At 38.2% G+C, this 60,948-nt stretch overlaps 1 protein-coding gene across 1 annotated transcript; it reads left to right on the forward strand.

Annotated features, from left to right (window-relative positions):
* Positions 1-31,211: 31,211 nt before the first annotated feature.
* On the forward strand, positions 31,212-53,812 carry LOC133297431 (uncharacterized). The gene is made up of 8 exons (XM_061496577.1): positions 31,212-31,740; positions 32,338-32,475; positions 32,568-32,636; positions 32,735-32,806; positions 33,141-33,223; positions 33,315-33,446; positions 35,147-35,360; positions 53,399-53,812. The coding sequence occupies exons 1-8, from the start codon at positions 31,315-31,317 to the stop codon at positions 53,441-53,443; spliced, it is 1,179 nt and encodes a 392-aa protein (XP_061352561.1). The 5' UTR covers positions 31,212-31,314; the 3' UTR covers positions 53,444-53,812.
* Positions 53,813-60,948: the final 7,136 nt, after the last annotated feature.

A 60,948-nucleotide genomic window follows, 5' to 3' on the forward strand; every position in this document is an offset into this window, starting at 1 on the left:
ATAGGTGATAGGTTGAGAGAGATTAAAGGTTTGATCATGGTTCTTGTAAAAACTCTTTGTAAAATGATTTTTCTGGCACCAGTTGGAAGCTATAACATAGTGGAAATGACAACCTCAGTCTGGATGTAGCTCTCAACTGGTTAGAGAGTGAACCAAGATAAATTTTGGTATGATTCTTCCTTTCCCTTTATCTCTTTCAATACCACTGCATAATATTTGTTATTAGACATCATCTGTATGTTTTAATTAAGTTTTGAATAAGGGAAGGTTTTATTTCTGTTTAATTTTGTTTTGGGTTGATTTCTTATTAAAGGGGTTATTTTTCATTGATTTATTGCAAAATAAGTTACTGCATAACTCACCCCCCCCCCCTTTGTGCTTCTACATTAGCCATCTTTTCTTTACATTTGGGGTTAAAGACTGTACCTTTGTTCAGATTAAAACTCCAGAGAAAATGCATTCTTGATCATAACTTGAGACTTGAAGAACATAAATCCTCTGATGGAAGTACACACCTCCTAGTTGTCTTGTAAGAGAAGAATGCTTCTTCAGACACCCAATATTCTTCAATAGAGGTCGCTAGACTTTGGAGAAGGGAGGAGGATGAGTGCCGCCAATTGTAAGAACCTGCACTGTTAAATTAGGAATTTAAATGATTTAATTATGTTATAAAAAAAATGATTTAATTATGAGTTTAATAAATAATTCCATAAATGACGTCGAATAAATATGGGAAGACTTAAATAATTATTATAAGGGTTTAATAACGCTGAAAATCGCTTTTCTGACGAAAAATGCAGATACCGGTTTTGCTTAACGGTATAAGTGCGTACCGGTGAAGTATCTCGAAAAATTATAATAAGTGTATGAATATTCCTAGAATAATATTTAGGACTGGTATATCAAATTTGGAGTCGAAATAATGAGAACTGACGTCAGAACTTATACCGACTGCGTGAAAACGCGTACCGAAAAAGTGTTACGAAAAATTATAATAAAAATATGATAAATCCTGGAAAAATGGCTAGGTTCAGAATATGAAGTTTGAGATTAAAATAATTAACGGAGCTATTAGTGCTAATACTGAAGGATTAAACTTAAGGATACTATAAATACTAAATGGCACACTCTTCTAGGTCAGATTTTCACTCTTCTACGTGGGATTTTCTGGTGTCTTGGCTGCCACCTTCTTCTTCATAGGAAAGTTGGAGCTTTTCTTCATTTTCAAGCCAAAGACTCCACCTTTTCTTCTGGAAAACTCTTCTCCATCATTGTGTGGACTTGTAGCAAGCTTTAGGGGAGTGGAGAGAGTGTTCTTGGGAGATCAAGGTTCTATTTTCTGAGTGTTTGAGGGTTGCCTCCTTGGTTGTAGGAGTGTGAGTGTGTTCCACCTCCATTGAAGCTTCAAGAACCAAGCTTTGGAGGGAAAGAACCTACCTTGGTGTGGAGATTTTCGTGCACCACTAAGTCAGTGGCTTGGAGCACTCCATTGGTCATCAAAGTCTCCTCATTTTTTTGAGTTCAAGGGTCCATAGGTAAACCTTGATCATTCCTTTGAAATTTCATGATTTTAGCTTGTTTGAGTCATTAAAAGAGGGAACTTTGATCATTCAAGTTAAGGGTTGTTAATCTAGGCCTAATGTGTAATAATGAACTACTGTTTTGATAAAAAATCGGACCTTGGACCTTGGACCTTGGGGAAGCTTTGGTGTCGCAGATTATGCATAAAAATTCAGTAGAATTTTGTTCTGTCTGCGTGGTAATCAATTACCTTTCGAATGGTAATCGGTTACCATGTGCAGTAATCGATTACCCTGTTTTTGGTAATCGGTTATCATGTGCAGTAATCGATTACCCTATTTTTGGTAATCGGTTACCATGTGCAGTAATCGATTACTCTGTTACCATGTGGAGTAATCGATTACCCATTGTTTGGTAATCGATTACCCCCTGCCAGAATGACCAGAAACCAGTTTTAATGCGTGGGAAGATTCCCATTTGGGCATGACGCCCTAGGAAGTCAGTATTACTATTGGAAAACATTAATACCTTAATAGTGAGGCTTAATGCTTGATAATTATGAACTAGAAAGGATGTAAACAAAAAAGGAAACGTTATCGTAATGTAATGAATTTCTAGAGGTTGAATGTTGATAATGTTTCTGTTATAAACAGACTGTGAGTGGGCTGTTTGGTGACGTGGGCTGGTGTGGACTCATTTTTGGATTAATAGCTTGAGAGGTAAGCTCCGTGTCCTCGGTTTTATCCATTATTGGTCCCACCATACCTCATTGAGGGATGGTTTATATGCATGCTGTGTTTTTATGAAAATATGTGATGATTCTTAATATGCTATTGAGCTGAAATTATGAGTGCAAGTGCCATATGTATGTTGTAACACCCCGTGTATACCCGGTTTGTTATCATGTCATCTTATTAATCTTTAATTTAATAAAAATGCGGAATATCTTTTTTTTAAAATTATGACGTCATCATCAATTACCAAGTTGATTACTTAATCCTTTTAAAACATTGCCTATATGTAAATGCAAATAAACATCTATCTACACTGAATAACCTCATAATATAAATATGTGAGTATCTAAGTCACGGAACTACAACACGTAGTCCGGACCATAATCCTGATACATTAATACAACTCGAATCGAAAATCAGACATAGTCAATCAATGTGGCATGGACAACCCCCGTGCTCACCAAATAAGGCAACAAAGCCCAACAGAGTCTCAAATCAAACGACATAACAATAAATAACATGTCAGCATCCAACATATCATCATAACAGCAGATATCTAACTCAGCTCCGGCCTCCTGCCGCCCGAGGTATCAACCCCCGAGTTACCTCAACCTGGAATATGTGCCCCAAACGTGGGGTGAGATGTCTAAACAAAAATCTCAGTAAGGCAAGGGGTCCTCAAGGATTTCTCCACCCCAAGCTCACTTACATGTGCAATATAAGTTTTAAAAGCAGTTTAACAATATAAGTTCCAAAATCCGTGCAATGCAGGAGATACTCGTGTCATGTGTGTCAACTATTCTACTGGCCAGAGAAATGCAGAATTTACACACGTCTATTACCCACATAGTACACGCCCATGTCGTACTTTACAAGCACAATAATGTTTGTTTGGACCAATAATCATATCAATATTCATACTATACAAGCATATGACACAAAGACAACGCCTTCCTTTTACGTTTCATGTCTTTAGGCTTCTCACAAAGCCATAAGCCCTTAATCACTTTGATTCTGACTTAGATTAATTATTATAGAAGTCCACATTAACCAATCATGGGTCCACAAACCCAAAATGCCATTCTGTATGAACAATACCGCTACTGTCTCGAACTTCCCAGAATATTCGAATATATGTCGGGGCCATATCCGGATATCCATATCCGGATATCACAAGACCCCATATCCGGATATTCATATCCGGATATTTCCAACCCCGTATCCGGATATCAATATCCGAATATAATATCTGGATATTTCACGACAGAATGCAGTTTCTGCACTTCGCGAGATATCACTCCAAAGGTTCAACTTTTAACCCAATAGGACGTCCAAGCATGCATTTTTATTCACTTTAGGTTCATGATCATGTTAGTTACTTGAAAAACTCATTAAAATGCCAAGACTCAACCTTTAAGAAAGGAAAACTCATGATCAAGTTAAGGAACATACCCAAGGCTTCAAAACAGAAGCTAGAGGTGCTCTTGGAGCTCTTAATGAAGCTCCAACAATTTGACTATCAAGCCAAACGAAAATGGTGATCAAAGGTTGGTTCTTTCTCTTCAAAGACCACACTTTGAAGCTCAAAACACAAGGACAAAGGCTCCCTCAACCCACACCGAGAAGTCAACACCTCAAGCACAAGGAAACCACACCTCCAACTCAGAAATGACTGACCCTCACCCTCACAAGTCACTCTACCAAGTGTTTACAAAGATAAAGAGGGAAGAATCAAGCAAAAAGGTGACAACTTGGGCTTGTTCTTGAAGAAAATGGAGGTGGCAAGCTTTGAGAGCACACACTCAGAATGGAGGCACGTAGAGAATGAGTAAAACTGACCTAAAAATCTATACCAAGGCTATTTATACTCGTATTAAGTTTAATCACATTGTATTAGCGCCAATAGATACACTTAGCATTTTAATCTCAAACTTAGGATTCTGAACCTAGCCATTTTTCTAGGATTTGTCATATCTTTATTTTATTTTTCGCAGTACTTTTCCAGTACGCGCTTTTACATAGCCAGTATCAGTTCTGGCACCAGTTCTCATTATTTAGACCTGAAACGTTTTACGCTAGTCCTATATATTATTCTAGTGACATATACACACTTTTCATAATTTTCCGGGATACTTCATCAGTACGCATTTATACCGTGAGGCAGAACCAGTATATGCACTTTTCGTCAAAAAAATGACTTTCAGCATTCTTAATCACTTATCATAATTATTTAAGCCTTCTCATAATTATTAGGGTCAATTATGGAATTATCTCATTAATCTCATAATTATTTAATTAAATTCCTAATTTAACGGTGCTGGTTCTTACATATGTGGTGTTCCACCTAGACGGTAACCCCTGAGTATGTGGAGACATACAAGATGGTAACTCCGTGGGTGAGGTACAAGCGATGTTCCTTGTACTGTACGTTGTAGACGTATGTAATTCTTACTTTTTATTCTCTGGCCAGTAGGATGCTTATACATATGACATGGATATATGTTGTATTGCACAGATTTTGGAAATTATATTGTTATACTATTTTGGAACTTATATTGCACATGTAAGTGAGCTTGGGGTGAAGAGATCATTGAGGACCCCTTGTCTTACTGATATTTCATTTTAGAGATCTCATCCCGTGTTGGGGCATATTTTCAAGTACAGGTACCTCGGGGGTTGATACCTCTCGCGACAGGAGGCCGGAGTTAAGTTGATATATGCATGTCTACCTGTTATCACTTTTGGATTTATACATGCCTTTTTATTATGATATGGCTATTGATTTGAGACATTGTTTGACTTTGTTGCCTGATTTGGTGAGCAAGGGGGTTGTCCATGTCACATTGACTTCTGTTATGCTATTTAGGTTTGAGTTGTATAATGTATCAGGATATTGTCTGGTCTACGTGTTGTAGTTCCGTGACTAGATACACAGTTATTTATACCATGAGGTTATTCAGTTAGTTATTATTACAATTTACATACAGGCGAGATTTTGAAAAAGAATAAGTAATTCACTTGGTAATTAATGATGTTATCATAATTGGAAAGAAAAAGTTAGCTTCCGCATTTAATTAGCTGCATCATTACCATATGTATGTTTAATACACCAAGTGCACACGGGGTGGTACATTTTATGGTATCAGAGCATTTTCTAGGGAAAAAGCCTGTATGTATTGCAATAACTTAGGATGTCTTGCTGTGTGAATTGTTTGTTGAGTTTATTTTAGGTTTCGCTATGATAATGCATGCGTGACCACATTGTGTGGGCCTAATCAACTCATCCTTTGTGTAACATGTGCATAGTCATGGTACTTCGCAGGAGGAACCGAGAGACGAACGAGGGTCAGCCTAACCCGATCCTGACTGCATTAGCTGTGATGCAGGTAGCTAGACAAGTCGACTAAGAGGCCATTAGAGTGGCTAATCAGGCGATGCTGGACGCCGTTAGAGAGGCGGAACGAAAAGCTACAGAGGATGTGCTCGAGGGGAAACGGTTGGCAAACATGACCATGAAGAGGGTCATGTTGGAGGAGATGAGGACTGGTCATGTTTATGGCCAGCATCCTCCGCCGCCACCACCACCGCCTCCACCCAGTCACCAAGATGGGAATGGAGGACGTGGAGCGCACATTCCTGAGGACGACACTCAGAGTCACATGGAGGGTGTGAGTCACCTCGCAAGGATGATGCAACCCTTTTATGAGCCAATGGAAGACCAGGAGACGCGAAACCGTCGGCTGAATGCTTTCTGCAAGCACAAGCCACCTTCCTTTGATGGATCCTATGACCCTATAGTTGCTGCTAGATGGCTTTAGGCCCTGGACAAGATATTCAGGGTAATGCAGTGTACTGACCCCCAGAAGTTAATGTTTGCTACTTACATGCTGGAGGGAGACGCTCATGAGTGGTGGATGAACACCTCTTAAGTTTATGAGATGCAGGGTCATGTTATCACATGGCCAATCTTCGAGGAGTTATTTCTGGGGAGGTACTTCCCATATGATGCTCAGGAGATGAAGCAGGGGGAGTTCGAGCGGTTGGTGCAGGGCTCGATGTCAGTTGATGAGTACTTGGCTAAGTTCAATGAACTGGCCAAATTTGCACACTTTAGGATTGCTATGTGTTGGGTTCTCAGAGGCTGTTGGATGAAAAGCATATTATGGTGAAAACATTCCTCAATTTACTAAGAAAGAACACAAGTGTTTTCTTAGTTCAACCCAAGTGCGCAAGTGCACGCGTCAAGTAATAAATGAGAGTATTATGCCCAGATTATCGTTCCCACGAGGATAGATCTCTAATCAATGTCTTATACTGTTTTATAAAGAATGAAAATGAAAAGAAAAGTTAGTAATTGACCTGTTTGGTCAAACGTTCCTTACTGTCTTGACAATGTTCCTCAAGGACAGTAGGTTCAATCAGACAACAAACAGTTCATTGTTTCGTTATGTATGTCAACCTTCTTGTTTAGGGAAGGAACATCAATGTTCATGAGAGGTTTATAGATACAAGATTAAATAAAGAAAAATAAAAAAGTAATAACAATACTCAAGAGACAACAGCGTGGATGGTTTTAAAAACAATAATAACAGAAGGAACGGATCCACTGCTCCATTCATAAATAATTATTTTCTCTACTCAGGACTCAACACTTAAGTATTTGTTCAAGTTTCCTTTCTGCAAACATCTAATTCCTCAGCTTATGGACTAGATGACTCACAAGTTTCCATATTCCTATGGCTCCCTTGACTCCAACTGGTACTTAGTGCAGAACCTTAAAATGAACGAAGTGCCCCTTATTCCTAAGGTAACCAGCAATACTGTTTCCACAATACTGCCTTCCCCCTCTAGTTAAGCTGTCTGAAATCCCTTCCTTATGGAAAATCCTTTCTCAGTATGTGTTCGATTTCCAAAGATACACAATGAATATAGCACACTTAACCAGAGAAACACAAAAGCTGTAATACAAGAGCTTCGAAAATAACTTTTTAAGAACGTTGCAGTTTTTCCATTCCACAGATAGTTTAGCCCATGGCTACTAGTTTAAACATAATTATACCAAACTGAAGTCCCATAAACCCGAGATTCAGTTCAGAGATAACGAGTGGAAAGGAGAGAAATAACACTTGTATTTAAATGAAAACAAATTAATTACAACAAAATGAAAAGTGGAGAAGATGGTTGTTGCTCGTGAGGAGTCTCAAGTGGGTGATACATAAATAAGAAGAAGTGTTGTCACTTAACTAAAGTTAAAACTGTACAAATAAAAACTAAGAAAATAAACTAAGTGATCTCTTCTTAAGGAATTCAATCCCTTAGGAATTCGATGGATGTCTTCGTGCTGGAACGTCCTATTTATAGGTAAAAGAGTGAATGACAAACTTGTAAATCCTTTGGAGTCAGTTTCTTGACTGCATGAAAGGGGCGGTGTGAACAGTGCTTTGTGGGGTGCACGTGACTGGATGGGACAGTTTTTGCTGAGATTTGTCTTTCCTTCTGAACCTCCCATGCCTTGCTTTCCTTTTCGGCTAATAGGAACTATTTATTCCCTGCTGTGCACCTTTCTCCTTGGTTGAGTGTTGCCCACTTGTGCTTAATTGGAATCTTGTTTTCAACGTTTCCTGAAAAGTGGTCAGAAAGATTGAGTGAGTGAAGTAGGTGTATTTAATGCCCCAAACCCGTTCCCCTTTTTATATATTTTCCAAGGATTACGTCACCTTCCGTTCCCCACGGTGTTTTTGTGATAAAGATATAAAACATGTGTTTTAAGTGCTAAAGTTTCTCATCAGGTGAGGGAACAGATGGTATTTTGCCATCAAAATGGGCTTAGATGGGCACAGATTTCCGTCCCATCACTATGCCCACACCGGCATTCTTGGCTTCTAAGTTCCGGAGGGGACTTAAGGGAGAAATAGCGGATCACATTGCTGGTGCTGCTTCTAGAGATTTTGGTACTTTGATTCAGCAGTGTAGAGACATTGAGGATGTTTGTGTGACAAAGAAGAGGAAGACTGGGGAGTGTGAGAAAAAGGGAGCTGGAAGCTCCACTTCCTGGAGAGACCGGAAGTTTGGAGAAAAAGGAAAAAAGGGAAGCAGTTATCTGCTAGGAAGGCACCAAATCAGTTAAAGAGGACGACGACGCAGGGGAGTGCAGCTAGACCTTCCCCTATTCTCAGATGTTCTGGATGTGGGAGATCACTTGTTGGGCCGTGTGCTACCGGTCAGATCATCTGTTTCCATTATTGCAAGTAGGGCCACTATGCTAGAGATTGTCCTTCTTCGGCTGCTAGAACTGCAGCGGTTCAGGCGATTCCTCTTTAGATGATTCCTACTGCACCTACAGCGGCACCTGTCGTGCCACCAGCTACTGGCCGGGTACCTTGGATCTGCAGCAGTCAGACAGAGCTCCGAACCTTGTGAGAGGTACTATTTCTATTGGTTGTTCTACTGTTGATGTATTTTTTGATTTCGGGGCTACGCATTCTTTCATTGCGACCCTGATTGCTGTGGAGCTTCAGTTGCCTATTTCTGTGCTTTCTCCACCGTTGTGGGTTACTGCCGTCACCGGAGAAAAGTGTGATACCTCCGTTGTACATCGCGATGTCGTGTTTTAGTGGGATGACCGTGAGTACTCGGTAGATCTGATAGGATTACCGATGGCTAATTTAGAGATCATCCTGTGCTAAGAAAGTGGTGATGTCTCTGTATGATTCCACTGCTAGTTCTTCTCCTTACATATCAGTACTAAAGGCTAGGAGAGCCTTGAGAGCAGGGGCATCCTGTTAAGTCATGTTGGGAGGTTTGGTGAGTGGGACACATGAGGATATTACCTGCATTCCTGTGGTGAGGGAATTCGTCGAGGTGTTTCTTGAGGAGATTCCCGAGTTTCCGCCACAGAGGGAGATTGAGTTCTCCATTGATCTTTTGCCTGGTGTGGGGTCAATTTCATTAGTTCCATACCGGATGTCTCCACCTGGGTTAGCGGAATTGAAGAAGCACATTGAGGATCTTTTCGCGAAACATTTCATTCGACCGAGCGTGTCTCCATGGGGAGCACCGATCATTTTTGTTAAGAAGAAAGATGGGACCATGCGATTGTGCACCGATTACAGACAGCTAAACAAGGTGACAATCAAGAATAAGTATCCCCTCCCTCATATTGATGATCTGTTGGATGAACTTAGGGGTGCTTGCGTGTACTCGAAGATTGATCTCCGGTCCGGATACCATCAGATTCGGGTTAAGCCGGAGGATGTCCCCAAGACCGCGTTTCGTTCGCGATACGGTCATTATGAATATTTGTTGATCCCGTTTGGACTTACCAATGCACCGGCGGTTTTCATGGGTTACATGAACCGTATCTTTCAGCCCTACTTGGATCGTTTTGTGATCCTCTTCATTGACGATATCTTGATTTACTCCAAGAGTGAGGAGGAGCATGCAGAGCACTTGAGGATTGTGTTGCAAGTACTTAAAGAAAAGAAGCTTTATGAAAAGCCATCGAAGTGTGAGTTTTGGCTCAAGTCGGTGAAATTCCTTGGGCATATGATTTGTGCAGAAGGATTTGCAGTAGATCCAAAAAAGATTGAGGCAGTGTTGGATTGGGAGAGACCCAAAACAGTTAGAGAAGTGAGGAGCTTCTTGGGTTTGGCAGGTTACTATAGGAGGTTCATTGAGGGATTCTCCGAGATGGTAGTGCCATTGACTCACCTTACCCAGAAGGAGACACCATTTGTGTGGACTCAAGAGTGTGAGGAGTGCTTTTGGGAGTTGAAGGAGAGACTGACCACTGTACCAGTGTTGGTCCTTCCTGATCCTGCGGAGCAGATTGAGCTTATTTGTGACGCCTCTGGGAAGGGGCTGGGCTAGGTGCTGATGCAGACTGGCAGAGTTATTGCCTATGCTTCGAGGCAGTTGAAGTCTCATGAGGAGAACTACCCGACTCATGATTTGAAGTTGGTTGCGATTGTTTTTGCCTTTAAAATTTGGAGGCAGTACCTTTATGGCATGAAGTTTACCGTGTTCAGTGTAACATCCCGCAAAATTAGGAAATTACATAGCTTGCAATTAGGGGTGTGTAGCATGCTTGAAATTCGAATTAAACTTATGATTAGAGTGGAATTTATTTAAGTTAGGAAAATTATTTGATTTGCATTTGTAAGTGAGTGTATATGTATATATATCTCGAGTATTCAAAGCTCTAGTTAAAAGAGAAGGAATTAATTTAATTTAACCTATGAAAATCTTATATAATACTTAGAAGGCATATGAAATGATAATTAATAAATTACAATAAGTAATGTCCATTAAGAAATAATAGTTTGAACCCTTTAGTTAACCTTTAACTTATCTTAAAGAAAATTTTAATTACTTGTGTAAGGATCCAAGGAAATCTGCCCTTGCCGCCCCTTTCACCCTATAAGAAGAGAGAAATCTCTTTGCATGAAATTCTATTGGCCATTGGCAGCCCCATCACCTAGCGCCCAATGAGGGCAAATGTCATCTTCTTGTTCTATTGTGTAAATGTCATCTCTTTGTTCTATTGTACTTGGACCAGAATTAAGATAACTTGTCTCTCTTATGCGCTGATTGAAGGAGAAAAATGTTGTCTTCTCCTTCCTATTTCCCTTGAATTAAACTCAGCCAAAACTTTGGTTCCTTAGCTTTTCGTGCGCAGAACAAGGACTATCCAAGGAAATGGAACAAACCCCTAAGCACATCTCATTCTATTCTTCTCCTTGTTCGACCGTAACCCAAGCAACAAGGCTGCATGTGTTTATTTTTTTCCTCCACCTCACAAGACCGCAAACCCCTAAGAGATGAACCTCATCACCAAAGTCTCCATCTTTATCTCTTATTTCTCTGGTCCAGCCGACCATCAAATTTCAAGGGGAGATTCTGACTTGAGCCAATAATTGTTCTTTCTTCCCTTGTTCGGCTGCATGTATTCAACCAAGGAGGTGAGGTAAATTTCAGTTGCCTCCTTGTTCGTTCATACTTGATCAAATTCTGATTAAGCTTTCCCCTTTTTGCTGGAGCATGATTCTGCCTAGTGTGAGTCGCCCCTCCCATTGCATGCAACTGGTCTAATTTGTTTGGAGCATTGGAGAGTGTGGTTTCTGATTTAACATTGGATGCTTGATGGAGGGTAAGAACTCGGACCTTAAGTTTCCTCTTCTATCTCATCCGATTTGTATATGCATGCTAGGAGTATTATTCTTGTCATTCCTATCTTCTTGCCTCACCATTCGATTCTCTCATGTTGATTAGGAGGGTATTGTATTTGTTAGTAATTTCCATTGTCTTAACTCTGTTATTTCGTACAGGCATGAAGTTGGTGCATATAAGCCTTGTAATTAAATTGTGAGTTGGTATTGTGGTTCATAGTAAAATTTGGAACTGCCTTGAATTAGAAAAATTACTTAAGCTTTGCACATGTTGAATTTGTGTGGGGCAGCTTGCTAAAATATATTTACTCAGGCCTAGGAATTGATATTGGGGCATGGAAACAGCTCTCATAAATTGTGAAATTGTTTTGGTTGAGTTAGAATGGTGTATATGTCTTGGTATGTGTTAATTTACAAGGACAGCATGCTAAAAATGTTATGATCATGCTTAAGTGACATAAGAAGTGTTAAGTATAGAAAAGTAGAAATTAATAGGAGTAATTGTCTTTAAAAAAAAACCGAATCTGTATATTTAAAGGACCTTGAGATGTTGTTGATTACAAGTCATGTTATGTTAAAATAAAAAGATAAACCTTGGTAAGGACTATAGAGCCGAATCTGCATGTACAGGTACCTTTGGGAGTTTGTCATTTGATTATATGTGGTAGGATTAAAATTTTGTAGGCAGTGAACCATGAACTCTGTTTTGAATTAAACATGGCACGTATTGAAACTATATGGACAACTTACTAGAGGCTTTTTCCACTCACACGTAAGTCTTGCAGAAAATTTTATGTAAATAAATTATCATTGTGCACCTTGTTGCTGGCCAAGCTGAACCTACATGTGTGGGTCCTTGGAATTCTTTCGTTACTTGCTAGTGATTGGTAAGATAAAACTAAAGGTAGAAATCAGCCCACTCTTTTAGAAGTTAGCACACCCAAATAATAGGTACCAAAAATCAGAATTCTCATCTTTGTTTCCCATGATTTATAAATAATTTCCATGCTCCTGAATTTATAACTCTTGGGTTTAATCGGATTTAACATTTCTATTACAAGATATAATTGCTTCTGACTTACATTTTATTTACCATTGGTTATCAAGATACAAAGTCAAGGTTTCTATCACAAGTAAGTTCGGTCCTATAATCATCAACAACGCTTTTAAATTTTTCAGTTATACAAGTGCCAAAATCCACAACTCCTTATGCACACAGGTTCGGTTTTCATCTTCCCTAGGTGCTTATAAATTTATAATTTTACATAGTGTGTCCTACACGCCTAAGAGGGCGCTAATGAGACCTTCACATAACTTATCCATACAGATTTCCAACATTCGAAATCAATTTATAATTCTGGTCTAACAAGGCAGTCTTAAAGTGTGATAAGAAGCTCTCTTCCAATCTTAAAATGGTTCTTTAAACATGAAGGCAGAAATCCATGATTGCCCGAAAATGGTAGAAGCAAGGAGGGACATAGAGCAAAAGAAAAATGCATCTTCATGGTACACAAGTAGTGACCGAACCGAAGAAAAGAAGAATGACAAAGGAGCACATCTTCTTTTCTATAGGGATACTCGGAGGTGTCCAAAACTTCAAGGGTGAAGTTTTCTCATTTTTAAAGATGTCCAGCTGAATGTGATATAATGTCTTGCATGAATGCATGTGTGTTTGGCATTCGCCTTGAGTAGTTAGCGGAATTGGTAGGACGAAGTTTGGGGACAAACTTCAAATTTGGTGGGGAGAGTGTAACATCCCGCATAATTAGGAAATCACATAACTTGCAATTAGGGGTGTGAAACATGATTGAAATTCGAATTAAATGTGTGTTTAGAGCGGGATTAATTTAAGTAGGAAAGTTATCTTGTTGTTATTATAAGCGAGCATATGTGAATATTTTAAAACATTCGAGATACTAGTTAAAAAGGGGTAGTATTGCATTTAATTACATAATAGGTAGGAACCTTATCACTAACTAGAGGGATCATGAAATAATAATTTATATACGTGTCACATGTGATAGGTGACTTTTAGGAATTCATTTAAAATGCTTTTGTGGAGGGGAATTCATATCATGAATTAAAAGTTGTAGTAGGTATAGTATAAGAATATTTTTAGGAACACCTTATGAAAACTCTAATTACAACACAATAACTACCTAAGACTATATGGCTTAAGTTAAATCTTGAGTCCAAATTCTCCATGGGCCTCAGCCCAAACCTTGCAAAATTGGGGTTGAAGTCAACTGTAAGAACCCGCACCGTTAATTAAGGAAATTAAGTAATTAATTATGTTAAATTAGGAAATAATTCCATAATTGACCCTAATAATTATTAAGAGGCTTTAATAATTATGATAAGTGATTAAGAATGCTGAAAGTCGCTTTTCGGAAGAAAAGTGCAGATACCGGTTCTGCTAGTCGGTATAAATGCGTACCGAAAAAGTATCCCGGAAAATTATAATAAGTGCATGATAATTACTAGAATAATATGTAAGACTTGTAAAACAAGTTTCAAGTCCAAATAATGAGAACTGGTGCTAGAAACTGATACTGGCTATGAAAAGCGCGTACCAGAAAGGTGCTCCAAAAAATATAATAAAAATATGATAATTCTTGTAAAATTGAGTAGGTTAAGAATCCAAAATTTGGAATTAAAATGCTAAGCGTAGCAATTAAAGTTAATATTGTGTGTTTAATGAGTAAGTGGCTTTAAATACCCTCATTATTGGGCACAAAACCCTAGAACCCTACTCCTACGTGACTCTCTTGGTGGCTGAGTGTTAGTGCACTGTTTCACTGGCTTCTCCTTCATTTCTTGAGCCAAGTGGTCACCTTTGCTCCATTTCTTCTTCTCTTTTGTTGAGTAAACACCTTGGTTGGGTGTGATGGTCACTTGTGAGTGGGAGAGGAGCTTATGTTCTGAGTTGTGTTGCTATCTTAGTGAGCTTGAGGTGCTGTCTTGTTGAGTTGGGGGTTGTGGAGTCATCTTCTTGGTTTGTGAAGCTTCAAGGAGCTTCCTTTGTGAAGAAAGGGCCAAGCTTAGTGGCATTTTCGTGGTCTTGTGTAGTCAGTTTGTTGGAGATGGTTATGAGCTCCAAGAGCAGCCCTTGTTTCTGCTTTGAAGCCTTGAGTATGTACCTCAACTTGATCATGAGTTTTTATGCCTAAAAATGGAACCTTGATGCATGTAATGGTTAAAAGATGATAACCTAACATGGGGTAATGTCAAACACACCTAGAAATGCATGTTTAGGCTTCTGTAATCGGTAAAAATGGAACCTTTGAAGGATATCTTCGCGAAAATGTAGAAACTGCATTTTGTCGCGAAATATCCGGATATTGCCCGTGAAATATCTGGATATTGATATCCGGATATGGGAATCTGGATATCCGGATATTGACAGTGAGATATCCGGATATTGGATATCCAGATATTGTATATCCGGATATGTCCCCGAGGAATATCCGGATATTCTGGGATTTCGTAGAACAGTAGCTATGTTGTGTGTACAGTAGGCTACTGGGGGTTTGTGCACCCTAGATTGATGAAGTTGAACTTCTGTAATTAATGAACTAAGTCAGAATCATGTGATTAAGGGCTTGTGGCTTTGTTGGAAGCCTTAAGACGTAAATATTTAAAGGAGAACGTAGTCTTTATGTTAATGCTTTTGAGCTGTGTATGTTGATATACTTGCTGGTCCTGAATCAGATTGCGATCTGCTGTGTGTTGGACTTGAGCTGTGGACTCTTGGATTGGATAGTTAGCTTAAGAGGTAAGCTTTCGTGTCCTCGGTTTAGCCATGTTGTGGTTCCACATGTCCCATGGGGGTATGGTTATATGCATGCTGTGTTACATGGTTTTGATGTTTTGAAAATGCTATTGAGCTGTTATATGCTAGTGCCTTTATGATATGCATGTGGTGTTCCACCTATACGGTAAGCCTGAGTATGTGGTACATACAAGATGATGAGGCTGTGGGTGAGGTGCAAGCGGTGTTCCTTGTACTACATGTAGGTATAGACATATTCCTGCATTTCTCTGGCCAGTAGAATAGTTTAAACACACATGGCATGAATATTTGTCGCACAGCATAGTTTTGGAACTGATATTGATATAAATGCTTTTAGAACTTATATTGCACATGTAAGTGAGCTTGGGGTGGAAGATCCTTGAGGACCCCTTATCTTACTGAGATTTCTAGTTTAGAGATCTCACCCCACGTTTGGGGAATGCTTATTTCAGGATCAGGTAATGTGGGGGTTGAGGCCCCAGGCGGCAGGAGGCCGAAGCTGAGTTAGATATTGATGATATTATATGCTGACATGTTGGATGCTGGATATGCATGCTGCTTTTATGCTTTGAGCTTCATTTTATGTTTATGATTATCTTGTTGAGACGCTGTTGATTTGGTGGGCATGGGGATTGTCCATGACACATAGACTAGTTATGTCTTAGTTTTATTTGGATTTGTAATAATGTATCAGGATATTGTCCGGACTACGTGATGTAGATCTGTGATTTAGATACTCACTCTATTAATATATTGAGGTATTTCAGTTAGTTGTCTTGCAATTTACATACAGGCATTGTTTTTATGAAATTGATTAAGTAATCATTTTGGCTAAGTATAATGACGTCATAATTGGAAAAGAAAAAGATATTCCGCATTTTTAATTAAGCGCAGCTTAATACGATAGTATGATAACATTACCGGGTATACACGGGGTGTTACATCAACCCTATATCTTTCCTCTAATGATACCTAATTTATCTCTAAATAAATCTGCATGTTTAGTTTTGATTGGTCAAGAGGAAGCTGATCACGCCATTTGTCCAAAAAGCAAACAACCCTCACCTTATCTCTTCTTGAACGTGTAACAAGAGAAGCAGCAACCCATTTTGTTTGGCTACATGTTCAGAATGAAACCAAGTCCCGTCCCTTGTTCCCTTCCCCTCCAAGCCGTAACAAAGAGAAGAAACATCAACACAAGAAAACGAAAATTCTCCTCCCGTCTACAATCACAAAACCGTAAACACCTAGGAAGAAAACCAAACACCTGAACATATATCTCTTCCCATTTTCCTGGTTCGGCTATGTAGGATTGAGCAGGAGGTGTAGGATTCTTTTTATTCCATGTCCCTCTTTCATTCCTCTGATTTGATGAGGATTTCCATTGCATGCAGCTTGTGGAATTCGATTTTGGTCTTGTGCTGTCATCCCTTGCATGCAGTTTGTGATCTATGCTCAACCTCTCTGCTTCCTTTTCTTACACGTACAACCCCTCTTCATGTAGGAGAAGGTAAGGTAATTTTTGCTGCCTTTTTGTCCCTCTACTTGGACCGATTCTGAGTAAGTCTTTCTCTTTGTTGGGACATGATTCTTCCTTGATGGAGTCGCACCTGTCATTGCGTGTAGCTGGAACCAGTCTTGTTGGAGCAAGGGGAAAAGTATAGGACTGTTTCTTGGTCTATGGTGATCCCTTGTGCGCTAGTAAGCTGGTGAGTTGGGCTTCAGTCTTCCTTTCTCCTCCCTTGCACTGTGTCGGCTCAATTGTAGGTTATAGGAAATAATTTCTGTCTTGTAAACCTTCCCGTAATTCTGTTTAAACCGTAAATCCTTGGTGTATGCATGTTAAAGAACCATTTTACAGATTAGAAGAGAACTCTTGTAATGTTTTAGGACTGCCCTTTAGGACCAGAAGTCTGATTTAGTTTCACATGTTGTAAATCTATGTGGACACATGTATAAAGGGCCCCCTAGCGCACCCTTAGGCCTTGTAGAAAAGACTATGTAAATAAATAATTTGGATGCACCTAGCATTAGTCCTAAAATCGAATATGTAGGAATAAGGAACATTGGATTTTTTTGTCAATTGCTATTCGAGTAATGGACTAAAATATAAGGCAGAAAGCTATTAATATTGAAGCATGATAAATCAGTTAGAAGCTTAGGATTTGAAAGAGAATAAATCTGGATTACAAGCCTCTTTTGTTTCCCTCTGTCTGGCCCCCTTTATGCATTTGAATGGGGATGTACCTTGTTTTCACTTTTCTTTAGTTCTACTCCATTAAACAGCCTTTGTCAAGCCTTGTATAGACTGATAACTTATAAACAACATGCTTTATGTCTCTTATGTGCACCCTAGACCTTGTAAATAATGTCATGTAAATGATGAATTGTGGCACCTAGCTATTAATGAAAACTGAACCTGCATGCCTTAGGAATTTCGGGTTTGGCATTTGTGTAATTGAAAGTGGGAGCCTTGTTTAAAACTAAAGAACCAAACCCTCATGCATGGGAAATCACGGTTAAGTCGCTTGTCATGTAATTGTAAAATAAATTCTGCCAGAAAATTTATGTAGTAAATGAAACATGGAAATCGATTTGAAACCAAGGATTTAGGAATATGGCAAAGCTGTGTAATGTATAGGGAAAAGACATAATAAAATCTGACTTGGTATATACATTTGATTAGGTGCGCAACATCCTCAATAAATGGGCTGGTTTTGATGGAATTGTGATTAAAACGCTAAATCACCAAGGTAAGTGTTTGGTGGTGAGACCTATTGTGACTATTAGCTAGCGTATGAAATTTTGCACTGATGCTCACATGTGCCTATGATTTGTATTCGGTTATATGTTATATGTATTCTGCCTTTGGATTTGACATTATGGAAATTATGTTTTGGGAATTCTTTGTGATTCGGCAGCTTGGTATTAAAAGTACGAGAAATATATGCTATTATGATCTAGTCATGCATATGCATCTCATAATTCATTTGTTTCTGTTTGTGTGTGCCAAACATGTCATAGCATACAACACTGTGCATTCATTCTAGAAACTGAAGTATATAATAAAAATAAGCATACGTTTGAGCACGCATCATATAGGCATCCCTCCGGTACCAGGGTATGGGACACTTGGCTTCAGTCCGCATAGGTCGCAGTTGGAACCCTCTTGAGGAGCCACTATGGGATCTCCACTGTGCTTGTTAGTACGTGCACTGCAGTGCTATGAACGTACACCTTTGGCGTTATATACGCATCTTGATCAGTATTTTGGCGTTATATACGCAATATGATTAGTACTTTGGCATTATATACGCACTATGATTATGTGTTAGCATCTGTCCGGAAAAATTAAATGTTGATGCGACTGGTTTGGAATTTTGTACCTAGTCTAATATTGTTGCTTTACTGGTTTTACTATCACACTACTGGGATTTTCTCACCCCTTCGGGGGCTCAATTTTTATAAATTGCAGGAGGACTTAGAAGCATTTGAAGGGGTGTTTGATGACATGATCACATGAATAATTTTGTTTAAGTTATGCTGTTAGCAACCTTGCTGTTTGTTCGCTGTCTCTGCTGTTTGTATTCTGATTATTTGACTTGGTGTAGTTTCTTAAAGAATGGCATGCCATGATGTATATTCTATTTTGAAAGGAAGCGTAGCTCGATTTTTATATCTCTGGTATTTAGTTTGCGAAAATTATTGTTGTAGTATTTAAATTCGGATTTTTGAACTGTTTTTGGCGAGCACTTTGCGAGTTGTCGTTCTGGGGCTACAGACCTCCGAATGAGGTATAATTTATATGTATGTAAAGCCCCAGTTGTGTAATTTCAGATTATATAAACTTTACAATGAAATTCTGAAATCCCGATTTATTATGATTTTTAAAAGTCAGAAGGTTTTTAGAAAAATACACTGAATTTTCGAGTACTTTGCGAGTTCTGTTTCGAGGGGCTATTCTCCTCCGATTCGCTTACAATTTATATGTACGCGAAACCCCGGATGTCTAGTTTCCTTGCATCAAAGAATATTTTTTTAATCTGTTGATTTCGAATTTACATGATTTTTGCAAGACAGGCTATTTTCAGGAAAATCAGAGTCGCGCAGCGAAAGCCTTTTTTAAAAAAAATTATTTGCTGTTTTTATTTTTCAAAGTCAGTTTTCTAGGCAAGCTTTTCTAATTGAAAATATCAAAAAGTTTTTACGAAATAAGAATTTTACACGTTAACGTTACGTCTCTAATCAGTTTTAGCAGACAACTCCCTTGGATGCATACAGGGGAGGGTGTCACACTAAATGGTATCAGAGCAGTTTTGATTCAAGGTGTTTGTGTATTGGTTACTGCATTGGTTGCTAATTGTATATGTCTGTTTGATCATTGCTGTTTGAATTTAGCTGTGGAACTGTTGCTGACTGCTGAATGTTAAAATAAATTACTGGACTGTCTGAATCATGATTGGCCCTTGCTGAATTATTCTGTTAAATTGTGAAAGTTAGTATAATTGAAATATTAGAGTTGTCCTGAGATATAATGAAAGCACTTGATGGCATTGTTTACTTAAAGCAGTTTGAAATTTATTACCTGGAGCAATCTAATTCTTGAGGATGGTGTAATGTAGAGCTTGGTTACCGAGGTATTAGACTGCATTGCAAGGATTCAACTTGCTGTTGGTGTTATTGAATGTATTCGGGGTGTTGTGCGTTGTGTATTGTTTTAGTATATGTCATGTTTGTTTTTGGTTTATACACTGTAATGAAGTATTTGAATTGAATCTGATCTGCTAAATTGGATGGACCTGTTGTGTTGTTGATATTAGCGAATGTTGTTAGGGTTGTTGAATACTATTACTATTTTATTATGCTTTGTTCGGTTGTGATGTTCATTCGCTGCATTGAAATATTTAACTTGGATTGTTGCTGTTACTAAATTGCGCATGAATTGTCTGATGGTACTATGTTGCAGTTGAATTGAAATGTTTGAATTGACTAATTGTATAATTAATTATTTGAGATTCTATCCTGAAGTGGGAATCATGTCTCAATCTTGAAACTACTGTCGTGCATGTTATGCAGTGAGTAGGATCCGCTCGTTGCTTGGCATGACGAAAGTAGAATTAGTATTTATGAGACGCGAAAACCTCCTCAAGAGAGAAGTCTGATGCGTAGTAGATTGTACTTGAATAATGCCTGAATGAAGAATAAATAATGAAGTATGGAATTTGCCGATTCCCAGTGTGTGATGAGGTGATACTCTAGCTGTGACTGGGAATGGGTCTGGCCAATACATTCTTCAGTAATGTGGTAGTATCAAACTGTCAAACACCGAGAATCAATTAATGAAAAAGTTTTGTTTGGTGGTTTTGGTACATATGTTTGAAATTTTGTGAGAATCTAATCCGGGGAATGACTTGAATAATCGGAACAAGCAAACTAAAATTGTAGAACCATATAAGTGGACTTAGTAATGAATTGATGTTTAAGTTGTATTAAAAGTGAGTGATCTTTGTTTGATAAATCAAATACATGAAAACTTTATCTTGGTATTGGCTTGTCAGGATAGAAATTTAATGAGGAGTCTTCGGTTTGATAAATTGAAATTATGAAAATATATTATTAGCTTTGGGTATCAGTTTGTTGGGTGTAGCAATTAAAAAGAAGTATTTGAAATTGAATTTTTGGTAAGATATCAGAATTTGAGTTTATGAATTGCTTAAATTGTTTTAACCGTCTAGAATGTGAACTCTATAGTAGTAATGCTTAGTTAAAATCGGTTTGGGTGCTGTGCTCGAGAAATTATATGTGTTTCATGATCTGGATGCGTATATTCTGTTATAATCTAATTACTATATGAGACTCTTTTATTTTTGTGAATCTGGTTGGGTTAACTTTTCTGTTTTGAACATTTGATTTTGTGAATTTTGTCTTATGTTGAAAGCTGGAATAAAAGTGTGGTTTTTGTGCACTTGAACTATGAAAGCCTGGTCTATTGGATGGATTACGCTTGGTAGCTATTTCAAATTGTAAAGCGTGTAATGTTGGAAAATCCATATCATAGTTAATGGATCCTCTGATCAATGGAGTCAATTACATCCGAGGTACCTAGGACAACGGAAAGCTCGAGGAAGTTTCCTCATATGGGTGTTTTGACGAACTGTATGAGAGGTACCACCGTACGTGATATATACGAAGAGCATGCTAGAATTAATTAACTGCATATGTGACTGCGTGGTATCCTAATTTGTTGAGTACGTTGTAAAAGGATAGATTTGGTTACATGTGATTTTAGAAAAATATTAGACAGTAGCTACAGAATAAACGAACAAGCTTAACATCTCTGGTAATCATGGCAATTAGAAGTTAGTATCTTGGAATCTAGGTATCCTTACTCATGTCTTTAATTCAGCTTCATAGTTAGAGTTTAATTAGAGGTGTCCCCTAAACCCTAAGCTCTAGACAAAAGCAGTACTCATTAATGTAATTCCGTTTCCGCAAGATAGTAGCAAATAATGTGCTGTTAACTTAATTGATGCTGTTAAAATTTTATACCTAAATAGTGATGGATTAAGATCTTTAGAAAATAAAAACATTTACTGAAATTCTGTCTATGATGAAATTCTGTGATTTTATGAAGACCCTTCTACATTGAAAATTGGAATATGATGCGTTCTGTTTTACTTACTTGTTGTTCTGTAGACTATTAATTTGTGGAATTCTACTTGTGATGTTTGTCAAGTCAGGTAATTAGTTGTGAAGTGTTTATTGAATTGAACTTTTTCATATGTAGGGAGTAAGTAAGAAGTGGGTGAAAATTCTAAATTGTACCACGTAAACTGCAAAGATAAAATGACTGTTAAAGAAGGTCTCAGTTAATTAGTCTTCTGATTGCACCTTGTAACACCTGGCAACTTGTAAGAATCAACGACTATCCCCACACACTAACACGAGGCTTTTCAGCGTGCTTTGTCCTCACTCGCACACTTCTCGGGAAAACTTCCCAGGAGGTCACCCATCCTTGAATTTCTCCAAGTCAAGCACGCTTAACTGTGGAGTTCTTCCGATCCGGGCTACCGAAAAGTAGATGCATCTTATTAGTATAGGTAGTACCAATTAATTCTTATAAGCCATTCCCAACAGTACCGTCCCATACCAGCACAGTCTCTGGAATCCCTCTCTTTCGGGTGTTGATTCGATTCATTCATGTACCTCCGTCCCTAGAAGCCTGACAGGAGCCGCTCCTTGTTTGTGCCCTTTCGCACATGCCCTTTCGCACCGGCGATCACTCCCCGCCCTCGTCAGCGCCCAGGATGTTACATGCCCACCAGCTTCCGCCTGGTTCGTCCTCGAACCACACCGTACTGGAAGAGAGGCCCTTCTCTGATACCACTTGTAACGCCTGACAACTTGCAAGAATCAATGACTGTCCCCACACACTAACACGAGACTTTTCAGTGTGCTTTGTCCTCACTCGCACTCTTCTTGGGAAAACTTCCCAGGAAGTCACCCATCCCTGAATTGCTCCAAGTCAAGCACGCTTAATTGTGGAGTTCTTCCGATCCAGGCTACCGAAAAGTAGATGCATCTTGTTAGTATAGGTAGTACCAATTAATTCTTATAAGCCATTCCCAACTGTACCGTCCCATACCAGCACAGTCTCTGGAATCCCTCTCTTTCGGGTGTTGATTCGATTCATTCATGTACCCCCGTCCTTAGAAGCCTGGCAGGAGCCGCTCCTTGTTTGTGCCCTTTCGCACCATGCCCTTTCGCACCGGCGATCACTTCCCGCCCTCGTCAGCGCCCGGGATGTTACATTCAGTGACCACAAAAGTTTAAAGTATCTGTTTGATCAGAAGGAGCTGAACATGAGACAAAGAAGATGGATGGAATTTCTGAAGGACTACGACTTTGAGTTGAAGTACCACTAAGGCAAGGCCAATGTGGTAGTTGATGCTTTGAGTCAGAAATCTGTGAGTCTATCTAGTTTGATGATGGTTGACTTTGATGTGATTGAGAAATTTTGAGATTTGACAGTGACATCTTTGTTTAGGGGTGCACTTCTCAAGATGGAAACTGTGAGAGTTGAAAACGAGTTGATGGAGAAGATCAAAGAGGCACAGGTACAAAGAAAGTAGTGCCTTGATTATGTGAAGAACCAAGATGGTGTGTCTTGGAATGAAGATGGTTTGTTGATGTTCCAGAAGAGAATCGTAATTCCTAAAGGTCCATTGACTGTGTAGGTGATGTCAGAGGCTCATAAGGGCCAATTCACTATCCACCCTGGGGCTACAAAGATGTATCAAGACTTGAAGGGGAATTTCTGGTGGCCGGGCATGAAAAAGAACATAGCAGTGTATGTGTCCAAGTGTTTGATTTGTCAGAAAGTGAAGATTGAACACCAGAAGCCGTCTGGTAAGCTTCAACCTACTGAGATTCTGCAATGGAAGTGGGAGAGCATTTCCATGGACTTCGTGGTGGGATTGCCTAAGACTTAGGCTGATTGTGACTCTATCTGGGTCATTGTGGACAGATTGACTAAGTCTGCCCATTTTCTTCCAGTAAAGGTGAGCTTTACTACAGAGCAGTTGGCCAATCTATATGTTCGCAAGATTGTGAGGCGAGACCCGCATCTTTTTGAACAGCAGAGCGCTAAAACATTTGCTTTGGCCGTTTTAGCGCTCAACACTTGAATTCTCCAATTTCTTCAGAACTTTTTTCCTTATCTCTTTTGCTTCTTGAGATTCATTTTCCTACAAGAACAATGTAAATTTTCAACACAAACTTCAGAACTTATATTTAGGACTTTCCAGGACATTAACCCTATTTTCCATCCATTTAATCACATAAATTAAGCTAATTCATGCTTTAAAACCTTATAAACCAAGGGTTTATCAATAAACACCAGGATATACATAAATACCAGGATAGATCAATAATCATCCTATGAAGTATGCATAGTATGCAGAAGCACTATGAGAGGAAAAGTAAGTTCATACGCAACATAACAGACCGCGACATCAATCATAGACAAGTTAGTCATTGTTTAAAACAGAAAAATGAAACACTCATGGGACAATCCATGTACAAACCAAATTTTGCAACAATCAAAACATAAAATTTATATTGTCTGAATGGACATATCCTGGGGATCCTCATTTACAACCACGACCCCACCTTCAACAGCTGGCCCTTGAGGGGATGGCTCTCGAGCGGATGGCGCGATTGTCTCCATGTCCATCGCACTCATTAGGTCCACCAGTACTTCCTCATCTTTATCATTCAAGGTCATCAACTGGCCATCCTTAACATAATAGAGATAATGGACATTGTCCAACTTGACTGTAGGATTGAAGAGATGCACTTGCTTCAGGATGCTTGTGTAGGTCCCTTCGGCCTCCTTCTCAAACAAATCCTAAAATTTCTTAACTTCATTATTTGAATGAGCCTTCTCTTCTTCCCACGAATCAGTATTTCCTTCCAGTTCCAGGATGCGCTTGGTCAAATTGGTTTTATCCATCCCTAATTCTTTATTAGTTGCTTTCAACTATTTCAGCTCCTGCTTTACCTTTGCCATATCATCTTCAGCCTTCTTCAGCTTTTCTTCAAAATTCGTGCGATGAAGGAAAATTTCACCCTTCAGGTCCACGATGCGCTCCTTTAGATAGCCAACCGTCCCAGCCACATAGAAAATATTACATCAAAATGGTTGAAACCAAGTTTTATACACACAATAATCATATAGTAAGCACTTACCAGGCACAAACATAATGAACTGGTTGGCAACATTGAGTTTCCCAGAGGTTGATAGCCACTTGTCCATTGGAAGCTCTTCGATGCGGGGACCTATCTCTTTTCCTTTTGCGTAAATATCTGCATCAAATCCCCAACCTTCTCCATAATAGCTTAATTCTTGAAAACCCTCATCAATCTCTGAGGATTTTTTCTTCTTTCCCCGTGATGAGTTATCCACCTCTTTCTTTTTGGGGGAGGCGACATGGGTAGCTGCAGAAGGAGGACCAGGCGACTTCAAATGTGCGGTAGCACCCTCACTAGACTCAGCACCAGCTGGAGAAGCAGAGATAGGAGGTACGTTGGGATTCGAAGGGCTAGCACCTTCAGCAGCCCGCATCGCGGCTATCTTTTGGAACCTAGTTAGAGTGGCAGACATTGCACTATCTGAAAATCAAAGAACGAAAGAGTGCGCGTTAGACATTATCAAAATAAATACGAACTATAAACAATTCCTTCAGATAAAACTGACAAATACGAGCAAAAATTTACCCAAGAAGGCTCTGATGTCTTCGTCAGTATATTCATTTAAAATAGTAAAAGCACTTAGGTAACCCGTATCAGAAGCCTCTCGCGCGATGTTGGTTAAAGTGGTTACAATATGTTGCTCGTAATCACTCAAGTCATCAAAACCGTAGTTCAATTTTTTACCCTCTAATGGTTGCTGGGTCCAGTATAAAGGGAAAACGGGGGAATTATCTTCTCTGTTCAAGAAAAAGGGTTGGGAATCTTTTGTGGGGAAAATCTTGAAGTAGTCTGTAGACCACTTGTGAACCTTCCTTTGATAGGAAGCACAAAACTTATATTTATCTTTTCCTCTGAAAGAGACCCAGCTAGAATGTGGTCCCATCACACTGAACATACATAAGAAAAATTCTGGGGATTGAAAAAGGTCATAGGCCTTACAGACCATGTCGTACACCCTTATGAAGCTCCAGGCATTTGGAGTCAATTGAGAGGGCGCTACGTTGATATGTGCCAGCAACCTACAAACGAAGGCTGAAAAAGGCAGTCGTACTCCTAATGATGGAAAGAAGTGGGCATACATCATTATGAAATGCCTAGAAGATCCCTCAGCGCGCGTTGAACAGACGCGTTCATTTAAGGGGACGACATCTATCTCCCACTTGTCATCATGAGCTTTTTCCGGGGTGACATGGATGGCAACCTTTAATTGTGCCAATTCTTCTGAAGAATTATATGTGGAGGCAGTATCCAAAACAACGTCCAATACCCAGCTTAGGGATTCTTCATTTCGAAGATTACGCTTGACCGGTCCGGTTGCTTCAGGATCAATCTGTAGTGCTTTCTTCTTCGCATCAGGATTAAGCTTTTGCTTTTTCTTCTGATCACTAGCACCACGCCTGGTCATAATTTCTTTTATTTTAGGCAAAATGAAATCTGAGTTAGAAGAGGAAGAATTAGTAGAGGCAGATGAGTCAGAAGATGAAGAAACAACAAATGCAGACTTAAAATTGTCAAAATTCCTTTTCTTATATGGGTACCCTGCTGGGTATATCACATTTAAAGGCAAGGGACTTGGACTCCTTTGATCAGGATGATCTAGCGTGATGGAAGGAGAAGTATCGCACGATGAATTTGAAAGGGAAGATTCAGAGTTTAGGGTATCAATAGACTTTTGGCTACAACCAGAATTTGAGGCAGAATCACTCGAAATAAAAATGGGACTAGTCATTTTGAAGGGAACTTTTGAAAAAAGGGATGAACTTTGTTGAGACAGAGTTTTGGTTATCCCGCGAATAGGTTTACGTGAAGTCAAACCTATTTCAAACCGTCGAACAGGCGATGCACGATTATCATTCAGAATCGTTTTCTTCCAGGGAGCAGCACGCTTGTTAACAAGCCATGATTCCCCGGTCCCTAAAGACCTCGACCTAGGTAAAGACTTGGGAGGAGGACTGGAGGAGCCAGATCGTTCGGCTATTCTGATAAAGTTCACAAATTTGCGATTATCAGACATACCCAAATGCTCAAAAACTCAGAAGAAAGTGAACAAACAAAGCAGAACACAAAGGAGTAAACAATGGGAGAAGAAACATACCTCAAATATATACTTCAGATGAATGGAAGGAGGATAGGACATGTCAACACCAGAAATCACAAGCAGGGGAAGCCAAGGTCTCTCACGATCACGATGAGTGCTCTTCGTGCTTTCCCTCCAAACTCAGCAGCTCAGTTCAAATATGAAAACTTTACCAAACGGATACCCAAAAGGTTAAAACGTGTTGTGTAAAACGGATAATAGAGGGAAACATTGGGAAGAAGGTAAACCATTTTAACTTTAAAAACAGCCCACGATTGCCATTAAACACCCACGTAATTGCGGTGGCATTAAATGCTACTGACAGTTCACATCTAATCAACCGTTTTTAAGTGGCTAAGTCGTGATGACTCTTCGACATGGTTATCGTGGCATCAAAATAATCGCGCAAAAAAGGTATATCGTGCACAAATGCATATAAATCTCACAGCTTTTCCACATACCAAAACTGCGAGCTAGGGGGCAACTGATCCGAATAAAATATTATAGGCCCATCAAAGGCCCATGTACATAAGGCCCAAAATCTCTAAAATCCAGTATAAAGTGCGATGACTCACATCGCGGATAAGCATGGTGTAACACCCCGTGTATACCCGGTTTGTTAACATGTCATCGTATTAAGCCACGCTTAATTAAAATTTCGGAATATCTTTTTCTTTTCAATCATGACATCATTAATCTTATCCAAGTTGATTACTTAATCAATTTTCATAAAACATCGCCTGTATGTAAATTGCAAAGACAACTAACTGGAATACCTCAATATATAAATAAAGTGAGTATCTAAGTCACGGATCTACAACACGTAGTCCGGACAATATCCTGATGTTTTATTACAACTAGAATCCGAACAAAGACATAACCAAGTCAAGTGGCATGGACAATCCCCATGCTCACCAAATAAACAACGTAGGCAACAAGGTCTCAACAAGGAAATCCATAAATGAAGCTACAATCATAAAGCAGTACACAGGATCCAGCATCCAAGTATAACAGCAAAACAGCATAAGCAGCATAAGCAGATATCATCAATCAACTAAGCTCTGGCCTCCTGCCACTAGAGGTCTCAACCCCCGCATTACCTGAACCTGAAATGGTGCCCCAAACGTGGGGTGAGATCTCTAAAAAGAAATCTCTGTAAGACAAGGGGTCCTCAAGGATCTTCCACCCCAAGCTCACTTACATGTGCAATATAAGTTCAAAAGCCATTTAATAGTATAAGTTCCAAAACAGTGCAATGCGGCAGATAATCATGTCATGTGTGTTTATACTATTCTACTGATCAGAGAAGAGAAGTGCAGGAATACGTCTATTACCCACACAGTATCAGCCCATGCTGTATTCGCCCACAGGATCGCCCCATGACCTCCTGTGTAGGCGTCACACTACATACATATCATAAAACATTTGCACTTAACAGCTCCATAGCATTTCATAAAACAGTACATGAAAACACATCATGCATATAAACCATCCCCCCATGGGACATGATGGAACATACAATGGCTAAACCGAGGACACGAAAGCTTACCTTGTAAGCTAGCTATCCAAACCTAAAGTCCACACAAGCTCAAAACCCAAAACACAGCAGATTCACAATCTGTTTCGGATCAACAATATATCAATATCCATACTCTACAAGCATACAACATAAAGACAACGCATTTCCTTTACGTTTTACGTCTTTAGGCTTCTCACAAAGCCACAAGCCCTTAATCACAAAGATTCTGACTTAGTTTAATTATACAGAAGTTCAACTTCCTCAAACTAGGGTCCACAAACCCCCAATAACCTTCTGTATGAACAGTGCAGCTACTGTTCTTCGAAAACCTAGAATGTACGGATATATGTCGGGAACATATCCGGATATCCATATCCGGATATCACACGACTCCATATCCGGATACCAATATCCGGATATTTCGCGACAGAATCCAGTTCTGCATTTTCGTGAAGATATCACTCAAAGGTTCATCTTTTAACCCATTAAAACGTTAAAGCATGCATTTTTAACCTCTTTTAAGTTCTCTAACATGTTGGTTACTTGTTTAACTTATTAAACATGGAAAGACTCCACTTTTACCCATTAAAACTCATGATCAAGATGAGGTACTTACCCAAGGCTTCAAAACAGAATCAAAGGCTGCTCTTGGAGCTCACTCTAAGCTCCAAATATATTGACTTGCAAGGAGAACGAAAATGCCACACCAAAGGTTGGTTCTTGCACCAAAAGATGACTCCTTGGCACCACAAATGCCAAGCCAAAGGTCCACACCCTCTCTAAACTCAAAGTCAGCACCCCTACTCCTACACAACTAACCATCTAACTCAGAACAAGGCCACCAACACACTCCCAAAGCCACTCTCACTCACCACAAGTGTTTAGGAGAAGTTTTCATGAAGGAATTTGCCTCAAAGCTCAAGAAATGGAGAAAAGAAGGAAATGAAACAATGAGGGAATGTTGGTCAGCCACCAAAGTCACGTAGGAGCTGATACATGCCTAGGGTTTTGTGTTAAAATGCATATATATAGCCACTTAGGAATTAAACCCACAGTATTATCATTAATTGCTACGCTTAGCATTTTAATCCCAAACTTTGGAATCTGATCCTACTCATTTTTCTAAGATTTATCATATTTTTATATTATTTTTCGCAGCACCTTTCCGGTACGCGCTTTTCCATAGCCAGTATCAGTTCTGGCACCAGTTCTTATTATTTTGACCTGAAACTTGTTTTACTAGTCCTACATATTATTCTAAGAATATTCATGCTCTTATTATAATTTTCCGGGATACTTCACCGACACGCATTTATATCGGGTAGCATAATCGGTATATGCACTTTTCGTCCGAAAAACGACTCTCAGCATTCTTAATCACTTTCTATATTTATTTAAGCCTTCTCATAATTATTAGGGTCAATTATGGAATTATTTCCTAATTCTCATATTTATATAATTAATTTCCTTAATTAACGGTGCAGGTTCTTACACATGGCGCGATGACACCATCGCGCATGAAATCGCCCATTAACATACCTTCAAAGATAAGGAAGCCAGTACAGAAACTAATAAGGTTCACCGCGCCCTTAAGCAAATAAACAGAAGACAGCACCAGCTTGCCACTACTCTATCAAAATAGCTTGGCGTTAAGAGATAAGGCTATTAAGGCACAGGCAGAACCTGCAGCCCTGAAACGACCAATCAGAGGTCATACCGCCTTCACAAGGCGGCATCACAACCACTATATAAACAGAGTGTACATGCCCAGGTATGATAATCTAATTCAGTAAGAATACACATACACCTGCAATTGATACTGACTTGAGCATCATAGTGTCATCGCAGGTACCCCCAGTCTGAATCACCGCGCCAAAGGAGAACCAGAGTCCTCACATCACCAACTACAACCTTTGGCCCAGAAAGTTGCTCATCCCAGAGGTTTCCTCCATCAACCGTGTGTGATTTGGCCATGTACATATTGATCAGCCCATACTGTATTTGGCCCGATCAATTGTCATGCACACCCTTGAGCTTACTAGATATAACTTTATCTTCAATATTCGGAGAAATACTTTTTCATTTATATATATATATATATATATATATATATATATATATATATATATATATATATATATATATATATGGCTTATCGTTTCTCAAGTTGCTGGAGATAACGTTATCTCCAGCCACTAAATTATAACCGTACAAAGATGGATCAATAGTGATAAAGGAAGAGAGAAAAAGGGAATCATAACCATTCAAAGGTGAATCAATTAATATAAGGAAATAAATAAACAAGATGGATCAGTAGTTTTGGGGTTGTCGGAGATAAATTTGTCTCAAGCTGCCGGAGAAATGTTTTTCCCATATATATATATATATGAAATGTTTTTCCTATATATATATATATATATATATATATATATGAGATAAGATATTGTAACAACCAAATAATTTTACTACCAATGTTACTACCACATCTTAATCGTCGTTGATTTCCGTCCATCAACGGTTATTTGATTGTGGTAGTAACGTTGATACTAATATCTATATATATATATATATATATATATATATATATATATATATATATATAACCACCCATTAAAGAAAAAAATAGCAGTATTCAAGCAAAAATTGGCAAAATTCATGGTGCCAAATAACATTTCTGGGCCCAAAATCCTTTTGTTCCTCCGAGTATTTGTTCTGTGGCTAGGATTCACTGTCTTTAAGATTCCGTGCCTATGGCCACTTCCATCCTCTCCCACCGAATTTCTGGGCCATTCCCCACGGCGTGCCTCAGTTCCCGGCCACCGAGGGCCACCATTAACATACGGCGGAACCCTCCACCTCATTTCAATCCATTGAGATGCAGAAAAGTGGCCCTCAAAGCCGAAACGAACAATCGCTTCAAGTGGGCTATTCAACTGAGCTTAGTGGAGCAGAGTCCACCAAAATCAACGTTCGACGTTCAACAACTCGTGGGCTTTCTCTACGACGATCTTCCACACCTCTTCGATGATCAGGGTATTGATATAACGGCCTACGATGAAAGTGTCTTCTTCCGAGACCCAATCACCAAGCATGATAATTTGAGTGGCTACCTTTTCAACATTGCTCTTCTCAAGACGCTCTTTAGCCCTCAGTTTCGGTTGCATTGGGTCAAACAGGTCTGGTTTTCTTTTGTACACTCTCTTTCATTGATTTTAATGAATCATTAGTTTTATTTTTATTTATCCATTAGTTTATTAATTACTCGACTTTACATGTGATTGAATGGAATCAATCCGTTGGGTTAGCCCGTTTAACCCACTACAAATGGTGGGTTAGATTGGAATTCCCAACCTGACAACCGGTTTGAATTCACCCCATATACTTGCGGATCAAAATAAATTCAACTTGCTAATGATAGGGTTAATCCGTCCGGTTAATTTTTTTATAATACATTAATCAATGATTTTTTTTTTATATTTTTTATATTTTTATTCGATATCTTTTATATTTATGAAGAGTATAATATTTAAAAAAAAATTATATTTTTAATATGTTGGGGTGACCAGATAAGTTGAGATTTTCAACCCATGGAACAGAGTGGATTGAGTCATTTTGAGATGGGTTGGGGCGGATATGTAGAGGTAGTCCTCCGAAATCTGACCTCTGATTAAAGCAACAAGTTATTTATCACTTGAATCAATGGTTGTTGGTGTTTAGTTTTTTTTTTTTTGCTCTATCTTGTTTGTTCAATTGGAGTGATGGAATTGCTATAGACAGGATCTTATGAGATAACTACAAGATGGACCATGGTTATGAAATTCGTGTTACTTCCCTGGAAACCGGAATTGGTCTTTACAGGAACATCTGTTATGGGCATTAACCCAGAAAATGGCAAGTTCTGTAGCCATGTGGTAGGTTCGAAGTTCCAACCGTAATTTTTAAATGGAGAGAGATATTACTGGTTTCATGTTGTTTTTTAACTTCTTATTCCTTAATTTCCCAGGACTTTTGGGACTCAATAGAGAAAAATGACTATTTTTCTTTCGAAGGTTTGTGGGATGTAATTGAACAGGTACCATTCTATTTCACTTTTGATGTATGCCTTAGACAATCATTCTCTCAAAGTCTTCTCAAATCAAATTCTATCTACGAGAATTTGACACTTTGCAGTTGAGGATTTATAAGACACCGGAATTGGAATCACCTAAATATCAAATCTTGAAAAGGACAGCAAATTACGAGGTATATCTTGTCATTCATCAACATATTGTTTTTGCATTGATATATTATTCTTTCATCCTCTTGTACAAATATGTTCCATAATGTAATAATATGCCATTTTCTCTAAAGGATTTGAATTAGTTCTTATATCAATAGGTAAAGTTCACCTTTTGTGACTACAACTTTGTTAACACTGCACATCAAAACAATAATACTAAAAGAGAAAGTTAATGATTTCATCAACCACCGTGAAACAATTTCAAATCGCAAAACATAGAGATTATTATTTTTCTGAGTACCGATTGAATTTTCACAATTATTATCTCATACATTCATTTTTTTAATGATATAACAGATTAGACAGTATAATCCATTCATAGTAGTAGAAACAAATGGAAACAAGCTATCTGGGTCTACTGGCTTTAATGATATTGCTGGGTAAGATTTTATATATCAAACTAAGTTGTCATTTATTCTAAGACTCTCAGTCCCAGATAATGCATACATGTTAATAATGCCCCCTGCACAGATATATATTTGGAAAGAATTCCACAACGGAGAAGATACCAATGACTACTCCTGTCTTCACTCAAGCCACTGATGCTGAATTGTCCAAAGTGTCAATCCAAATAGTTCTTCCAATAGACAAAGAAACAAGAAGGTATGTCTCCCAAAACTTGGGGTTTCAAAATTTGAAGAATTTTTGTTCTAAGAGATACATGTCTAAGGGGGTGTATTGGATTAGGATTTTAAAAGATTTTTTGAGATAAATTTTTTTATAGATTTTAAAAGACTGTTTACAATTGGAGGGACTTTAAAGACTTTTTTAAAAGACTTTTTTTACAATTAAGATTTTATAAGATTGAATTTTAAAGGATTTTAATAGAATTTATAAGATTTGAAAGGACAATATAGATTTATAAGATTTTAAAAGACCATATGAATTTTTAACAAACATTCAAAATTACAAGAGTCAATAAAAAATATAACAAAGAAATGCAATGATATTAATAAAAAAAATAAAACCTAATATAATTTTCTCAATCAGTAAAACATAATATAATTTTCTCAATCAGTAAAACATAATATAATTTTTAATAAACATTCAAAATTACTAAGCAACAGCTCTCCACATATTTAAAGTTATACTAGTCCTCCACGTATTAGTATTTTCTCGTTCATGCTCTTGGGTTTGACAATAGGTTGAAAATTATCTTCTTCATTTGGTATCAGAGCTATGCATATATGATTGTAAGACCCAATTTTTTTTTTTATTAAAATAATTCTAAATTTGCATTTATAACTTAAAGTTCATGATAAAATTTCGTTTGGAATTTTTTGCAAATGATCTTGGAAACCTTGGGATTTTTGTTCTCGTGATGAGAGTTTTCTAACCATATATCAAATGCATGTTTTCATTGAGTATTCTAAGAAAATTTCGAACCTGAATTTCTGGATTTTATTACATGAAAATTTTAAAAAAAAAATTCAAATTATTTTCACTCAATAAATCAAAAAATTTAAATTGATTTGGGGCTTTTGAAAAACAAGTTTTTAGTATCTATTGATACAAAAATTGTTTGAAATCGTTTCCTATAGCAAAAGAATTTCGTTCATGAATGTATTGTTACGAAATATAGGGTTCATATTATGGAAGTTTCAATCTTTCTTTAAATTGATATTGTTTCATTGATGTAAAACGAAAATTAGTTTGAGGGTTTTAGTTTCCCTGTTATTTTCAATACAAAAATCACACATTCTTGTTCCAAGAAAAATCGCGAATTATTGCTTGAAAAATCATTTTTTAAACTTCTAAAAGCTCTAAAAAATCGCTCAAAAAACTGCTATTTTCGATCTTTGATGAAGCTCCCATGGCGGAACCCGGTTTCGAGCGGATCAACCCACCAAAGGAAGAAGAAGACACTGCAATAGGAAAACCTCAAGAAATCCTAGGGGTTAGGGTGAGATTGTGAGATAGGCATCCTATTTATATTTCTCACTAAAAAGTCTCACGAAATCCACACCAATAGAAAATCCATTAAAATCGTTAGATTTTTGAATACCGTAAGATTGTTTTTTCTTTGTTTAAAATCCTGATTGAATACCAACGGATTTGGACGGACTCTAAAATAATCTTTCAAAATCTTAATCGAATACCACATGGCTTTTTTTCAATCCTTTAAAATCCTAATTGAATACCAATGGATTTTTTTTCCAAAAATAATCCATTAAAATCCTAATCCAATACACCCCCTTAGTAAAGAAATGCAGTTTTGTGGGAAAAAAAAAATACAGAAAAAGAAAGTGTCATATCTGTAGTGGAATTTAAAGTTCTGTGCTTACTATTTATCTTTTGACTAGTTTGCCAAATCCTAATCAAGAAACAGTCAGCTTGAGAAAGGTAGAGGGAGGCATTGCTGCAGTAGTAAAGTTTAGTGGGAAACCTGTAGAGGGTGTTGTTCGTAAAAAGGAGAAAACCCTGCGCTCCAATGTCATTAAAGATGGCCTTAAACCTCAGATTGGTTGTTTGCTTGCACGGTACAATGACCCAGGTCGAACATGGACCTTTATAATGGTATGCTACAAAACCTTCCTAAGTGTTCTCGATTGATTTATGATTTCTTATATGCATGGTGCTTTCTGTTAGAATAACAAACTCAGGAAATTTGGAATTATCAATTTCATTCTGAATGAATCATACGTACAATGAACAGTGGCCTTATATCAGCAACAACCAAAGAAAAATAACAGAATGGGAAAAACTAACTGAATTGAGCAAAAGGTGAGCCAGTGGCCTTATATCAGCAACAACCAAAGAAAAATAACAGAATGGGAAAAACTAACTGAATTGAGCAAAAGGTGAGCACATGGGCTCAAAACAGAAAATGCTATATACCTATACAGCTGTACAATAACTAACTTACTAAAATATGGAAAATAAAAATGTATATTCTAATACTCCCCCTCAAGATGGAGAGTGAATATTGTGCACTCCCATCTTGGAAAGCAAGGAAGAAAACTAAGCAGGATAAACAACCTTTGTGAGTATGTCAGCCAGTTGATTTGCAGAAGCAATGGGGAATGTTTGAAGATTGCCTTGAACTATTTGTTGCCTAACCAAGTGGCAATCAATTTCAATGTGCTTTGTTCTCTCATGAAAAACAAGATTTGCAGTTATGTGTAAAGTAGCAGAATTGTCACAAAACAAATGAGCAGTAGCAGAATGAGTGATATTAAAATCCTTCAGTAAAGAAAAAAACCAAATAAGTTCCCAAGTCACCGTAGCCATGGATCGGTATTCAGACTCAGCAGAAGATTTTGATACTGTTGCTTGTTTCTTGGATTTCCAACTGATGAGGGAGTGTCCCAAGAAAACACAGAAACCAGAAACACTTTTGTGTGTGTCAGGGCATGAAGCCCAATCCGAATAAGAGAAAGCATTCAATTGAATTTTGGAGGAGGAGGAAAATAACAAACCTTGACCAGCAGTTCCTTTTAGAAAAGCTAACACTATGTAAACAACATTGAGATGAGGTACTCTAGGAGCAGACATGAATTGACTAAGGTGATTCACAGCATAACAAATATCAGGCCTTGTGATGGTTAAATAGATTAAACGCCCAATAAGTCTTCTGTATTGTGTTGGGTCCGAGAGAGCATCACCTTCAGTAGAAGCAAGTTTAAGATTGGGTTCCATAAGTGTTCATTTTGGCTTGCAGCCAAGGTAACCAGCATCAGAGAGAATTTGCAAGGTATATTGGCGCTGACAGATGGAGATACCAGCAGTGGAACGAGCCACTTCAATGCCCAAAAAATATTTCAAAGCTCCCAAATTTTTTAACTTGAAATTGTTGTCTAGAGAATATGTGAGATGATGAATTTGATCAATATTGTTGGAAGCTACGAGGATGTCATCAACATACACCAAAACAACAAGAAAAGAACCTCCTGAATGCTTGATGAATAAAGAGTGATCGGTTTGAGAATGAGAAAAACCAAATGAGAGAACAGTTGAGGAGAGTTTAGCAAACCATTGACGAGAAGCTTGTTTTAAGCCGTATAAAGACTTATGAAGTTTACAGACATCATTAAGTGGTAAACTCTCCCCCTGTTTGGTATAACCAGGAGGCAAAGACATGTAAACCTCCCCAGAAAGTTCTCCATGTAAAAATGCATTATTGACATCTAATTGAATTAGATGCCAATTGTGAATGGCTGCAAGGGCAAGGAGAAGTCGAACAGTAGTGATTTTGGCAACTGGAGAAAAGGTCTCCATAAAATCCAAATCTTCTTGTTGAGTGAACCCTTTGGCAACCAAACAGGCTTTATAACGCTCAAGGGAGCCATCTGCATTGTACTTAACACGATAAACTCACTTACATCCAACTGGTTGTTTACCGTCAGGAAGTGAAACAATAGACCAAGTCTGATTTCTCTCAAGGGCAGAAATTTCAGCAACCATTGCAGCAGACCATTCAGGTAATTGAGAGGCTTTAGCATAAGAGGAAGGTTCAAAATGAGATGAGAGGGCATTAATAAAGGCACGGTAAGAAGTGGAAAGGTTGCTGTAAGATAAATTGGCTGAGATAGGATGAGCAGTAGAGGTGGAGCAAATATAATCAGAGATGGGGAGGGGGTTGCTTTGTACGAGAGGGTCTGGTTGAATTATGATCAGGACCTTCAGCAGCAAGGGCTGGAGGGGATAGCAGAGGCAATGAATTTAAAGGGGAAGAAAATGGAGTGGATGAGACAAAAGGAAAAATTGACTCATGAAATATAACATCCCTAGAAATAACAACGCGATTAGTGTGTAAGTCAAGGAGTTTGTATGCTTTATAACCAGGAGGATATTCCAGAAAGACAGCGGGTGAGGAACGAGGTGAAAATTTGTGCCTATTATGAGATAAAGTTGAATAGAAACACAAGCAACCAAAGACACGAAGATGGGAATAAGATGGAATTTTATGACACAGAAGCTCAAAGGGAATTTTGTGATGGAGAAGTGGAGAAGGAATGCGATTAATTAAGTAAACCGCAGTGAGAACACAGTCTGACCAGTATGCTAGTGGGATGTGGGATTGAAAATGCAGGGCACGGGAAACATTGAGAATATGTTGGTGCTTACGCTCAACAACATAATTTTGTTGAGGGCGTTCAACACAAGAACGGAACAGTTGAATTCCTTTAGAAGAAATAAAATCAGAAAGGTTGAATTCAGGTGCATTATCACATCTAGTTGATTTGATGGAAGAGGAATATTGATTAAGTATCAAATTGTACAATGAAGGAAAAACAACAGAAAACTCAGATTTATTTTGTAAAAAATATACCCAGGTGAATCGTGTGACATCATCAACAAGAGTTAAAAAGTATTTTGCACCAGAAACAGAAACGGGGTTGAAAGGCCCCCAAATATCACAATGAATCAAAGTAAAAGCAGTGGAAGACATTTTTGGGTCCAAAATAAATGGTAATTTTTTTTTTAGCAATAGGGCAAACAGAACAAGGTAATGCAAGAGCAGAATCCGTAAAATTTAAAATTCTTTTCATTGAAATTAATAGGGAGGGGGATGGAAGGCCCAAACGAGAGTGCCAAAGTACAAAAGAAGGAAGAGTGGTTGCAGAACAAAGGGGATGGGGAACATTAAAAATGGGAAAAAATTCAATGTATCAAAAAGATAAAGGTCACCCTTGCGCCTAGCAATCCCAATCGTTTTGCGAGTTGTAGCTTCCTGGAGTAGGCAAAAAGAACCAGAAAAAAATGCAATTATATTAGAATCACGTGTAAGGGCACTGACAGATATGAGATTCATATGAAAAGAGGGAACTAACAAAACTTGATGTAAAATGAAGGATGGTGAAAAAAAGACAGTGCCAACAGAAGAAATAGGAATGTGAGAACCATTAGGGAGGGAAACGAATGCAGAAGAAGAAGATAGGGAAGAATTGTAAAGGAAAGACGGAAGGTAAGTGACATGGTGTGTGGCACCAGTGTCAAGCACCCAATAAGAAGAGGGAAAGGAGGTTGGAGTCTTACCACTGAAGCTCGTGATCATAGGACTAAAAGCGGTGGAAGAGGTGTTGTCGGTGGAGGCAGGGAAATTGTTGAGAAGGGAAAGGAGCTGAGCGTATTGGGTAGGAGAGAGAGGATCAGGTTGAGTAGGGGAATTGGGTTGAGAGGTGGCCATATGGACATGGGCCTGAGGGAAATTTAGGCCAGAGGGGGTCTTGGGTGGTTGGTTGGGGTTTGTGCTGCGAGGCTTGTAGCCTGGAGGAAACCCGTGGAGCTTGAAGCACTTGTCACAGGTGTGTTCCAGTTGCTGACAATGAGAGCAGTAAGGGTGTAACCGGCGCTGATTGTTACGACGACAACCATAGGAGGAGAAGCACCAGGAACTGCATTAGCCAAAGGAGTGTCAGACGAAGGATGAAATGAAGTTGATATTTGCCGTTGAAGTTCCTCCTGTAGAATTAATGAGAAAACGCGAGATAGGGGAGGCAAAGGCTCCATGAGCAAAATTTGGGCACAGATTGAAGAAAAGGAGTCGTTCAATCCCATCAAGAACTACATAGCATAGTCTTGCTGTTGAGAAGCAGAGAAAGCCCTAAGACCACCATAAGTGCAGGAGAAGTTGGGAGAGTAATCTTGAAGCTCATCCCAAAGAATTTTCAGCTTCGTATAATAGGTGTTGACATCGAAAGCCCCTTGATGCAATGAAGATATTTGTTGTTTCAGTTGAAAGATTCTCGGACCATTGGCTTGATGAAATCGAATACGAAGATCATACCAAAGTTCATAAGCAGTGGGGAAGTACATGAGACTATCGGCAATTTCCTTGGATACAGAGTTAAGAAGCCAAGAGATAATCATGGAGTTACATCGGTTCTATGCAGCAAACAAGAGATCAGATGATTGAGGACGAACGAGACTGCCGTCAATGAAACACGCCTTGTTTTTGGCGGTGAGAGCGATGAGCATGGCCCTACTCCAAGAATTAAAATTATGACCAGTGAGGGAATGTGTAACAAGAATGAGACCAGGGTGATCACCATTCTGTAGATAAAAGGGGCTACTGGAGTCCTCCATCGGAGAAGAGAATGAACTAGTGTTAGAGGTAGAGGAGGTGGAGGTAGCAGGGTTGGTACTCTTGCCACCGCGAGCCATGAAGAAAAAGGGTGAGGTCAGAGAAAGTCATCTGATACCATGTTAGAATAACAAACTCAGGAAATTTGGAATTATCAATTTCATTCTGAATGAATCATACATACAATGAACAGTGGCCTTATATCAGCAACAACCAAAGAAAAATAACAGAATGGGAAAAACTAACTGAATGGAGCAAAAGGTGAGCGAGCACATGGGCTCAAAACAGAAAATGCTATATACCTATACAGCTGTACAATAACTAACTCACTAAAATATGGAAAATAAAAATGTATATTCTAATACTTTCTCTACCATAATTATTTTCCCATTTTAAATTCCTGATGTACGCTTTGGATAAGTTATTGGTTCGTAGAGATTAAATTCCTTCGTACGGAACTGTTCTTTGTTCTCCAACAGATTCCTGAAGAATGTAAGGTGTTTGTTGTTGGGTTGTGCATGGATGGCACGACAGAGGCTTGGTATCAGTGGATGTTCAGCAGTGGCATGCTTCATTCTTGGGGGAACTAAAGCGCTCTCTACGTGAGAAGTTTGGGGCCTCTTCTTATACAAATCTGAAGGGAGTTCTCTCCAAATTGTGAAGTACCTGTGTTGGTAGATTCAGGAAGCACCCATAATTTCATCAAAAAAGAGTTAGCTTGTGAATTGCAGCTGCCCATAACTCGTTCCAAAAGAATGCGCATATTTTTGGGAAATGGAGAATTCCTAGTTGCTGACCGTACCTGTTTGGATGTTCCCATTAATATACAAGGGCATTTATTCGTTGTAAATTTCTGGGTGTTAGACTTATATGATCTTAATGCTGTGTTGGGAATGCCATGGTTGGAACAGTTGGGGAAGGTAACTTGTGACTGTGAACATGACTATGGAGTTTATTTGGCAAAGGAAGCAAGTAATTTTGGAGGGAAACAAGGAGCTTGCAAAATTTGAGATGTTGGTAAATGATGGTGGGACTGCCATGTTTAAGTGTTATGCCTTATTTCAAACACACGAGGAGCAATTCCTAATTCCAGGACTAGAGCTATTGGCACTCAAAGCTTCGATAGCAGAAGTGTTGTGGTTTGTTCTGCTAGAGCATCAACACGTGTTTCAAATTCCTCGTGAGCTTCCACTATTCCGAGGGCTAGACCAAGCTATTCATGTGGTTGAAGGATCAAAGCCAGTGAGTGTCAAACCATACCGCTATGTCCATCATCAGAAATATGAGATAGAAAAACAAGTGTCTGAATTGCTCTCTATTGGTTTCATATAACATTCCTAAAGCCCTTACTCTTCTCCGGTTCTATTAGTGTGCAAACAAGATAATACGTGGAGAATATGTGTTGATTACAGGGCTTTGAATGCCATCACAATCAAGGATAGGTTTCCTATTCCCACAATAGATGAGCTCTTGATGAGTTGGGAGGTGCCAAGGTGTTTAGCAAGTTGGATTTGAGGGCCGGTTATCACCAAATTAGGGTCTTGCCTCAGGATATACAGAAAACTACTTTTAGAACTCATGAAGGTCATTATGAGTTCTTAGTCATGCCCTTTAACCTGACCAATGCCCCTGCAACTTTCCAAGCTGTGATGAATCATTTGTTTAAGCCTTATTTGCGTCAGTTTATAATTGTCTTCTTTGATGACATATTGTTGTTTAGTAAGACAATGGAAGAACATGATGCACACTTGTATGTGGCCCTAGGATGTCTCAAATTGCACAAGTTCTTTGTCAAGTTGTCCAAATGTTCAATTGGAGCAACTTCCATTGAATACCTTGGTCATGTTGTCTTTGACCAGGGAGTACATGCAAATCCGAAAAAAATTAAAGCTATGGTGGAATCGCCATTGCCTTGCAATGTGAAGCAACTTTTCTTAGGACTCACGCGATACTATCGATGCTTTGTGAGGAATTATGCACTGATAGCTACCCCTTTGACAGACATGTTAAAGGCATCTGTAGAGTTCTAGTGGATGACAGAAGCTTCCCAAGCGTTTCATTATCTTAAGGAGGCCATGACAGGTATCCCTGTTTTAATTCTACCCGATTTCAACTTACCCTTTGTGATTGAGACAGATGCTTCAAATAGTGGAGTGGGTGCAGTCTTGTTGCAACAGGAAAGGCCTTTATCATTTTTCAGCAAGAAACTTAGGACAAGATCGGCTAATGCATCAACCTATGTGACGAAGCTCTATGCAATTACTGCTGCTGTTAAACGTTGGAGGCAATATTTGCTTGGTTTTTCATTTGTGATTCGAACTGACCACAAAAGCATCAAGGAATTTCTTAGTCAGACCATACAAACCACTGAAGATGTATGAAGATGGAGCCATTAACGCTTTAGTCTCTGAACCAGTGTTCAATGTGTTGGAGGAAGTTTTGAAACAAAATAAGGAGGACCCATTTCTGTTGCAGCAGCACCAAAAGTTCCTCTTGGACCAGGGGGCTGATCCATACTTAACAGTGAGAAATGGTATAATCTTCCATAAAAATAGATTTCTATTGAGCTCCACTTCCTCCTTGATCCCTGCACTAATCCATGAGGCACATGCAACACCATTTAGAGGCCATGTTGGTGTTTTACGCACCTTCTTGAGGCTTTCAACCACTTTTTATTGGAATTCTATGCGTAGAGATGTGAAAAATTATGTGGGCCAATGTATTGTCTGTTAGCAAGGGAAGTATGAAGCAACAAAATATGGTGGGTTATTACAACCGTTACCGGTTCCTGAAGGCACATTTGAGGACCTGTCTATGGACTTTATAGTTGGGCTGCCACTATCGAAGAGGTACACTACTATTTTGGTCATTGTGGACAGGCTTTTGAAGTTTGCTTTCTTTGGAAGGTTACCCCGTTCGTTCACAGCAGCTGTGGTGGCTAAATTGTTTTGTGAATTGGTGGCTCACATTCATGGATTTCCTTGTTCCAGGATAGGGATCCATTGTTTGTAAGTCAATTCTGGTCTCAACTGTTCAAGTTGAGTGGCACATCCTTGCATATTAGTTCAGCATATCATCCTCAGTCCGACGGACAAATTGAAGTGATGAACTGGTACTTGCAACAAGATTTGCGTGCCTTTTGTCATGAGAAGTCTCATTGTTGGTCTGAGATGCTTGGATGGGCCCAATCTTATTATAACTCCAGTGTTACTCAAGTATTGGAATGAGCCTTTATCAGGTAGCATTTGGCAAGCTTCCCTTGCAAATCCCTCATTACCCTCGTGATCTAGTGAAGACAGAAGCCATAGAATCAATGTTACTGCAACGTGATGAGGTTCTTTCTTGTTTGAAGTCACATTTAGAGCAAGCGAGGAATAGAATGAAGGTACATAGTGATAGACACCGAAATGAACGTTTATTTGAGGAGGTGATCTAGTTTGGATGAAGTTGCAGCTGTATAGACAAGTCTTAGTAGAAAGGAGAGCTAACCATAAATTAGCTAAAAGGTTCTTTGGGACCTATCCCATTATCAAAAAGATTAGTGATGTCGTGTATTGCCTGCAGTTACCACATGAGTGTCAAGTTCATCCAACATTCCATGTGTCACTTCTTAAGCCATTAAGAGGAAATGATGATGTTCACCCCATCCATCTTCCTCCATTAGCTAATGAGAACAGACCAGTACAAGAGCCATTAGCTGTATTGGCTGCTAGGAATATTGTGGTGTCAGGCAATACTAAAAAGGAGTACTTGGTTCAATGGACAAATGCGGTTCCCGAAGATGCAACTTCGGAAGAAGGATCATCTCAAGAGCTGCTACCCAAATATGCACCTTAAGGACAAGGTGGTTTTTGAAGAGAGGCAGAGTGTTATGAAGAGAGTTTCCAAACATGAGAAGCGACATTTAGTTAGACTTAAGGAACAGTTCATATCTTATGTGATGTATGCAAGTGCGGTTCAACTGGCCAGGGAACAGGATAGGCATTACACACGTCTGCCACCTACCAGAACACGAGGTTTGCTGCCCCATGCCTTACACACCAGGGTTGCTGCCTGATCGTGTAAGTACTCAACATCACATCCATACATTACATTGACAAGAATATCCACATATCTCAGGCATATATCAATGCATATATCATTTTCGTAAAAGCATACCATGCACATAAACCAACCTCCCATGGAGGTCGGTGGAACAAGTAACAGATTAATACGAGGACCAGAAGCTTATCTGTCAAGCTAAATCCTCCTTCACAACTCGGTGTCCGCAGGGTCACAAGTTCTAATAGATCCGCTAATCATTCTTCTACCAAACTTAATATTATGAACCTAGTCATTTTTCTAGGAATTATCATATTTTTATTATAATTTTTGCAGCACTTTGCTGGTAGGCGTTTTATACGTAGCCGGTATTAGTTCTGACATCAAAACTCATTAAAATTTACTCCAAATTTGATATCCTTGACCTAGATATTTTTCTAGGGATAATTATATTTTTATTATAATTTTTCGGGATACTTCACCAGTACGCATTTATACTGCGAAGCAGAACCGATATATGCACTTTTCATCCGAAAAACGAATTTAAGCATTTTTCGAGTTTCTAAATAATTATCTTATCATAATTATGCATAATATTAATCCAATCAATGCTCTAGCATCGATAATGTTATTTTATTACTTATTTAGCGGTGCAGGTTCTTACACCTTGGGCTTGAGCTTTTCTATCTCCACAGACTTGCCCCTTGCCCTTAGCCTTTGAAGGCCTACAAATCGGAAGAGCTTGGGTTCTGTTCTTCTTAACAATACTCTCAAAAGTGGTCAGTAGATTCAACAACTTAGGGAGTGTTGACTCTACCTTATTCATATAAAATTGACCACAAAGCCATTAAACGAAGGTTACAAGTACTGCAAGACCAAGTCAATTCAGCCCATGGTCCATGACAAAGCCCAAAAAAACAAGCTTTTCCATTAGCCCAATCATCTTGAAGACGTGCGGTCCAACTGTCGTGCCCTCTGCCATCTTGCAGCCAAATAGCTCGTTGGAAGTCTGCAAGAGCTCAGTCATCCCTTGCTTACGATAAAGCTCTTGCAGATGCAAGATGGAGGGAGCATTCATATGCTCATACTGACGCTGAAGCTTCGCGGACATAGACGCGATGCTCATTGTCCGCTAGGTGTTGTCTATGGGCTTCCCAGTCATACTCGGCATACCCATCTTGCACTTCGCTAGGGGCAATAGGAATCAGAGACTCTATGACTATAGCAATTTTCTCAGAACGCAAAACAATTTTCATATTCCGATACTAATCCTTAAAGTTTGGTCTAGTTAACTTATTAATATCTAGAATATAGCGCAAATTAAAAATTTTGGCTTTGACTCAAATGCTGAAAATAAAAGACGGAATATACAGGTATTTCATGAAATTAAATGACCAAATACGAAGACTTTTAAATACATATGTGACTCCCACTATTTTCTCTAAAATCAATGACCCTCAGTGATCGATTAAGGGTTACCCTTCATTAAGGATATCCGAAGTGGGCTAAGAGAATGACTAGATTCATAGTTTCCGACTAAGCCTGCAAAACTAACTTGTCTAGTGGGTTGATCTAATCGACAACATCTCTATGTCTTCTCTTAGATCATCAGGTTGACAACTCCTTATCACTTAGTGTCACATCACTATGTAATAACCTGACATCATTTCCCTAAATGCATAGACCCGGCTGAGCCTGCAGACTATACACCTAGTCCAGCACAAACCATCATCCTAAGTGTCACATACTTTACATGGCACCGTTACCTAATGAAACGATAGGTCTTAGCTGAGCTAGAGAGCACTACCATGTATAAGGGATTTAAGCACCACCGATGATGGGAGACAATCAAACGCGCTAGATAATTTTTGTGAGGGTACCTTTTCGGTCTCATCTTTTAATTGTTTATTTTATCTTGCATAATTAGACACAAACAAACTAACTATCATATAGTTCATTTTAAACGGCTTGCCTTATCATGCATACTAGTCGTAATGTGATCACATTAACTAACGACATACAAATTAGACGTAATTTCAAAATTCAAAAATTGAAATTTGAAATTCAAAAATAAAAAACATGCATTTTCAAAATTCAAACAAAATGTGGATGACCACGGTCAACTTCAAATCTGCCCGTGTTCCACCCACATGGCAGAGCCATCATCTTTATGTCCACGATAAAAAATTTTACATTCTAAGTTCTATTACAACTTTTATTCATAGAAAATAATGATATAAAATTTAAATCGGGACAAAACAATCCCATTTACCAAAGAGGAATTTAAAATTTAAAATTTAAAAATTTAAACCATGCATTCGAATTTAAACATATATTCGAAGTACCATGACCATCTATAGTTTCATGTACCTACAAGAAAAGTCAGAAACAAACACGCAAACAATTTACAAATCCTAAAGAATAATTGAATCACCTACAAGAAAGACATCAACTTTTGATGATTAGACAAAATCATGAATCAAGATTAAAACTTAATCATGCAAAAGGGCTGTCGCGCCTACCTTAGGTCACAGCTAGGGCTTGGTGGCTATATCCACCAAGGTTGTGGCCTTACCTAGTCCAACTAGGGTTTGGCTGCCACCTCCTTTCCCCAAAAACACCATGGCTGCCACCCTTGTGACTACAAGGTGGTGGTTTTCCCATGAAAGATCGAATCTATATGCATGAAAAGAACTATACTTTCATAAAGATATCATTTTTGAGAATCAAATTCATGAAAGAATGTAGATTTCAAAACACTTTTTGAAAATTCAGTGGAAACAACCCCACGAGTTTACAGTAACAAGCAAGGCTCTGATAACACGTGAAAGTTAAAAAGTGCGTTGCTTGATGTTCAAGCAACATGCTTATGAGGGTGAAAACAAAAAATTTCAATCTTTGTTAATCATTGTGGAACCCGTAACTCGTTTACCGTCCTCATGTGTTATGCCTCAGGATCTACCCGTTAAAACACAAATGGGGTTTAGGATTACCCTCGCTTGATGACACCAAAGTGTATGGTGTCCTTTAATGCTAGTCCACACGATTTTCCCTTGATCGCTTGCGAGAACTCTTTCTCCTTGTGTCCTTATTCTCCTTGGATGCTTGCTAGGAAATGGCAATGAGGAGGCTTCAAGTGTTTGGGTTAATTTTCTCAAGACTTTGATGATGTCTTGAGGTTAGGTGTAGGGTGCAACAATGGGAACAAGGATGATGATAGGAGTCAAGAACTAGGGTTTTGTTCAAAGAGAGAAGGCGAAAATTCTTGATTGATTAACAACACATACAAGGCGCCACTTTTCTTGTGACCATATTGAGGTCAAAATCCTAATAGAATCACACTAGTTCAGTCCATATCCATAAAGATTTGATTGATCTTTTAGGATATTTTGTTGTCATGAAGTTAGAGAGAGAATCTCTTTATTTGAATTCGAAATTCAAATGATCACTACTTGACACTTCATGAAATTCAAAATTCAAGCATGATTCTAGAACCATCTTGAAATTGTCATCCGATCAAAGAGGAGATTGAATTCGAATTTCAACTCCAATGGATCATATCCATGAAGTTTGAATTTGAACATGAGATCTAGAAGATTCCCATATCAAATCGTCTATCACCATCATCTTATCCCTTGATTGGAAAAATAAAAGAGTTGTTGGAAAAATTCATAATTCATAAAAGAGTTGTTGGAAAAATCTCTATTAGATATAGATTTGGATAATTCAAAATTATCCATAACAACCTAACCTCTTGAATTTAAAATTTGAATTTAAATTTCAAACTTAAAATTTAAACTCATATTAAAATTCAATCTTATCCTTGCTCGTAATTTATATTTGAATTTGAATTCAAAATTCAAAGTTCAAAATTTCAAATTTCAAATTGTGTCAAAACTTATTTTGGCCAAGTCAACTCTTTGACTTATTCGGATTCATGACCAAGACCCTATTGGGCCTTCTAACACATTTGAGCCTATTAGTGGAGAAACTAATTTCTCTCCAATACCCCACATGGGGTGCATGACATGATTGGGCTTGGAGTCCAACTCCAATCCAATTACACCTATAGTCTTGAAAAATCCCAATAACATTTATTGACCCAATTTGCTAAATAAAGCAATTAAGAACCACCTTAGTATGTGACCTATTAGGCTCAATTAGTCACTGACATAAATAAACTTGGATCAATTAAATTCCTTTAACGGGCCCAATCTATCTAATGACCACATAAGACACTAGCAATGCTCTACGGCACCAAAACTAATCTAGTTGATCAAGTGATCTACCATTCTAATTTGGATATCGTGCTGGCATCATCCCTCACATCGTAATTCACATTTAGTCGAGAGCAAGGATAAAGTATCATCTCTCTTGGTTGACTAAATATAACTTTTTACAGAACTAGGAATCTTCTTCTATAAATTCTAAGGCGGATCCATGACTCTTATTCTCGAGTTTTATAGAAGTCATCCAAGCCCTACCGGTCTTGTGAACGACTAATCCCTTGTAGGGGATTGTTAATCCTTTTGGCATGTTCATCTATACTCATGAATTTATGTTACACCCAAGAGTACATTGTTTTCCCCATTTTCAGGTAGATAGAGTTGTACGGTCAAATTATAACCCTAGGACATGGTGTTCGATGACATCCTCAAGTCTAGGACGATCTGCACTACCAAACGATGAGAAACATTACAAATCCAACGACTCTCTACAATGAATCATTGTGAAGTCTCTCAGCGAGCCATCTGTTCTCTAACAGATCCACCCACGACATCAACTAAGCATCACCATGCCTGCATTCCATGAGGTCCCTACCTTGTATCTATCTATACAAGTAGATGATGTCGTACTAGTCTTATTGAAATCACCAATGCCCTATCTTGGTGATTTAAGATTAGGAACAAGATTCAGGTAATAGACATGTAGTGTCCTCGAGTCCTCATAATCATGATCCCTATCATAGATCCTCGAGTGAACACTCATTCTATCACTAGACCTTTATTGTTAAACGCATATTAATCATAAAATATAGGCGAGAGATAAATATGATAAAGATGAAGTGTGCTCAAATATATGAATCATGAAGTACCAAACAATACAAGGTGTTAATATGATAAAACAGATAGTCTCTAGGACATCTACATACTAACACGACCCTCACCTCTACCCTAGTATATAACTGAGGACGAGTCTTGGAGCGACAATAAGGTTGTTCCTTTGTCACCAGAAGGTCACGGGTTCGAGTTTTAAAAACAATCTATTTGAAAAATGGCATGGGTAAGGCTGTTTATAATCAACTCCCATCCCTACCTTCGCAAAGTCGGGGAGACTAGAAAAGAAGACTTGTATCTTATTAAATTGTGTAATATCTGTATAAAAGTTCTCTATTTAAAGAGATTAAAAAAACCTAATGGGCTAAGCCCAAATACACTTATAGAGTATTCTAACTCTTACAAAATAATAATGAAATAATTCTAATATTTCCCTCAAGCTGAGGAATGGATATTTATCATTCCCAGCTTGGTAGTAAGTTCTTGAAATCTATCATTAGGAAGACCCTTAGTTAAGACATCTGCCAATTGACGACCAGAAGGAATATATGGAGTAGTGATCAGTCCATTATCTCATTTCTCTTTAATGAAGTGACGATCAATCTCAATATGTTTGGTTCGATCGTGTTGAACTGGATTGTGAGCTATACATATAACTGACTTTTTATCACAAAGTAACTTCATACATCCTTCATATCTTACCTTGAGATCATCGAGAATGATTTTCAGCCATAATAACTCACAGATACCTTGAGTCATAGCTCGAAATTCTGCTTCTTTACTTGATCTAGCAACCACATTTTGCTTTTCACTTCTCCATGTTATAAGATTTCCATAGAGAAACATACAATAGCTCGAAGTAGACCGTCGGTCAGTCACGGATCCAGCATAATCGGCGTCTGTATAAACTTCTAAGGATATGTTTCCTCCTTTCTAGAACAATAGTCCTCTACCTGGTGTGCCTTTCAAATATTGGAGAATCTTGTCCACAGCTCGCAAGTGTTTCTCCCTCGGATCATGCATAAATTGACTAACAACATTAACTGCATAAGCTAGATCAGGTCTAGTATGAGCTAAATATATCAATCTTCCCACTATCCGTTGATATTGTCCTTTGTCAACTGGAGAGCTCTCATTTTCACTTCCTAGTGATTCTGCTCAATCGGAGTATTGAAAAGTTTACTCCCATGTTTGTCTGCTTCTTTAAGGAGGTCAAGAACATACTTGCTTTGACAAATAAATATCCCCTGCTTTAAATGAGCAACTTCTATCCCAAGAAAATATCTCAGTTTTCCAAGATCTTTAACTTCAAATTCAGCAGTCAGTCTTTTTTTCAGAGAACATTTCTCACCTATATCATAAACTAGAAGGATAGTGGTCTTACCTTCCTGAGAATGTTTATAGAAAAGTGTATGATCCCCTTGGTTTTGCTTGTATCTCAATGAAAGCATAACTTTGGTAAATATTCCAAATCAAGCACGCGGGGATTGCTTCAAGCCATACAACGTCTTCTTTAACCTAGAAACTTTATTATCTGCATTTGTAGAGTTAAATCCTGGTAGAATCTCCATGTAAACCTCCTCTTCTAATTCACCATTGAGGAAGACATTTTTCACATCAAATTGATTCAAATCCCAGCTAAAATGAGCAGTGAGGGACAATAGAACTCTTACAATGTTCATTTTGGCCACTGGAGCAAATTTTATTCGTAATCAATGCCATATGTCCGTGTGTATCCCTTGGCTACCAATCGAGCTTTATACATCTCAAGAGTCACATTAGAATTGTACTTAGGAGTATACACGCATCTGCACCCTACTGTCCTTTTTCCATTTGGCCTGCCAACAACTTCCCATGTATTATTCTTCTCCAATGCAATCATCTCCTCATGCATGGCTTGAACCCAATTATCATCATTTAATGCTTCATGTACTGATTTCGAGATTGAAATGGAGTCAAGTGCTGTAATAAAACTTCTATGGTGCATAGAGAGATTCTTAGAGGAGACAAAATGAGAAATAGGGTGTTGGGTACAAGACCTTTTCGCTTTTCTTACAGCAATGGGTAAGTCATCAGAATTAATATCAGGCTCAAGAATAAAAGAAGTAGTATGTTCAGTACTTACCAGCGGTTCAGGCGATTGCAGTTGCTGGTGGGGCAATGTGAGTTCTTTCTTCTTTTGGTACAATAGTTCGGGTGTCCCAGCTTTGCGTACTTTCTGTCTATCAATAGGAGGCATGTCACATGAGGAATCAGATGAATTTTCAGCCTTAGCAATTAAGTCTTCCTTCTTATTGTCATGTAGTGTAACTACTGGAGTAGAATATGTGGGTAATAGAAAGGGAGCAGACTCGAAGAAAATGGATGAAGCTTCAATACTATTCTCCCCTGAAGCTGAGGGTGTAGAAAGTAAGACTCAGATTCATGGAAACTAACATCTATAGAGACAAAGAATTTACGACTTGGAGGGTGGTAACATTTGTATCCTTTCTTGTTAGGAGCATAACCAAGGAAGACACTCTTAAGGGCTCTAGGCTCTAATTTACTCCAATGTTGTTTATGGATATGGACGAAGGCCACACATCCAAAGATACGAGACTGGAGACTTTGCATAATTGGAATTGAAGGAAAAAAAGAGGTCATGAGATCAACAACACTTACATGGCTAAGGACTCTGCAAGGTAGACAGTTGATCAAATAGGCTGTAGATAATAAGGCTTCTCCCCAATAAGAGTTGGGTACAGATGTCTGAAACAATAATGCTCTGGTGACTTCAAGCAAATGTCGATTTTTTCTTTCAGCAACCCCATTCTGTTGAGGTGTATCCACATATGTGAGCTCATGAATCATACCCTTATCTGAAACGAATTGTGATAGACTCTGGTTGACATACTCCGTACTATTGTCAAATCTTAATCGCTTAATACTTTTACCAAACTGTGTCTCGATCATTTGATAAAATCGAATAAACAATTCTGGTACTTTTGACTTGCCTTTCATCAAGAATATCAATGTCACCCGAGTGCAATCATCAATAAAAGAAACAAACCACCTAGCACCTGAAATATTATGTACTTTAGAAGGGCCACAAACATCTGAATGTATATGAGTAAAGGGCTCAATACTCTTTATTGAACTTGAAGGAAAGGGCACGCGGTGGTGTTTCGCAAGCTCATAAACATCACAATGGAAGAAGTCAATTGACTGATCCTTAAACAAAGAAGGAAGCATTGACTTCAATAAGCCAAATGATGGGTGCCCCTGGCGTTTGCGATGAAGCCAAATCTGTGAGAATGAAGTAGACGGGTGATGACACATCAATAATTGATTTCTGGTATCCCTTGTAGCATGCTTTGGAATGATATAGTACAACCCACCCTGTTCTTTAGAAACTCCAACAGTCCTCCTTGTGGTGATATCTTGAATAACACAATGGGTAGAAAAAAAGATGACAGCACAATTCATGTCAATTGTAAGCTTATAAGTGGAGATAAGATTGGTAGAGAGCTGCAGAACATAAAGAATATTTTTTTAAAATAAGAAAGGTTGAATTTGAATGTTACCAGAACCCACAACTGATTTGTGGGATCCATCAGCTACAGCTATAGTACGGATACCACTAGTAGGGTGATATGAAAGAAAATAATCAACTAGACAGGTCATATGATCAGTTGCACCAAAATCCATAATCCATGAATTTTTGAAATCAGTGCAAAAAGTAAGAACAGATGTAATGTGCGTGATCTTACCAAACATAGTCGATCAGAACAGTAAAATAAAATAAATTTCTCTTCCATTTTTTTTCTTGTGAACAGTAATGATGAACAGTATGCGTGAACATTGTCGAGTGAACAGTACTTTTTTTTTTGAACTGTTCCGGTCGTCTGATGAAAAAGAAACTTCCGTAGAATGATAGATCTGAGAAAACGGAGTGAAACAGGGGTCTTCACTGTCCAAAAGGTCCCCAAATTTTTTTTTCCGGCGGCGAGAGGCAAATAGTGTTTGGTTTTTAGAGGCGGTGATTTGCGGAAGCAGAGCCCTCAGAATTGAGAGTTCTGATACCAACTAGAAAAGAAGATTTGTATTTTATTAAATTGTGTAATATTTATACAAGAGTTCTCTATTTAAAGAGACTAAAAAACCTAATGGGCTAAGCCCAAATACACTTATAGAGTATTCTAACTCTTATAAAATAATTATAATATTTACAATAGGGAATTAGAGAGTCTTATATATAGGGATTTGCCCTTTTGCCCTTTACTTGTATACAAATGCACCGACATTTAAATCTTCTATTCTAATGCAACTGACAAAGAACATGTTCAGCAATGATATAATTGCTTTTTTCAAAAGTTGTTACCTCAATTTGATATTAGTCAGCTTAACTATTGACAATCGCTTCGTTTATTTTGTGGTTATTTACATGGAAGAGGAATGAAGTGCTCATATGGCTAGATGACTTCTCGTTGGATTAGCATGAATGCAGTAATCATGGCTGCTTTTTATCATCAATCCTCACAGCAAGTCATTCTCAAACGTGGTTGGCTGAGTATATAAAAGGTATTATTAGAAATTCTCTTCAGGTTCAAGGAGGGATGTTGGGAACCAAAAATAGGCATATACTACAGATTGAGTAAAACTTTGAATAGGGATGAATAAGATACATGTTGATTTCTTGCTACTCATCAAGTTGTAAAAGAATAGTAAGTGTGCAGTTACCACTTTTATTTATTCTTCGGGTTTGGCTATGGCTTGCATCCGCAGTTTATGTATGACATAATTAAACAAAGGAAAAGCTTCGGCATTTTTGATAAATACTTTCAAATTGATCATTAATTTGTTATATATAAAGTCATTCATAAGCCTCTACCTAGCAGTTTAAGCTTTTTATAATAATCTAAGATTTGAACTTGTTTCCTTTCATGATAAAGAATTATCCGTGATAATTTTACCATTGATTGTTTGGACCCCTTATGGCGTTTCTAAAAGTGTTGATTGCAATCTTTGAGATTGACCTATCCACTTTTCAGCATTACATTTTATTAGTTAGTTTAGTACTTGCAAAGATCTCGAAAGCTGGAACGGCACCATGCTAATATGGTTTTACATCAAAGCTTTCATGGTCTTGAAAGCTGCACGTTGGGACTGGACATATATGCAGGGATCGGTCAAAGATATATCGAGTTACAAAACTTTGTTTGAGCTGAGATTGGCATCATTGCAAACATGACATCCAGGGCTACAACTTATATGCAGAACACTTTCTAAAATTGCACCGTTCTAATAGTCGAAATTAGGCTACAACATAAGTCAAGGGCGAAGGTTGTTTCGAGAATCTGTTTGCTGCTTCAGGTTCTCGGTGCTCTAGATGTGGTTGTGTCATGAGGGATGTTACTGGACAATGATTCTGAGTTTATGTTGTAACCTAGGGTTTGAGAATTCGTTAACAGCAGAAAGAGGTTTCCTGGAAGCGATGGAGTTGGCTAGGAACGCAGGGTATAGACGTGTTTGGATAGAGGGTGATTCCTTGGTGGCAATTAACTTCATCAGTTAATGGGTGCAAAGATCATCATCCTATAATCAATAGAATCTGAAAGCTCTTGCTTACCAAAAAAAAAAAAAAAGAATCTGAAAGCTCTTGGACAGAAACTGGTTTACAATGGTGACCCATACGTCTAGGGAAGGCAACATACTGGAAAATTGGCTTGCAACCTATTCACACATTTTTTATGATTGAGAAACTCGCATTCTGGAGAAATCCCCTCTAGAATACTTGTGGCCTTGCTAGGAAGAGACTTGATGGGTGTTTGTAGCCCAAAACTTTGCAGATCTTAGTTTGTCTTTTGTTGTAGTGTTCCCTTTTAATAGGAAAAAAAAAAAACGTAAAGCTAAGAATACAGGAAGAAATTTTTCTAAAATAAAATGGTTTCCTCGAATTATCTATAAATTGAAGGATGTGCAAATGCCTTAAAGATCTGTAAATTTTGAAGACGAAGAATTTAAAGATCACTTTCTCACCTTTGTAGATAGAGCTTTTTTTCTTATTTTTTAGTTTGCCTCCTCTACAGCAGGCTTTTGATTTATATAATCTTTTATTTAATTTTTTTTTCTTTCCTTTTCTGTTTGCCTCTTTCATGAAAGTCTTAGAATTTTTTAATCTTTTCTTTTATAGTTTGCCTCCTTCATAGGATTTATATATTCTTTTCTAGCTTGGCCTCTTCCACGAAAATTAAAAGGCTTAAGATTTATGTAATTTTTTCTTTTCTTTCCTCTCATTTTCTTCCCTAGTTTGCCTAGTTTGCCTCTTTCATGGAAGGCTTGGCTTTTCTTTTCTTTTCTCTATCCTTCTATGGGGTGCCTCTTCCATGGAAGTGTTAAGATTCATACAATATTTTCTTTTCTTCTCTTTTATCTGTCTTCTTCACGGAAATATTATGATTTATGTGTTTTTTCTTTTCTTTTCTTTCATTTTTTAGCTTTCCTCATCCATGAATTACGTAATATTTTATTTTATTTTATTTTTTTAGTATTCCTCCTCCACGTAAGACTTAGGATTTATGTAATTTTTTAGATTATTTCCTTTTCTTGTTGCCTTCTCCATGGAACACTTGTGATTTATATGTAATATTTTCTTCTTTGTTTTTCTAGTTTGTGTCGTCGGTGGAAGGCTTAAGATTCATGTAACTTTTTCTTTTCTTTTATAATTTGCTTCTTCCATAGAAGGCTAGGATATATTTTGTAATATTTTAATTTTTTCCCCTCTTCCATTGAAGGAATCTTTGTAATCATATATTTTTTTTAACACATGATCTTTGTAATCTTTTTATGTATTTTATATTTATTTCATTTTTACTTTTAGAGATAAAACAAAAAATTTACATTTGTCTCAAAATAATAATTTTTAGAAAGATATATAGGGGGGGTTGAGACAAGGATTTGTGGCATAAACATTCTTGCCCTTTTTCTGATATTCTTATTCTCTTATATAAAGATTACAACATACTAGAATGATAAATAAAAGGAAATAAACTAAACAAGGAAATAATTAAAAATCACGAGAAATAAATAACAATGAAATTAAAATGGTAATTCAGGAAATAAACGAATCAAAGATCACTATCTAATTCAGTCAAATATCACAATCCGATTCAGCATTGTTTTGTGCTTTCGTCAATTATAAAGTCCACCAGGTAATTTGGTCTCTTGGTGTAATATAATAATCATAATATGGATAATTCAAAATTAGAGAATTATTACGAGGACCTAAGGGTCATTAATGAGTTGAGGAAGAAATTATATGAATTTTGATATCCATATTGTTGGTATTTTAACCAGGTGAATTTTTATGTACCGAAAAAAAAACAGGTGAATTTTTGCATGTTAATTTTGACTGCTGATGCAGCAATAGACAATAGAATAACTCTAACCTGGTGAATATGAGTTAGAGAGTTATTCTATTAATATCAGTATCATAAATGAGTATAGAATTCAATTCTATAAAGATTGACGCCCATATGTGGGTATTCTGAGAAAGTGAGTTTTGACTTAATAGTTTGTACTGCTGAGGCAATAACATGTATCTGATCAACCCTAATCAATGAATCTTAGATAGAGGACTATTCTAAGGATATAATTGTCATAAATGATAAAAGAATTTGATTCTGTGAATTCTGATACCCATATTGGGATATTTTGATAAAGTTATTGTTACCAGGTATTTTGTACTACTGTGACAGTAGCCGATATAGTTCTAAAATGAGAAAAAGATGAGAAAAGGGAATATAAGTCAAATATATGCCAAACAAGTCATGATTAGACCAATGATGTAAAGTTAAGAAAGTTATGAAGTCTGGGTACACTTAAGAATACCTGTAAGGACTACAGTGTAGTTAAACAACAGTAAGCATATCGTGAGTTACTAATTAGATTTTTGAGTTAGAAACATGTTAATTAAACAAACTTAATATTAATTACTTAAAGTCGGGATCTTGGGAATTTTCGGGTAAAAATTTGGTAACAATTCAAAGAAAAATTACACCAGGTGTCACTAAATGATAGAAAGTCACTTAATGACATGGCAAAACCCTAAAAACTTAAGGAGACCCTCTTCCCTTGCAGCCATCAGCGCCCAAGCAGCCCCCTCTCTCTAAATTTGAGTTTTCAAAATTTCTCCACCTTCTCTCTAAGATTCCACCACCTAAACTTCATCAAAATCCAAAAAACTCTTCACCAATCTTATTCCTTAGCTCTTGAACTTGTGAAAGCTTGTATTTTTGAACCTTGGAACCTCATTTTTGTGGCTGCACCCTCCCCATACAAGAGCTGCACATTCTTTCCTTTTATGGAAAAAAAGGTGGTTAAAGCTCCTTGTTGAAGAACACTCCTCTTTTGGTCATTCTTTGAGTTCCTAATGTAAGTTCCTTTCATTTTCTTCTTGAAAAACCCTACCTTTACTCTTTTAAACTTATGTTCTTGGTTCTAAATCCTTGAATATTTTATGAAGGTGTGTTCTTGGAGAAAAAGAAGCATTTTTGGTGGGTAAAGTCTTGAACTTGAGCTAAAGGAGCCATCTTGGAGAAGTAAGGCTTGAATCAATCGAAAAGATGACCAAAAACCCTCTTTTACTTCACTTTTGATTTCAGCCATCACGAGTTTATGGTGTTAATGATGTTGTATTCTTTTAAAAATGGAGTCTTGGTGTTTAAATGTGTTGGTGGAAGTCTTAAACTCAAGAAAGATCTTCACTTGTAAGAAAAAGTGTCACATTTGGCTTGTGTATGAGTTGTTTCGTGAAATGGATGAACTAAGAACCCTAAAACCAACCTTGATGATTCTTCCCTATTCATTTAAATTACGGTTTGATGGTTAAAATTACTAAAGATGACACCTTTGTGGACTAATGGCTTGAGGTACTTGATTAAACCAAGAAAGAGTGTATAAAGACAAGTAAAAATCCTAACTTTGTGCACTATGCAATTCGGTCATATGGTGTAACCTAGGGTTTGGAATTTTAAAATATGTTATAAGACTTAATTAGGACACTAATAAAGGGATTAAGTGAGGTGGATTAAGTGTAACACTCCGTGTATACCCGGATTGTTATCATGATACGATATTAAGCGCAACTCAATTAAATTGCGGAAGCTAACTTTTTCTTTTCAATTATGACATCATTATTATTAACCAAGTTGATTACTTAATCCTTTTTCAAAAAATTTCCTGTATGTGCATTGCAATAAAAGCTAACTATACTGAATAACCTCATAATATAATTAAGTGTGTATCTAGTCATGGAAGTACAACACATAGACCAGACAATATCCTGATACAATTATACAACTCAAATCTAAATAAACATAGCCAAGTCAATGTGGCATGGACAATCCTCATGCTCACCAAATAAACAACACAATCATCAAGTCTCAAATGCAATAGTCATAGTAGAAGAATCAGACATGATCATATAAGGTATCTAAATCATCAAGCATATACCAGTCAGCTCAGCTCCGGCCTCCTACCGCCCGAGGTCTCAACCCCCGAGGTACCTGAACCTGAAAATGTTCCCCAAACGTGGGGTGAGATCTCTAAAAATAAATCTCAGTAAGACAAGGGGTCCTCAAGGATCTCTCCACCCCAAGCTCACTTACATGTGCAATATAAGTTCTAAAACAGTAAAACAATATAAGTTCCAAAATCAGTGCAATGCAGCATATAATCATGTCATGTGCGTCAGAATCCTACTGGCCAGAGAAAATGCGGGAATTACATACGTCTACTGTAACACCCCGTGTATACCCTGTTTGTTATCATATCATCGTATTAAGCGTTTCTTAATTAAAATGCGGAATAAACTTTTTCTTTTCAATTATGACGTCATTAACATTAACCAAGTTGATTACTTAATCTTTTTTCAAAACATTGCCTGTATGTAAATTATAAATAAACAGCTATCTACACTGAATATCCTCATATATAAACAAGTGAGTATCTAAATCACGGAACTACAACACGTAGTCCGGACCATAATCTTGATACATTATACAACTCGAAACTAAATCAACAAAGTAAAGTCAATGTGGCATGGACAACCCCCATGCTCACCAAATAAGGCAACAAAGCCCAACAGAGTCTCACATCAAATAACATGGTAATAAATGTAAAGCATGTCAGAATCCAGTACATCATCATAAAAACATAAATATCAACTCAGCTCTGGCCTCTTGCCTCCCTAGGTATCAACCCTCGAGTTACCTGAACCTGAAAATGTGCCCCAAACGTGGGGTGAGATCTCTAAACATAAATCTCAGTAAGGTAAGGGGTCCTCAAGGATTTCTCCACCCCAAGCTCAGTTACATGTGCAATATAAGTTCTAAAAGTAGTAATATAATATAAGTTCCAAAATAAGTGCAATGTAGCAGATAATCATGTCATGTGTGTCAAAATATCCTACAGGCCAGAGAAATGCAGGACGTTGTGCGGAAAGGAGTCGGATAGTTCTCCTCATGAGGCTTTAACTGCCTCGAAGCATAAGCAACGACTCTACCGGACTGCATCAACACACAGCCTAGTCCCTTCCCTGATGCATCACAGTACATCTCAAATTGTTCCACAGGATAAGGAAGGATCAACACTAGTGCAGTAGTCAATCTCTCCTTCAACTCCTGAAAGCATTCCTCACACTCGTGAGTTCACACAAATGGAGTCTGCTTCTGGGTAAGGCGAGTCAATGGTAGAACCATCGTGGAGAATCCCTTAATGAACCTCCAGTAGTAACCTGCCAAACCCAAGAAGCTCCTCACTTCAGTAACAGTCTTGGGCCTCTCCCAATCCAACACAGCCTCAATCTTGTTAGGATCCACTGCAACTCCCTCAGCAGAAATCACATGCCCCAGAAACTTCACAGACTTGAGCCAAAACTCACATTTCGAAGGCTTAGCATAAAGCTTTTTCTCCTTCAGCACTTGCAATACAATCCTCAAGTGCTCAACATGCTCCTCCTCTGTCTTGGAGAAAATCAAGATATCGTCAATGAAGACAATCACAAACTGATACAGGTACAGATGGAAAATCCGGTCCATGTAATCCATGAACACTGCGTGTGCATTGGTGAGTCCCAAAGGAATCACCAAATATTCAAAGTGACCGTATCTTGAACGAAACGCGGTCTTAGGGACACCCTTCAGCTTCACACAAATTTGATGGTATCCAGACCGGAGATCGATCTTAGAATACACGCAAGCACCCCTGAGCTGATCCAACAAATCATCAATACGTGGGAGGGGATACTTGTTCTTGATTGTCACCTTGTTCAGCTGCCTGAAGTCGGTGCACAATCGCATAGTCCCATCTTTCTTTTTCACAAAAATGACTGGTGCTCCCCATGGAGACACACTCGGTCGAATGAAGTCTTTCGCTGAAAGATCCTCAATATGCTTCTTCAGCTCTGTCAACTCCGGTGGCGACATCTGATTTGCAATCGGGGTCGCGATGAAAGAATGTGTTGCCCCAGAATCAAACAAAACATCAACATCAGATCCACCAATTGAAACAGTATCTCTGACAAGGTTCAGAGCTCGATCCGACTGCTGACGATCCAAGGTATACACACGACTCGTGGCAGGTAGCACTGCAGGTGCCGCTGTAGGTAGAAGGGGAACCATCTGAAGTGGAACTGCCTGAACCGCTACAACTCTCGCAGTAGATGACAGACAATCCCTGGAATAGTGGCCCGCCTGGCCACACTGAAAGCAGATCAACTGACTGGTAGCACACGGCCCCACATGGAATTTCCCACATCCCGAGCATCTGGGAGTAAGAGGTCTAATTGAACTCCTCTGCGTCGAAGTCCTCTTGAACTGACTAGGCGCTTGCCTAGCAGCCAACTGCTTTCCCTTTCCCTTACCAGCAAACCTTCTATCTTTCCAAGAAGTGGAACTACCAGTTCCCGTAACATCAACAATCTTGGCCCTCTTGGCCTTGC

Source organism: Gastrolobium bilobum, unplaced genomic scaffold (assembly GCF_033153095.1).
Source record: "Gastrolobium bilobum isolate Gb01-03AN ecotype WA unplaced genomic scaffold, APGP_CSIRO_Gbil_v1 utg784, whole genome shotgun sequence".
Taxonomy (NCBI): domain Eukaryota; kingdom Viridiplantae; phylum Streptophyta; class Magnoliopsida; order Fabales; family Fabaceae; genus Gastrolobium; species Gastrolobium bilobum.

Coding starts and splice junctions, on each gene's coding strand:
- LOC133297431 (XM_061496577.1), top strand. CDS start 31,315: ATGGCCACTTCCATCCTCTCCCACCGAATTTCTGGGCCATTCCCCACG. Junction 32,476..32,567: donor GCAAGTTCTGTAGCCATGTG/GTAGGTTCGAAG, acceptor TTAATTTCCCAG/GACTTTTGGGACTCAATAGA. Junction 35,361..53,398: donor GAACATGGACCTTTATAATG/GTATGCTACAAA, acceptor TTTACATGGAAG/AGGAATGAAGTGCTCATATG.